The following is a 69111-nucleotide window of genomic DNA, read 5'->3' as shown; positions in this document are numbered from 1 at the left end:
GCTCATGGATGTATATTTCTTTTTCAATGTCTTTTCTCAACTTTGTTTCTTATCCCACTAGCAATCAAAGTGGAGTAGTAATTGTCTGACTCATTTATTTGTACTGATTGTAAACAATTTTATGAAGTACTTTCATGGATTTGATTGATCTGTTTTTTTGAAAAAAATATGGGTCATATTGTGAGTTAACTTATACCATTGTGACTGTCACATACTCCTTGGGCAGCTGGATGATGGTCTGGAGTTCTCTTTCACTGACAAGAGGCGATTTGCTAGAGTCCGCTTGCTCAAAGATGTATATAATATCCTCCTTAACCAGTAAAGTTTTCATGTTCTTCTTTTAAGCTGGCACTCTAATAAGCTTTCAATTTGTTGGTACAGCCAGCATCTGTGCCCCCCATATCTGAGCTCGGGCCTGATGCTCTCTTGGAGCCTATGACAGGGGATGAACTTTTTGAATCCTTGAGCAAGAAGAAAATTGCAATTAAGACTCTATTGCTTGATCAGGTTAGTACAGCTTGGTTCATTTTTTTAGCGTGTCAAATTATGGATAATATTACCATGGAATACAAATCAAAGGCTATTCTACAAGTATATAGTCGTATGTGTAGATATCGTTTTAAATTCTCCGTTATGTGTTTACCGTATAGATAATACCCTTTTTTTTTTATACATGTTTGCAGAGTTACATTTCAGGAATTGGAAATTGGGTTGCTGATGAAGTACTATATCAAGTCAGTTTGGTCTTTACATTTGAACAGTATCGTTTGTCTTATTTACATTCTAGTTGACATGAGATTGAACTATTCTAGGGACCCAAATAATAGGGTAAGATTGAGATACTGTATGGTCCCAGAAAAATGATGAGATTGAGATGGATGAGTTGCAATACTGAAAACTGAATAATTTTCAGTTAACTAGAATATGGGCTGGTCTGGATAAGAGAGATATATTGATGACCTAGATTTACAAGGGCTGTAGGATTAGGGATTCTTTGTATGCTCTTTTAACATTTGATGCATCCAATTCAAAATAAGTAGTCAGATACAAGAGTCTTGTCTTAAAACAACATATCCAAATGTAACCTAAGATGATTTGGTCATAGTTAGTAATTACTGAGAATGGAAACTTGCAAGAGAGATAGTATGCTTCAGGTTAACCATCCTTCAGAGTCTAAAATGACTTCTGGTTGTGACAGGAAGAAAGAACATGCACTTCGCTGACCTCCATTAGCCAGGGTTTATGGCTTTGTGCAATTCCATTATTTTTTCCAGGGGATTGGAAATATGCTCAATTGAATTCCTTTTATATGATACGTAAAGAAACTTCTAATTTACTCCTGGTGCTGATTCTTAAAGCTGCTTTAAATTATTACTGGTTTTCTTTTGTAGGTCTAAGATTATGCCTGATGGTGGACTTTTACAGTTTATTTGATTTCTTACAGGCAAGAATTCATCCAGAGCAAAGTGCTGCCAGCTTGTCGAAAGAAAATTATGGAAATTTGCACAAGAGCATCAAAGAGGTGTGAGATTTAACTTCTTATATTGAGTCCGCTAGTACCTGTACTTTTTTTTTTCCTCCCCGAGAGGTGAATATGCACTCTTCATTGCAAATATAGAGGATGAATACCTGTAGGTTATTGAATATGCGGTTCAAGTTGATGCAGACTCTATCCAGTTTCCCCGTGAATGGTTGTTTCATTTTCGGTGGGGCAAAAAGCCCGGAAAAGTTAATGGTAAGAAACTGGAAATATATGTGGTCATTTTGACAAGAGTTTATTTTACAGGTTATCGAAAAATCACTTGAAGTTGGGGCAGATAGTAGTCAATTTCCAAGTAATTGGATTTTTCATTCCCGTGAAAAGAAGCCTGGAAAGGCTTTTGTTGATGGTTTGGTTTCTGACCCTCGTGTGATTGTATGTTATTGCCTAACATTTGGTTAATTGATGTTTTCATGTAACGCAGGGAGGAAAATTGACTTTATCACAGTTGGTAGCAGGGTATGTCATGCTAAAAGAGGCCCTCTTATATTGCTCTTGTGGCAATTCTAAGTTTTTCTTTTCAGTGGTCCTTATTTATTTTTTACTTTGGGTTTTGTTCTTCTAGACTACAGCGTATGTACCAGAGCTTCAGAAGTTAAGTGGACAGCAAGCTGCCAGAGCAGGGAGTAAACAAGCTAACAAGAGAAAAGGGCATGGTGATGGTGTCAATGATGATGTTAATGAAGCAGCAAGTGATGAAGAAGTTAATGGAAGTGTGCAGTCGAAGAAAGGGAGGAAGCCTAGAGGTCAAGGTAAGAGGTCATCAGTGAAAAGAAAATCTAAAGAGAGTGATGATGAAGACAATGCCAATGACAGTGAGGATGATGACGATGATGACAGTGATGATCATCATGATGAAGATCAAAAGAATAAAACAAGAAAAGTGACCAATAATAAGCAATCCAAGGTAGAGAAGACATCAAAGAAACCAGTCCAGACCAGTCAGAATAGTAAGAAGATGAAGAAAGCAAAATAGGTAGCTACCGAGATATATTCAACACCTATGATGCGAAGTCCAGCTCTTTTTGGAAGTACGGGATGATGGGCGTACAAGGGGATTCAGTTTTTGTAACTAACTCTACCCAGCGGATTCAGTTTTTGTAGCTAGCTCTAGCCAGTAGTAAGCCTTTTTTTTATCATGAAATTGGCCAGTGCTAATTATGTGGTTATACTAATGACTTCCATTATGTATTATATGCGCAATTGTTGTTGGAAATATACTCTCTTTGCTTGCACCTAAAGTAGTGGTTATCCACAAATGAGGTTTAAATGCGTTACAGAAGAGTAGAGGCGAATAATCTTGACTGGACTTTCAAGTTACAAGACTACTCACAATGGTAGAACAGAAAGAAGACAATTATGAAATTCTTAGTTTGTATTTACCATTGTTTACTATAATACATATAAAAAAGAAGAGTATATTTAAAAAAATCTGAGTCCAAATGTTTACAATATGATACAACAAAAAAGGAGAAATATTTACACATGAACTGCCAAGGCAACTGGTAGGATCTTTTTTGCAGTTTAATGAATCCCCTCAAGTCATGCAGCTGTTTAACTGAAAGGAAATCACAGAGTAAAAGGAGCATTGTTAAGTGAATTCTCCTCGTACTCATTGTTATGTCATTGACGACTTCACCCTTGATTTGGCAATTTAAGAACAGAAAACAATCAAGCATTCCAGCAGAGAAATCATATCACTTCAACTCATAGGAGAACTAATGAGCACATTAATAGAATTATATATAAACCATGCAGCTCTAGTATGCTCATGCAGATAATTATATGCTGTAACGGGGAGAAAGGGTAGGCTTCTGATGTACAGCAGTCTCCTTCGAAAATGCAACATTCTGCAATTAATTGCTTCTGGAATAATATAATCACTTGATTGTAGCGTAACATATGCTACTTCATCAACTATTGTTTCATGTTTACCAGGGCACAAGGAGACCCTTCTCAAGTAGGTATCTGAATAATTTGCAGAATTAATTCAACTAAGTTGACAAAAGAGTTACAGGAAAGGTTTTCTTTCTTACCTTCAAACAATTAACTTGGAAGATGATGCCGATTTCCAGATTAAAGGTGGATTCATGCATTGAACTTAAAAGAACACTCTCAGAGCAGTAACAACTCTCTCTGGCCTGTTGCATATTTGTCAATACTTCATTAAGAAAAGTGAAAGAGGCAAAATAGTGTGAGACACATGAATTCTAACTGAAATCTGAAAGTCATTTACCAGTCCTCCTGTGGCATATGCCCAGCACCTTCTATCAACTTAAGCTTGACAGCAGTAGGGTTTCCTTTCTGAAACTCTTCCGCCACAGATTGAGGCAGATACTTGTCTGCAATCCCCCAAGCAACTAGAGTTGGTATATCCCAACTGAAGTCCAGAAGCCATTTTTTAGCAAGTCATCAGCAAAAAGTAAAATACATTATCGGAAACAGTTATACAAAATTCAAAGTTGTCATGTTGACCATGAAATGACAATCATCAAGTTGATAAGAGACCTATCACTATGGATGCAGTAAATGGCCAATCTGATGTAAAAACAGAACTCTAGATACTTTATGAATTTGAATTGTGCACATTCTCTCTCAGCTAAACGACTTTTTAGACAATTCTTTTTTTGGACAGATTTTATGCAATTCAACGATATTATAGAGGCACAAATAAAACGCTAAGCTATCTATTCTTAGCTGAAACATCTTGTGTCACAGAACTCTTTAGACTTCGTGCTAGAGGATACACAATAGGTGTGATTGTTTTAGGTATATTGTAAGCCTTGTTCACTGTTTTTGTGTTCCTTACTTTGAGGCAAATATTAATCAAAATGGTAAAGACCAATGGAAGTACAAGTTTCTCCTCTTTAACATCTGAAAATCAGAAATAAAACCCCACAAAACTGTCTATGATTTGACCATTGGAGCCTTTCTTCATATTATTATCTCTCCACGTTAACTTGAGTTAGTTACTGACTGATAACACATGAATTTTCCTTTAGGTTATAACAACGTCTGGCAGCCGTTATTCTAAATTCCAGAGAACTTTTTTATAGGCTCAAATTATCATTTTAAATCTGTCAACCTTTCGAGTTCAATGCTATAAACATATGACAAAAGCATGCAAACGAGAACCAACGTATTTAAAAGATAACACAGTAAAGGTATACCTTCCAGATGCAAAGCCAGATGCTATTTGGGTTGATATATTATTGAAATTGGCTGTTCTGGTAGCTTCAAGTATAGCTGAAACATTGATAGAAAAAAAAAGATATTTGAAAGGTTAAGAGAACCTTAATTCTGCTCATACTCATAATTAACTTCAACTCAAAATTACTTCAGAGACTAAAGGGCCCAATTATTTATTAGTAATCTAAAAATGTAAACATTGAATAATAGGGTCCTTTGAAGAAATGGATTACAAACCAAATCCAGGTCCACTGCTTGAAAGATATGGTAACCGGTACACATCAGCCTTTTCCAGCTTCAAGACGTAACTGTTGAAAGAAGACATGCTTTTTTGTAAGAGCTATGCCAAATCTCATTAGATATGTCAATGATGCTTTTTTTTTTTCCTTCTTTAAGTTTTATTTACTTCTAATATTGTTAGAAACTCAGTTGTTTGATAAATTTAGTTTGGTCTGTTACATGCCGTTTGCATTACCAATGATTTGGTTAAAGCACCATGGAAAATATGCATATGTTGAAACCTAAGGTTTGACATCTTTATCCATTTAACACAACGCCTAATACCAGCTACTAGCATCCTCAGGGCCTAAAAAAAGTACAAGCATCCTCAGTTTAGATGTAGCTGAGTGCTGCTTTCAGTTTATTTACACACTAATAGCAGCATTTGCTACTGGGAAGGAAAGGAAAAAATAGCACCAAGGAAGATTGTTAATATGCTTTCCATGGCCAACAAGACGGATATATCTTATGTGATTCCACAGAACTGGATAAATGAACTAGATACGTACGCGCTACCTGCTTCAATAAAGCGCTCTGCCATAACAGCATTCTGGCATGTAAATTCACCAAAAAGAGGAATTCTGAAAAGAATCAAAAGAAAATTGGAATGAAAATTTAGAAATAGATAGTACAAAGAAAATTAGAAACTAACTGTTAAATGTCTGATCAGCTCAAAACGAGAAAACGTGTAAAGCCTCAATCTGAGCCTTCGTCATAATGCAATAAATAATTGAACTTTTAATCATCCATGTTTTCTATTTGGAAGTGGCCCTAGCGTTTGGGTAAGCATGCCTTTCTCTTGAAATATTTCAATAAATATGTCGTCTAATTAACTTGAATTCGAGGATAACGTAAAAACTGTAACTAGTATTTTTACCTTCATGGCAGAAACAGTTCTTCATTAGAAAAACCATGTCAAGAGGTAAATCTGGCTTTTAATATCATGTTATTTTTTTCAAGTAAGAACATCAAACCTTAGTTGCTTAAACAGTCCAGGAACAGGAGATGAAACTGTGAGTGGACTATTTAGAATTGCAAGCTTTGATATTCTGCTTCGGTTTTTTAAGGCCCATGTCAATCCATATGAACCTACAAGAAATCCCTTCAAGGGGAGAATTAAAGCATGTAAGATACATTGTTTAATTACAAGAGTACCTATAACATAGATTTAACAATAGCTTGACTAGACTTTACTGAAATCTTTTGAACCAGAATATCTTTCATGACAAACACCAGTCCAATAGCTTGTCTTCTACAAGTGTTCAAACCTGAACGACCAGATAGAAAGGAGATTTGACCCCCAGCACATCTAGTAATTTGTCAAATTCTTCATGGAACTCCTCTTCTGTAGTGGAAACCAATATTTTTTTTTTAATAAGAAGAACATTATAGGAGACTCTCCCCAAAATAAAAATTCTGGCATGAGAAGTCTTCTACTAAAAGAATATACCTTTGTAATCAAATCCATATCCAGGCTGTGGCTTGTCACTGAAACCAAACCCTAGCCAATCAGGTGCAAAGCAGTGGAACCCAAGTTCTGACATCTATTCAAGATAAAGGTAATGATTCTGAAGTTTAGCAGCAATAAGTTGACAGCTAAGGCAGACTAAGTCACAATAAAGACTCAAATTACATGAACATGAGATTCAAGAGAATGTCTGAGCATGTAGGTGTGGTCAAAACACTGTAGCATGGATTATCTACTCTACAGTTTCTTAAGCTTTCTGCCGTAAGTATTTACAATAAGCCAAAATCAGCAAAATAAATAGTAGTATATAACATCGAAAACGAAATTCAGCTAGACCTGAGACATAACGTTTCTGTAGCTATAAGATTGCGTGGGAGCACCATGAAGAAAGATAACTGTCCCACGTTGGCTCTCAGCTGATCCTGCAAAGTAAAATCGTTCTTGTAAAGTTAAAAAGAACAAAAAGAGGAACTAGTATAATGTGGCAACATAATTTTTTTACCAGTTTCTCTCACAAACCATACATGCTCCCCCGATCTGATGTATTTTCCATATTCCTTCCCCTTGTCTTCTATCCTCTAGAGTCAAAAGCAAGAAATTAAATATTTACAAATATCTGGCTATATAAACTGTCAAATAATAGCATGTAACATGAAAAATTTAGAGCACATTCTGAATGACCACAAATTCAAGAATTCCACAGCCATGATGATATTGCATACTATTTTCTGGTGAAAGACTTATTTTTTTATGAGTCTGGTGAAAGACTTTTTCCTTCATAGTATGCTATAACTTCTATCTTGTGCAGCAATGGCGTACTAAAGTCCAGAGTCCAAATTCCATCTTTCAACTTTCGTTAAAGCTACGACTCTACGAGTAATTCCAAAGCAAACATTGACTCAACTGCACTCAGCATTCACAACCTTGTGTGGTTCCCTTGTTAGAGTTCACAAGATTCTAGTAACTCTTTGCAAAAGCACTTGTATCAATGGCTTATATGATATATCTATACAATTCTCAGAATTGCTTTAACAATGACACTATTTTAAATTTAATTGAAACCCAGTTGACAAATAGACAATATCATAAGATTGAATACGTCAATAAAGAGAATTCGTCAGCAATTCTTCATAAAAACAGTGAACTCAAACTAGAGCTTACATAAAGCATTTGGCCGACATTGCCAGACTCTGCAGGGCTCTCAATGATCTGAATGGCGCTGCGGCTTGACGGGTTATCAGTGACAAAGCCAAAGGGATTGAAAGCTGACGAGTCTTTGTCTTCGTCTTTGTCCTCGGTTTTTTCCTGGTCTGCAGCACTGACTATGACTCTTGCTCTTCTTCTACTGCCACTACAACTTGCAAGCCAGCCTATTTGGGATTTGGGTTTGAAAGGATTGAGTATGGAGGACAGAGGAGAAGAAGAGGGAGGGAGGGTGAGAGGCAGAGAGAGCAGAGCCCAAGCCATTTTTCTGGTTGTGGCTGCTGGAGCTTGGAAGTTGAGAACCAACGGTTTAAAAATGAATAGATACAGGCACCACTGTAGTCTGTTGCCAAAGTTTAGCTGCTCAAGTTCATTCTTTCCCAACCACGCGTTTATAATTTGCACAACTTTTTGACCCAAACTAAAACCACACAAAGGATTTTTCTTTCTGCCAATTCTTTATGTATGTCTTGTGCATGTGTTTAAGTGCCCTTCATCAAAATATGTTACCTCTAAGAAAAATTAACGATAAAAAAAAATATAGAAGTTAATTATTTTTAAATAATTTAATAAACTCACATTTTGAGTTCGCAGGACTGAAGAAAAAAACCGTTTGAGTCGGGCAATGCATGAATAGTTGTATTTTGAAGGAGGAAATTTGAATTTAACACAATTTGAGTTGGAGATGGTCCAAGTTTCACAAAGATAAAAAAATGTTACCTCCAAGTGGGTGAGAGCACTTATTTTATACTTGCATTGCGTTTGATTTTTCTTTCCTCAATATTGCTTTGTATGAAAATTGTTTCAAATCAAATTAACGGCTCTAGCCTCTAGCAAACATCATTGAACCAATACAAATAAGAGATAGTGAGGCTCACCAAATTCGTTCATTAAATCACGTATCAATACACATGTCGTTGGTTCAAATTCCTTTCTTCCAATATGACTTGTATTAATTTTTTTATTTACATTTTCATTGTATTAGAAAAATTCAAAATACTGAATAAAACACAACCTTAAATGTATAAAACATTGTTGAGTACCTACGCGGCTTTGCATTCATTAACAGGAAAAAAGAAACTATTGATTATTTTTGGCCATAATCCATTTACTAATTATGATATTTAGTTACATACCCATTCTTAGCACTAAAACTATAAATAAATCATACATCATTTAATTTCTATAAATAAACAAAAAAAAACCTAAAAAATGATAGCTGGCTCTATTAAATTTAATTTTGATTATTAAATTATTTTGATGCCATATTGAGTGTTTTGGGTTTTTTAATGAGGTTTTAGGGTTGAGTTTGTTTTAAGAAATTAATGGCAGTTTTATAATTTAAAAGAAGTTAAAAGCCATTTTGTTTTGTTGTAATGGGCTTTGGGTGTGTTTCCAAAGTCAATTTCATATATGGTTTTTTTTATAATTTGAGCTTTTATATTGGGTATAATAGTGAATCTTCCTTATTAATTTGCAATTACGAGAAAAATGAAGGACTTAAATCCAAAACAAAAAAGAAAAAAGCAAAAAAGGGGTCCCAGCAGTTGAGGGTAAAACTAAGGTCACACAACTTTGACAGAAGGCGTGCTCAAAGCTCAAACCATGACCGGCGAAAACACTTTTTCTCCGAGCGACCAGGTCTTCTCAGCAAACTCTAACCTCCATATCACTGTAAGCTCGCGTTACCTTCTTCATCCACTCTGCTTGTAATTGTTCTTACAATTTATCTTACATTGTTCACTTTCTGTTTGATTCCTGAGAAAATTAGGGTTAAGAAAAGGAATTTTCAATGGAAAGGTGGATAAAAACCATTTGGGATTCAAAATCTAACAATTATTGAGTAGGATTGGAAATTCAGATACTGGGAAGTAGTTAGCTTGCTTGAATTAAGCTGTGACAGAAAAAAGAAATTTACAGTTGGCAACCAAATGGAAGAATTCAGTTTCTTTTTGAATAACTCTAAAATTAAAAAAGATCGAAACTTTAAATGAAAGTAGCAGAGAATTATGCAACGGAGCTTTAGATACGACAGATAAGCATCCGAATTTTGCATCTGGTCTGTGCGTCGAGAGGATTGACAGGGAGAGTCCCGAGGAACTGAGCTACATTTATTGAAGATAGATAAACATCATATAGTGAATAGGATTGAGATTTTTCTGTCACTCCGCAATAACAAAGAGCCTACTTTTTTCATAGCAAAGGAACAGCCAGAAAACAATATTTAAGGGAGTTTTCGATACATCATAAAAGCATCAGAGTTTTGCATATGTTCTGTACGTACATGTAGAGAGAGGGGCAACTGAGCTACACGTATTAGAAGAAAGATAAGAATCATAAACTGAACAAGATGAGACTTTTCTGTCACTTTGCAACAACAAAATGGCCGTCATACACATGCTTGGTTTGCAAGCTATTTACTTGATAAGAGAACAGTTCTATTAGAAAGAAATTAGAAAACAAGATGGACAAGAAGTCCATCAGGAGCAATACATCTAAAAAGAAAACCAAGCAATGACTTGGTTGGCATGCTATTGCTCCATTTTTTATCTTCTTATCTTTCATAAATTCTGCCTGTCTTTGGAATATCTTAAGAATTAATGACTTGTTTACTATTGCAGATACAAGAAGGTTCTCAAAACAACGACCAACTGCTGGAGAATGAAAACAATGACCTTGAAAATGACTGCGAGCAATTATTTGAGATTGAAGGCAATGAGCCTGAAAGTGAAAGAGATGATGCAAGTGATCAATTATTTGACATTCAAAGTAATGACCATGAAAACGACGGAGGTGATATAAATGAGCATCTGTTTGAAATTGAAGGCAATGACCATGAAAGTAGCAGGGATGATAGAACAATAATTGATTATCAAAATGGTGGATCTCAAGAAAAGGCCTATCCCCCACCAGTCGTGGGTTTGGAGTTTGATTCATATGATGATGCTTACAATTATTATAATTGTTATGCTAAGGAACTTGGATTTGCTATCAGGGTGAAATCCTCATGGACAAAGCGTAACAGCAAGGAGAAGCGTGGTGCAGTGCTCTGTTGCAATTGTGAGGGTTTTAAAACAATTAAAGAAGCAAACAGCCGCAAGAAAGAAACAAGAACAGGCTGTCTAGCAATGATAAGGTTGAGATTAGTAGAATCTAACAGATGGAGAGTGGATGAAGTCAAGCTTGAACACAACCATTTATTCGATCCTGAAAGAGCTCAGAACTCCAAGTCGCACAAGAGGATGGACTCAGGAGCTAAAAGAAAGATGGAGCCAACTGTTGATGTTGAAGTACGCACAATCAAGTTATATCGGACACCTGTTGTAGATGCAGTTGGTTATGGAAGCTCAAACTCAAACGAGGGAGAAACTAACAACCATGTTGATCGTTCCAAGCGATTGAAACTCAAAAATGGAGATGCAAGAGCAATTTATAAGTATTTTTGCCGGGTTCAGCTAACCGATCCTAATTTTTTCTATGTGATCGATCTCAATGATGAAGGGTATTTGAGGAATGTGTTTTGGATTGATTCCAGGTCTAGGGCAGCGTACAATTACTTTGGTGACGTGGTTTCATTTGAGACTACATGCTTGTCAAACAATTATGCGATTCCACTTGTTGCGTTTGTTGGAGTAAATCACCATGGACAAACTATCTTGCTTGGTTGTGGTTTGCTAGCCGATGAGACACTAGAAACATATATATGGTTATTTAGGGCATGGCTTACGTGTATGTCTGGTCGCCCTCCACAAACTATCATCACAAACCAGTGCAAGGCCATGCAAAGTGCTCTAGCAGAGGTATTTCCTAGGGCTCATCATCGTCTTTCTTCTTCACATGTCATGCAAAGTATTCTTGAGAATATGGGAGCAATACAAGAATATGAGGCATTTCAAATGATTTTGAGTAGGACTGTATATGACTCAATAAAAGTAGATGAGTTTGAATTGGCTTGGGAGCATATGATTCAGAGATTTGGAATAAGGGATCATGAGTTTATTCAAACTTTGTATGATGATCGAGAGCGATGGGTTCCAGTTTACTCAAAAGACACAGTTTTTGCTGTAATGCCCAATTTTCTGAAAGGTGAGTCCACAAACCCATTTTTTGATGGTTATGTGCATCAACAAACTTCGTTGGAAGAGTTTCTTGATGTTTATGATGTAGTTTTAGAAAAGAAGCGTCAGGAAGAAGCTCGTAATGATTTTGAGTCGAGAGAATTGACTCCAATGTTAAGAACAAGATGCTATTACGAGTTGCAACTCTCTAAGTTTTACACAAAAGATGTATTCATAAAGTTTCAAGATGAGGTTGTGATGATGTCTTCTTGCTTTAGCATAACTCAAGTTCACACAAATGGACCAATTGTGACATACATGATCAAAGAACGTGAAGGGGAGGAAATTATGAGGGATAATAATAGGAACTTTGAAGTTATGTATGACAAAGCAGGAGCAGAAGTTCGTTGTATGTGTAGTTGCTTTAATTTAAATGGCTACCTATGCCGACACGCCTTATGCATCCTGAACTATAATGGTGTGGAAGAAATACCGTTTCAGTATATCTTGTCGAGATGGAGAAAAGACATTAAGCGGTTGTATGTACCAGATCTTGGGAGCAATAATGTTGATATCACAAACCCAGTTCAGTGGTTTGATCATTTGTATAGAAGAGCGATGCAAGTTGTTCAGGAAGGGATGATTTCTCAGGATCACTATATGGTATCTTGGCAAGCATTTAAAGAGTCTTTGAATAAGGTCCGTCTAGTAGCAGATAAGAATGTATAGTTTATAACAATGTGTATCTGAAGCCTTCCATCGTTCTTGCTGGAGAGATGATATGCTGGTATTAATCAATACCCAGGAAAAACAAGAGAGAAAAAGACCGGCGATCTACTGCATGAATAGAAGGGTAGAACCAAGGAAGACAACTGAATACCGGGAATTCAGAGAGAAGGATCAGCAGAGGTACTTATGTGGATTGTAAACTCAAATAAGATTCAAGCTAGTTGTTGACAATCTAGTAGTAATTGGCGGTCATCATCTCCTAGGAGCCTATACATAACTAAACTAGGGACCCACCTAAATTTAGTGTATAAATTTTTAGGATCAATAATTGGACCATTCGACCAGGCAAACTAAATACACTTTTCTTGGAAAATGAAGGAGATTACTTGTTTCTGGAAATAATGTTGAAGGCAGAGTCTCTTCTCTTTTTTTTTTCTCACGCACTCACAAACCTTTCCCTCCTCTCTCTCATTGGGAGGAAGAAGATAAGGGTCGGAAGCCCTCAGTTATAACTCTTATCAAAAACCCAATTTGACAAGGAAAAAAAAAATTACGTCAGGGCTTGTCTCTTTTTTCCTTTTGTTTTTCTTTACCTTTCTATACATTAGGCCTTATATTGCCTCTGCTTTTGTTAGGCCCTTATTGTTAGTTTCTTCTTTAACTATTTGTAAGTGTACCTTTGAACCTTGCTTGTGTTGCTCTCTGCGTTTTAGGCTTTTTGGCATTTTCTGCAAATCAAGCCTTGCGTTTATGTTTTGGCATGGCTTGGGGTATTTGTTTTGTGTTTTGTAATTAAATTCGTTGTCAGGAATCGTTTTTGTTGGTTTTTAAGTATACTTAAATTTGAATGTGTGGGACTCTGACAGAGGGTATAAATTTACATAAAGTTATAAAGTGTACAATTCTATTCGAGTATTTGTTCGTCATTTGTGATTGTATGGGGCTGTCTTGAGTCAAGAAAATAGCAATTTCTCCTTGATTAGGCTTGGATCACTATTAATCTCCATCTTGATGATGGTAATTATCATGACCGAAAATCTAAGTGATATGTCTTGTATCGGAACTCTTTAGTTTAATTTTTATCATAGACAAGAATCATGACCAAATTGTTGAACATAAGAACAAGTTATTATGTCCTTGGATTATCTCTTCATTGTGTTCAATTGACACTTGAGTATTAATTGATTTTGTCAATTACGCATTGGCATTGCTAACGCTGTGTAGAAATTGCAGGTGTTTCTGGCACGTGCAAGAAGATGAAAGTTGTCATTGAACAGTATAGAAGGTTAAGAACTACCCCCAGGTGCAGAATGTTTGTAGGTTAGACACATTTGTTTCTTTCTTTATAGTTTACATTGGAAGGGATCAAACCCCTGCCTACCATAACGGGCTTGGCAAAATCAGCGGGGAAAGAAGACCCTATTGAGTTTGACTCTAATCCGACTTTATGAAATGACTTAAGAGGTGTAGTATAAGTAGGACCTTCAGAATCCTAACCCATTTCCATACCCTCCCTCTCCACTTGGGCTAACCCCAAGGGCTTCTAGAAGTTTGTTTCTTCAAGCTAGTTGAGCTGATATTGTACTCTCTTAGCTTTTTCCATTGTAATGTAAAAGATTGTATAGTCATTTAGTGATTTAGCATCCTTGACTCTTGGACGTGCATGGTATTGTTCTCTTGAAGATAGCTTTACTCCCTTAGCTTTTGTTAACTTTGAAGGCTGTTTAACTCCACTTCTTGTCATTGAGTCTGATTGGGATTGGACAATTTCAAAAGCCTGTATTCTTTCGGGGTCACAGGTACATATACGTGGTAGATGGAAACACGGACATTATATTTTTGAAAAAGTTTACACGCTGCGCAATAATGCTAGGGCACCAACTTTGTTACCAACTTATGTGGCACTTGACATAATACATATCATTTGCAACGTCATATTTTTCAGTTTTATCATCAATTTTAATTTGCCCAATGCTGGTGCACGTTGGTTACTATAATAGATATTGCCAATATAGCAGGCATTAGCACCAATATAGTGGGCTTTCACGAAATAGGTATTGCCAATGTTGTATTAACTAGGCCGATGTAAACGAAAATAACCCTCACAGAAACATCTAACAATCCCAGTAAATGGCCGAGTTGGTTGGAATTTGATTCGTGCCCAATGAAACGTGCGTTTCATTAATTTTATTTGACACCAAAAGCATGATTTTGAGGGGGAAGCCCAGAGAAGGAGAGATGAGAGAGATGTTGTGAATTAAGACAAATTCACTCCCCTTTAGACTTTGTTGTTGATGGACTTTGGACAAGACTCAATGATGGATGAGTCTTACACACACACACAGAAAATAACCAAGCACAAATGACACAAGTGTTTATAGAGGTTCAGCAAATTTTGCCTACATCCTCTTGGTGATCCCCTTGAGAAATTTCACTAATGAAGATAAGTTACAACTTTGGTTTACAACTGAAAACCCCCTTAGAACACTACCCTCAAAATCTGTTTCTCTCTCACCCTTGCTCAACACCTTGATACACTTGAGAACTCTCTCTTCTACTTGACTCACTAGTTTCCAGCTATTTCACTCCAACACTATCTCTTTTGTTTCCTCTTCCATATAATAGACAAGTCTTTGGGCTTGAGAAAAGACTCCTTCTTTTCCTCCCACGTTCCCCCCTTGGTTTCCTGACTTGGACCACACATTGGGCAGACAAAAGGCTCTCCATTCATGGCTTCATATTCATCTACTCCTTTTAGAACCATAGGGTGGGAACACCTTGAAACAAGCCAACATCTTTCCTTAATTTGCTCTCCTTGCTTCCCAGCAACTTGCCACCTTTCATTTAAGTCTGAAGTCACTTAAAATATCCTTGCAAGTGGGTAGAAAACGATAGCACACTAAAGAAACTGTTGAGAAACAGTGCTGATTCGAAACAGCACGTGTTGGGCGACCGGTCGCATGTCATTTGCGACCGGTCGCTTTTGCACAGAGTCTCCAGACTTCGAATTGTCTTCCTGCGACCAGTCGCAAAGAGCTATCGACCGGTCGCTCGTCGACTTAGCTCCAGACTTCGAATCTGTGTAGAAACGACCGGTCGCAAATGTCCTGCGACCGGTTGTTGGTCCAATACTTTGTATCCTTTAAGCGAGCCAATTTTCCAACAAGAGATCAGGAGGAGGGAGAGACCACCATTATTATTACTTCACCAAGTTTCCTCATACTGAAACCACATCTATATCCCTCTTGTTCTTTATAAAGGTTTGGTTACTTTGAGAACCATACTTTATATAGGGGGCCTATTTGATTTTGTAAGGCCTAAGTTTAAGGATTTTTGAATAGTTTTTAGAGGATTTTTTCAAAGCTGCAATTTTTGAGTCAAGTGACTTTTGAGTCGAAGGACTTCTGGCTTGAGTTAAGGTCGATGAATCTTATTCAATCACTCTCAAAGTCAAACACTTGGAGAATATTATAAATATTACAGGTGAGTAAAGCATTTTTGGGCATTCTTGCTGGGGTCAATTACATTTTGCACCCCTAGTTGTTTAGGTCATCTAATAGAGTTTGGTTTCTGTCTTTTAAAAATCGACGACGTTAACCTTTAAAAGTTACAAATTATTACACCATTGGTCTTTCTGTTCACCCAACTATCGAGTAAACTACTATTTGTTTACATGGCACTCGGTTGGCTTTTTTGTTTTGCTTACATAAGCACAAGGTTGATGGCACGTGGATTAACATGTGTCAGAGGAGCAACAAATAAGAACTTCTTTTTCAAAGACAATCTTAACAAAAATATAGACCAATTGAGTGCTACATCAAAAAACATTAATACCTGGGTTTGATCCCAGGCGCTTGCGAATAGAGCAGACTTTGTTGGGAGAGGTCCCCGCTTTGCGCCCGACAGTACCTCGAGGGTTAGTCTCCGCAATCGCGTGGGGATACCTTGGTTTTCACCCCAAAAAAAAACATTAATATTAACTTGACAGAAGGGCCAATGGTGTAATAATTCGTAATTTATAAAATTGTAAAGTACAGACTTTTAAAATACATGGACCAAACTATTTGTGTATATTTTCAAGGAATTAGCTTTCCATTCTTTACGGCTTATTTTGGAAAAGTTGCTTATTTTTATTTCGGAATTCAACTTTTTAATTATACTTTGACGGTCAAATCCACCCCACACGCGGGTTCCTTCACTGGAATGAATCTTTCTCCTCTTCATTTTATCAGCTTAAAGGAGAACTGAATTTTTATTTGGTGATGAAAAGGTTATGAATAATGGGTCAGTTCATAATTATATCAACTCTAACACAGAGCACAGCATTACTAGATAGATTTGGCTAGTCTAAGTAACTGTCGAGTTCAGATTGACTAGAAGTCTAGACAAGGTTGGCTCGTCAGCACTGCAGATTATAAATTTTTATTGAAGTAATAATGGAGAGCAATAGATATAGGATCCTTCGCCCCAACCACAGATAAAATTCTTAGATGCAACAGGAAATCATAAATAAGAAATTTGTAAGATTAGTTTGAGGAGGAACATAAGAGAGTTGTGGTGCTCATGGAGAAATAAGAGAGTTTTGTTTGAGGCCTGAAGAGAAGATGATGAAATTCAAGTCCATTTCAAGAACTGCAAACCACTTCAAGAATAGCTGTGACTGCACCAGCACCAACACCGCCATCAACCCACCATTAGCAACTATCACACAACCCAACGATAGCACCCATTTATAAAGACCAGAAGCAACTACATGAAATATTAGTAAAATTTACATTTTAACAAATAAAATGCATTCATGGTTGTCATAGATGCATCACCATCACAGTTCATGAGAATGAACTCTTCCAGCTTTCAAAGATGAAAATGAACTTCATAATGAGTTTTGTATCAATGGCAACAAAGCAGGATCTACTTTAGCTTTGGACAATAAATCAACTAACAATGTCACAGTTGATGCATCGGCAGAGAAACCCCTCTCTACCATTTCATGAATAAGTCCCCTTGCCCTGCATATCTCATTACTATTGATAAACCCTCTGATAAGTGTATTATAGGTGCAATCATCTGGAGGACGTCCTTTCTCTTCCATTTCTTTAAGCAACTTTGCCGCTCCACTTATCAGGCCCCCATTACAAAACCCATTAATCATTATAGTATATGTCCTGACATTAGGTTGAAGTCCTTTTGATGATAAATCATAGAAAAGGTTCCTTGCAGATTCAATTTTTCCAGCTATGCACAAACCTTCAATAAGAATATTGTAAATCACAATACCAATATCCAACTTCTTGCCTTCGATCTCTCCAAAAAGTTCCATTGCCAACGAAAGTTGTTGATTTTTACAAAGGCCATCCAGTAAAACAGCATAAGTTTGAACATCTGGAAGTTGGCCAGAAGCTTTCATATTACAGAACAACTTCTGTGCATCATGTATTCTCCCCAGTTTGCAGAAACCATCTATAAGAGTGGTATAAGTAATGGTATCAGGAACCAATCCCTTACGAGACATTTCCATAAAAAGCATCATGGCATCATCGACTTTTTTATGCTTACAATATCCATTTATCAATATGCTATAACTAAAAACATCAGTCATGGAGTTCTTGCAAAGCATTAGTTCAAAAACTTATCTTGCCTTGTCCATTTCTCCTCGTAAACAGTAACCGTCCACAAATGAACTTACGTAACAGTATCAGGTTCAATATCTCTTTCACTCATCATTTCGACCACGGTTTGTGCTTCCCCAACCATCCCTTCTTTACAAAGTGTGTCTACCAAGACATTGAAGGTGTGCACATTTGGAAAGATATTTCTACTCACCATTTCATTCAACAACCTCGTAGCTTCTTCCCACTCTCCTAATTTGCTATCATTTCTGAGAAGAGGTTCAGTGCATCAACAACTAGTGTATCCTTACAAAGACTGTCGATGATCGTGCTATAGACAACTAGGTCAGGCTTGCAAGCTCCTTCCTCCATCCTTCTCAGCAATTGAATAGCTGCACTGTTATTACCAGTCATGCAAAAGCCCTTAATTAGTGTGCTGAAAGTAACCACATCAGGCTTCATCATTTTGTTGAAAATTTCTGCAGCCTCAGCCACTCTATTCTCGAGAAGAAATCCCTTGATTAGAGTGGTGAAGGTACTGACATTTGGTTCAAAACCAAATTTAAAGAATTGTCCCAAGACAGATAAACTAAACCCCATTTGGTTCAGATGGCAATAGCAATTAATGCTAATGTTTAGAGTATAAACATCAGCACCAATTCCCAACAGACACATTTGGTTATACAAAGAGAGGACGGCCGAATAATGTTTCAATTTCGCAACACGACCCAAGATTTGAGTGAAACGGACAACCGAAGGCAGAGGACTCATGTGAAGCATTTCATCGAACACATTGAAAGCATCCTCAAGATTTGAGACTGTTGTTGGGTCTCTAACAAGATGGGTGTTTCTAGATTTGATTGGCTTCGAATTTGAGGGTTGAGAATGAAACAAGGCTGAGTAAGTGTTCAAGAGAACAAAAACAGTAGAGTGAAGAGAAGGCATACCTCTGCTGCCATAAGAAGATGCAGTTGCCGTCATCATCTTCAGCATCTCAGAGTCTCAGCCGATATTCAAACTTGAATGAAAGTGAGTTGGGAAGGAAGCTCTCAGACCTCGAACGAGTTTCCTTTTAAAACGCTCAAGTCCCTCAACCATTACTCACTTCCACATGACCTTTCCTCTTTATTTCAGTTCCGAGTCAAAAGACTTCATTTTTCATTTTGTTTTCTGGCATTAGTCTACTTTTCTTCATTCTGCTGTTGCTGGTCGCGCGAAAAAATAAAATGCTAACTTCTATTAATGATAGGCTTAATTATTTTTTAGGGAAATTGGCGGCTTTACTCCTGGCTCACCTAATTTATTCACTAATATCCTTATTTTGAAACCCAATCACTAATGCCCCTTATAAAAACTCGCTATTGACAGCCTATTGCCCATCCTTCACTTAGTTTTTTTTTTCTCAGTCTTGCTCTTGCTCTTCCTCTTCTTCCTTCTCCCAAACCTCACAAAATCCACATCCTCCATAGAATCTCCCTAACTCTATCTCCTCTTAGTTATATCTTAGTTATATTCAGCTCCACCATAGAATCTCCCTTCCCCTCCTCTCTTCTCTCTCTCTCTCTCTCTCTCTCTCTCTCTCTCTCTCTCTCTCTCTCTCTCTCTCTCTCTCTCTCTCTCGTTCGCACCCACATCAGCGACAGTCACTGTTACCTCCTCAGAAACCCTAACCCAAATCAGCGACGACCACCTTTCCACCTTCATCTCTCACTCTCTGTCACCTCTCTCAACCTCCATGCCTAGAGATGGCGTCTCAGGTAACCAGCTTGGCTTTTCTCCTGCACATTTGGGTTTTCTTCTCCTTGTTTCAATTTCATATATGGGTTTGGGTTTTTGGTGCTTGATGTGAGTTCAAGTCCCTCCAAGGCAAATTTGGGTGAGATTGTACAGAAATTTGTTGAAACATAATTATGGGTTTAATTTAAAATTTTACTCTCTCTATATTTTCAGCTTATGTAGAGAATGTTATTTCAGTGGGATTATACAAGAACTTTTTGAACCAAAATTTTGGGATTGTGCAACAAATATTTTTCAGTTTGTCTTCAGGAATATTATGCTTGAAGCTTGTCCAATCTACAATGATTTTGAAGATTTTCTTTTGCTTATTGAATTGGATTACTGAGTTAGGTTTTTATTCTGACAAAAAACAATTGAAAAAACACAGTTATTTGGTTCAATGATCTGAATTTGTTTGTTCTGTTTTGGGATGTGATTTTTGAATGAACTATATAAATTGATTATGTCTGGAGGTGGAGGATATCTCCAAAAGTGACTGGAGTTTGTAAGTTTTATGAGAATGCCAATATTTTAACATAAGTTTAATATTGTAAAGTTGGCATATGTTGGATCTTGGTTTTCTCTATTTTTCGTAATTCAATCTTGGACTTGATTTTCTGTATCAAACTGTGACTTACTGGCATGGGTGTTTTGAGGATTGTGGTGCATTTTGAAGTCCATTGGCCGGCTGATAGGGCTAGGAGGTTATGCATATATGATGTATAAAATTTAGTTCATGATTTGGTGGTCTAACAACTACATCTTTGTGCTGAAAGCCTTTATTCACCATGGGACCCAGTCATTCAGTTATTTTCTTTATTATATTTCATTTGTGTAAATAGTTAAGCCACATATCCACTACGAAAGGTTTCTTATCTTTCTTTTTCATTAGATGGTTGGTTTCTAGAGGATAACAGAGTGACAATGCCAACCTTTGTATTTTTTATTTGTTTTACAAATAGTATTGATGGTTTGCATTTAGGATTTTTACGAATTATAGCATTCGGGAATAAGTGAGGATTTCTTTGGATAACTGATAAATAGTAACTTGGAGACATCTCGACTTCAAACATTTTGGGTATTTTATGAACTTTAGATAGTTCTGTTTCATTAATTTATTGAAATCAATATCTTTAAGTTGGCCAGGAAGTTGTTTCGTATGAGATATAAGTATCAATCTTCTTTCTTGGGCTGTTTGTTACAGGTTCTTTGCTCTCAAGTATGCTGTAGATGCTGCCTGCACTGTTCTACGGGTAGATCAGGTAACTAGTTACTACGTATTTGTCAATGGTTTTCCTAATTTTGAAGTACCCTAATTTGGTATGAACTACATCTATGAATCCCTGATTGCATCTTTGAGGCCAAAGCAAAAAAAATGCTAAACTACATACAGTTTAAAAATAATAAAAAAGTCGAGGCTTTATGAATTAGTTGACTATTCTTTTTATTTATTTATTTAATTTTATACTTTCATACTTTTTGTGAAGTCTTTTTTTTTTTTTTTTTCAAAGTTCCCCTAACTTGGCACAGATGCATGTATGCACGTGTCTACTCAGAATACAAACTCCTTTATAACTCAAAAGAACGGTCGCAAATGTTAGTTTTTAACTTGGAAAAATAAAATAAAATTGAAAGTTACTTTTGGGAAATGTTGAACTTTATAATGAATATGGCTTCAGTGCAGAAGGCTTGATAGTAAATAGAAAATCTATATGCTGGGGGTTTTCTGGCTAGCTAAAAATGTGTGAGAAATGATAAATCTATCTGATTGCAGCCTATTTAATGTTTAATACCTTCGTTAAAAAAAAGGTTGTTGATAGTGCTTTGACTATCTTGCAGATTATAATGGCAAAACCAGCAGGTGGCCCCAGTAAGAGAGATCAGCCTACAGGGATGGATGAGGACTAATTTTGTGTGTATGAAAATTGACTATCTTTGCTTGTATTGCTCTATGTTAGGGATCTTTTGTTCCATTTTAGTAACAATTTTGTTTAGGAGAAAAAGAAACATATTGCAGTTCATGCTTTGTAAATGCCACTCTTCTGTTACGATGGACACGTGGTATGCCCTTGTTGGGTAGGTTTGGATTGAAACCATGGTCGAGTGCTTGAGCCATGTTTGGTGAGAAGCTTGAATGAATTTTCTTTTCTGTTGTATTTGGCCCTTCTCTTTTTAAGCATGCCAAAAATCATCATGGTTTTGTAATATGTGGTTTGTGCCCAATTAATTTACCGTGGATCTTGCATTTTTGTACCCAATATTTGATAGCTGCCTTCTTTTGAACGAAGATTCATTGAGGGAGAGAATTACTTTCCTTTTGAATATGAATCGATGTGCAACTCCAACTGTCATTTGAAAGGTCAACATCAATTCATGCTAATATAAGGATGGATAACAATTGTCGTGTTCGTGAGATTTGAATTCAGGATTACTTTCAACGAAGTGGAGACTGTTATTAGACCAAATGGTGTTCGGTTCATTTTTACACATGATTTTTCATGTTATTCACCTATTATTTTGAGTTAGTTCTTGACATTTTATAGCTTTGTACTTCCTTTTTGTGTTTTCTTAGATTTTACCTTGGTTAGAATGAAAATGAGCTAAAAGTGCATTATTGGTTATAAATTCTGATTTTGTTCATTTTCGTAGGTCAACTTCTTGGCCTGGGATCAACATGCTCTGGTGCTCGGATGAGGTGAAGATCTTCATGAGACTTGTTCCAATGGATGTTAACTACAACATATCCAAATTTGAGCTCCATTGGACAAGTATTGCCTATCCAACCAATCCAGCATGTTACCACAGCTCTGGAAATCCGAAATTGGCCAGCTTTTACCTCCATTGTGTCATCTTGATTCTTCTTGTTACCATAACACTTGGTAACAAGAAATTACCTTAGTAAATGAGAGATATTATCTGAAACAAAGAGCATCTTGGTGAAGACAATAACAAAAGAGCCCATCATGGCAAGGAGACAAGGCTTAAGGCTTTAACAAAAGTAATTGTTTTATATTAAAAGATATTTTGGAAAAGCTGGAAAGGAGGAGAGAGGAGTACAAAGAGCATCAGCCATTTGAAAGGCATGGTATCAATTCCACAATTTGCAGAGATTTTGGAGCTGGAGATGAAGCTTGGAGCTAGGGAGCTCAAGGAGGAAGACAAGGGCAACAAAGCAAGAAGTGGAAGAGATTTCCACCATTGAAGACTTTGAGCTCCCATGTTCACAAAATCTGTAACTTCTTTCTAGTTTTGTTTTGAGTTTGTATTTGAAATAAGTATGAGGAACTAAACTCCATAGCTAGGGCTTAGGTTGAGGCCCTAAACATGATTACCTTATTGTTTTGATGCTTGAGTGTATGAATTTCTAGATATTGTTGATGAATTCCAATTCACCAAATTAATCTATCCTTGATGTATGTTCTTCTTTGATTGATCACCTTTGAAAGCATGCTTCTTGAGATTGTTGGGATTATGTGTATCTTCATGTTATCCTAAGCAATAAATGGATGAAGTAAGAATCATCCATGTGAATTGGTTTCTTGAATACCTAATGTAAACACCATGCTATTAGGGTTCTTGTGATGTTCATATTCTCTTTGAACTTAATGGGTTTTTCTTGTAATTGAATCAAAGTACTAAGCACACCTAGATTCGATTATAGGGAAGGCACAAGTATTGTAGCACTCGTACTGCACTTTACGTACATTAGAGAGAATCAATGCGTCTTGAGCCACTCGTACTGGTCTTGATTGCGAACATCTTCAACAACACGTTTAGAGTTCATCACTTGAGTATCCATGAACATTGGTAGAATTGTTTAGGGTGGATTCCGAAACCCTAGTGTTTGTTACATCTTGATTCCACTCTTTGATAATTCATCTCTGCCTTTCTTATTCAATTTCAAAGTCCATTTACTTTCATGCATTAGAATTAGGTCACTTGAACCAAAACCAAACCCCCCCCCCCCCCCCCCAAATGTGTGTGTGTGTGTGTGTGTGTGCATGTTTGACACGTTATGTGTCTTTGTCACTGATTTTATTTGTTTCTATAATTGTTTTGGACTTTTGGTCCGCGTTGTGTTCTTCGTTTTTGTGTGCCGAATCCAACCGTATAAAGAACGTGAAATTTGGATAAAAGGTTGGAAAGTTATAGGCAAAACACTGGACAAAGGTCGAAACTGGAAAAACAGAGAAACGAATCTGCCCAAAACGACCGGTCGTTACTGTTTAGGCGACCGGTCGCACATGAATCTGTCCAAAACGACCGGTCGTCACTGTTCACGACCGGTCGCACTGTTCACTGTTCACGGCACTGTTCACATGTGATAAAGTGGTGATAAAATGGCGATAGAAAATGCTGTTTTTGTTTTTGTTTAGTTTTCTTGTGTTGTTTCATTTCTTTTACACTTCTTTACTCATTTTTAGTTTCCATTTTGCATTTGTGCATTTGTGGTGTGTCAATTAAGTGTTCTTTACGTACTCAAATTAGAACTTATAGGAAGCCGACAAGTTCTTCGTGGGATCGACCCCGTACTTACATAATCTATACTTCGTTAGATTCGTGCACTTGCGGGTATTTTTAATTGGTTGTTTGCACATTAATTTGTGTCCTCTTAGGAATGCAACAAATGGCCATTGACATACGATATAATAGCAATATTAGGCCAATATACATACACTATAGAGGCAATATTGGAGCAATATAACCATAATACGATAGCAATAGTATTACAATATACATCCAATAGGGTGGCAATATGCATACACTATCTGTACAATACAAAGGCAATATTAAGACAATAGCCTCATATTGCCTTAGTATTGCTACTATATAGCCTCCTATTGCGATCTTATTTTCACTATATTAATTGGTTTTTGCTATTTTTTGCATTAATTGGTTTGAGAGTCCTCCTATTTGCACAATACAAGCCTTGTGCCGACAAAATTTCGTCGGGAGAGGTCTTTTAAAAAAAATTAAATATAAAATTAGGATGTCTAGGTTAATTAATTTTTCAAAATTTTATTTTTAGAAATTAAATAACAGATTTGACTGATTTAATTAGTTAAATTAGTAATTATATTTTCATTATTATTTATTTAATTAGTATTAAATATTTTAATTAATTTCATGAATTATATTACTTAATAAATAGTAATTCAATTTTTCTTTTTCTTTTTTTCCTTTAATATTCACTAAGTAAATAATAACTAAAACATAATTACTAATCAAAGTAATTAAAAAGGAGAAATACATATTATGCTACTTAAAGGGTTCGTAAAATAGTATAGCCGTGCGTCTATACTTTTTTCAAAAACATTTATAAAACTGCGTATAGCCGTGCGGCTGGACTATTTTATATATAAAAAAAGAGGACCCCAATCATTAGGCGCCACGTGTCAATACAATTCTACTTTTTTCTAAAAATTAAAAACACAGAGTATAGCCGGCCGGCTGTACTAATTTATTTATTTATTTTTTTTAAAGGACCCTCCAACGATTGGACGCCACGTGTCACTATATTATTTTTGGAAAAAACAAAATCGTAATATTGCCGCACGGCTATACTATTCTGAAAGGTCTATCTATACTATTTAATATATAAATTAAAAAAAGAAAAGAGGACCCTCCAAGTTTCATTAGCTTGTACTTTATAGATATTAATTTGCTAGTTTCAACATATCCAAAGTAGATATTAATAAGTCACTATATAATATTTTAGTATCATTTTTATAACATATATTATTCGTATTTAATAATATGTGAGAATTATTTGTATAATACGTGAACTTTGTGCGAATTACTAAAACATTTGTAAAAAAAAAATGTGTATTAAGCATTAGAAATACGTATGTGCATGTACAATACGACTATTGTACGTTTGCTTTTTAAAAAATAGTAGACGTGTATAGAATACGAATGTATTATTGAAAAATACGGACATACATATGTATATATATATATATAAGACAATATTTTAAAGACACTAATTTTACATATTTTTTAAAAGAAATTTAAAAAATAACACAAACACTTCTCCCGACGAAATTTCGTCGGCATAGGTCTATGCCGGCAAATAGTTGTCGGTTAAGGTTTCTCCCGACAAAATAACCTATGCCGACGAAGTTTTGTCGGGACAGGTCCAATAGACTTGTGCCGACAAAATTTCGTCGGGAGAGATCTTTAAAAAAAAATTAAATATAAAATTAGGATGTCTAGGTTAATTAATTTTTCAAAATTTTATTTTTAGAAATTAAATAACAGATTTGACTGATTTAATTAGTTAAATTAGTAATTATATTTTCATTATTATTTATTTAATTAGTATTAAATATTGTAATTAATTTCATGAATTATATTACTTAATAAATAGTAATTCAATTTTTCTTTTTCTTTTTTTCCTTTAATATTCACTAAGTAAATAATTACTAATCAAAGTAATTAAAAAGGAGAAATACATATTACGCTACTTAAAGGGTTCGTAAAATAGTATAGCCGTGCGGCTATACCTTTTCCAAAAACATTTATAAAACTGCGTATAGCCGTGCGGCTGTACTATTTTATATATATAAAAAAAGAGGACCCCAATCATTAGGCGCCACGTGTCAATACAATTCTACTTTTTTCTAAAAATTAAAAACACAGAGTATAGCCGGCCGGCTGTACTAATTTATTTATTTATTTTCATTTCAAGGACCCTCCAACGATTGGACGCCACGTGTCACTATATTATTTTTGGAAAAAACAAAATCGTAATATTGCCGCACGGCTATACTATTCTAAAAGGTCTATCTATACTATTTAATATATAAATTAAAAAAAGAAAAGAGGACCCTCTAAGTTTCATTAGCTTGTACTTTATAGATATTAATTTGCTAGTTTCAACATATCCAAAGTAGATATTAATAAGTCACTATATAATATTTTAGTATAATTTTTATAACATATATTATTCGTATTTAATAATATGTGAGAATTATTTGTATAATACGTGAACTTTGTGAGAATTACTAAAACATTTGTAAAAAAATATGTGTATTAAGCATTAGAAATACGTATGTGCATGTACAATACGACTATTGTACGTTTGCTTTTTAAAAAATAGTAGACGTGTATAGAATACGAATGTATTATTGAAAAATACGGACATACATATGTATATATATATATATAAGACAATATTTTAAAGACACTAATTTTACATATTTTTTAAAAGAAATTTAAAAAATAACACAAATACTTCTCCCGACGAAATTTCGTCGGCATAGGTCTATGCCGGCAAATAGTTGTCGGATTAGGTTTCTCCCGACAAAATAACCTATGCCGACGAAATTTTGTCGGGAGAGGTCCAATAGACTTGTGCCGACAAAATTTCGTCGGGAGAGGTCTTTTTAAAAAAATTAAATATAAAATTAGGATGTCTAGGTTAATTAATTTTTCAAAATTTTATTTTTAGAAATTAAATAACAGATTTGACTGATTTAATTAGTTAAATTAGTAATTATATTTTCATTATTATTTATTTAATTAGTATTAAATATTTTAATTAATTTCATGAATTATATTACTTAATAAATAGTAATTCAATTTTTCTTTTTCTTTTTTTCCTTTAATATTCACTAAGTAAATAATAACTAAAACATAATTACTAATCAAAGTAATTAAAAAGGAGAAATACATATTATGCTATATATAGGGGCAATACCTACGCAATATAAGCCATATACATGGGCAATACAAGCCATAAGAGTTTATATTAATTTTTCCTTAAAAAATGACACAAGCTATAAATTGGCAATAAACATACAATACAATGACAATAAAAGGCAATAAATGGTTATACACAAACAATAAACAAGCAATATATAGACAATATACACGTAATATACACTGAATGTATATAACGTGTTTTCTCAAAAAAGGATGTGACGTCCTTGATGAAATCACATTCTTATACCCATAATTTCCCAATTTCCCTACTATGGAAGCAATGTTATCTCATTACATCTTAAGATATACATAAGAAAGTGGCAAAAAGCAAAAAATTTACATCTCCTCTTGGTCGGGAATTTTAACACAATTTATATCTATAATTAAAATTCCAGGACATGTCCTCTTAGACCCGAATTTAAGCTGAAAGTTAGCAATTTCCTCCCCAAAAAAATGCCGCCACTTGAAACAAGACAATCTTCCATCTGTATAAAATGGATTAAAAATGCAAATTAGAAGTAAATCATTCAATCATAATGGAAACAAAAACATAATATTCAATCACAATTGAAACCATTATCAAAATTCATATAGATTGTTGGCTTTTCTAAATGACCCAATTCTTCATATGGCAAGCTTTCACAAGACAATACCATTGCAAAATTAAAGTTCACATTCATGCACACAATTTCATACTACTCAATTGCAATATAAAAGTAATTATAAACATGGGTGAAGTGAATGTGTGTCCTCGCAGGCGAATAAAAATACAAATCAGGAAATCAGGAAATCAGAAAATCATCAATAGTGCATTTGGCATTGTTCAAACAATTAAAGAAGCACAGTCTCAGAGAAGAAGAAGAGCAAGACAATGGAACTAGATAAATGCAAAGAGCTGTCAACAAACCTTCAAGTTTTCCAAGAACCCTTTTCACCGCACCAACACAACCTTGGCATGATACCAACCTTGAGGATTGTATAGACTGCACCAAAAACAGATCTAGGATTGAATTACGAAAAAATAGAGAAAACAAAGATCCAACATATGCCAACTTTACACTATCAAACGTATGTTAAAATATTGGCATTCTCATAAAACTTACAAACTCTCCAATCACTTTCAAAAGAAGTAAAGGATGAGAATCTTACATTTGTTGGTGGTGCTACTGGTTTCAAATTATGATGTTGGTTTCTTACAGTTAAAACCCACATTACTGTTATTTCAGAGAGCATCTATGAGTTTTATATGTATTCTTACAGGTTGCTCAGAAAAGCCAGAAGTCCTAATTTGATATATCACCTAAGCGATTTCACAAACAAATCACAGTCACAAAAGAGTGAATACACCACTTTCAAGGAGGTTTGCATGTCCAAGTTTCAATCACAAAACAGTGTATGCATGATTTCAGAGACAAATCTTAAGTACAAAACAATGTATCCAAGTCCAAGAGCTTGACAACCACAAGAAATAGTTGGTAAATTTCATTCAATCACAGAAACAGCAAACAAACCACAACAAAAACCCATTATTGTCTCATTCAAAATAGTAAAAGTAATCACCCAATAATCTCAATCAATAACAGAAACCCAAAAAAAAAAAAAGCAAAACCAATATTAGAACTCACCACAGTGAAGATCGAAGATGAAGGTGTCGTGGCTTTGTGGTGGAAGTCGACGACGGAGGTGGAGAGTCACGATTGTGGCTCTGTTATGGAGGCCGACGACGGAGGTGGTGAGTCACGCCTTGGCTAGGGTTCGATTCCAAATTTGGGGTTCAACCTTGAGGTTCAAATTAGCTCCTAGTTTGAAGATATAACTAAGAGGAGATTGAGTTCAGCGAGATTCTATGGTGGAGGTGGATTCCTGTGAGGTTTGGCAGAAGGAAGAAGAGGATGAGGAAGAGACTAGATAGAAGAGGAAGAAGAAGAGCAACGACTGAGAACAAAAAAAACCTAAGTGAAGGATGGGCAATAAGTTGTCAATAGGAAGTTTTTATAGGGGATATTTGTGATTAGATTTCAAAATGGGGATAATATTGAATAAATTAGCTGCGCCGGGGGCAAAGCCGCCAATTTCCTTATTTTTTACCCTTGAAACGGCAGAAAAAACTTGAAACTTGTATGAATGGGTATACCACTGTTTTGTTATTTTTGGCCAATCACATCCTGTCACGTGGAAAAATTATTACGAGTGGCATACAGTGATTGGACATGGATAGCAAAATAGTGTTATCCTCGTTTCATATAAGTGTTTCTCCTGAAACGGATGCTCAGTCTTACTTTACCCCCTTTGAAATTGAACTTTTCTCACTTAACTCCCATAATCTCTAAAAACTATTGAAATTTTCTTACTTTACCACTTCCGTAAATTTTCATCCATAAAATCGTTAATTGTGCTGACGTGACATGTGCATTTTAGTAATTTTAGCTATTAAAATACTTCAAAATATGAATTATCAACCCATGAGTTAAGGCCCACCTGACTGCACGGATCAAGTAGAGAGGTGTGCATTGGTGTAATAACCCAAACCTTAATTAATTTTTAATGAATAATTTATTAGAGGAAAAGACAATTTTGCCTCTAGAATATTTTATTAGGTTTTAAAGTTGACTTTTTGACCGGGAAAGAATTTGGGAAATACACTTGTACCATTGCGTAGAGCCCAACGAAACGAGTCCGTAGACACGTAGTGAACTCGAATCGGAGGTATAATGAAGAAAATACGAGCAAAATACGTTGAGGGGCAAAACGGTAATTTGCAAGATAAGATTTTTTTTTAAAACCCATCTCCCTTTCTCTCTCCTCACTCTCCCTCTCTCTCGCACTCGACAACCCCCCCCCCCCCCCCCCCCCCCCCCGGGGTTGTTCCGTTCAGCCCGTCGCCCCCCCTCCTTTCAAACCACCACCACAGGAAGGATCGCCGCCGCGCCGCCACCTCACCCCAGCCCTTCCCGATGCCAACCGCCGTCGGATCCCACCGGAATCAGTCGCAGAAATCGCCGATTTTTGACAGAATTTTCACCGGTGATTTCTCTCTCCTCCGGCCACCAATCCAGTCGAGTGAGGTATGGATTTTTGACTATTTTTCATCCTCTAATTGATGATTGGGTAGGATTTGAGAGATTAAGAGGTTTGGTGGGTTGATTTTGGATTCAAAGTTCTGCGAGTTTTGAGATCGTGATTCCGGCCACTTCCAGCCACTTTTTGGCCCTAGTCCAAGAACAAAAGTGGTTCCAAATTAGGTGTTACACCTATGATATGAGTTTGGGCCGGCGGTTTGAAGAATTTCTGGCTCGGGTAACTTTGTGTTTCCCGAGGTCTGCAAGGACATATCACTCCAGTGGCACGAGGAAGGAATTGACGGATTATAAGGAATTGACGGATTATAAGGAATTGACGGAATAATAAATGGGTACACCTAGGTGGTAGAAAAAAGTTTATTTCAATGCTTTTAATGAATTAATGTTTGATCAAATGTGTGATTGACTATATATATATATATATATATGAATGCATTGATTTCAGTACGAGTATATCTATAAGAAGTGATTTAGTTTCATAATTGTTTTTAAAGTGGGGTTAGTACGTTCTTATGTATTTTTAGAAAACTTCGTTTTTGGTCCACTCACCTTTTTAATGTTTTGCCCCCCCAGGCAGTAGTCGTGCGTCAGTGCGCCACCACCGGGCTGAGACCACCTTCCGCCACGTCATTTTGCAATGTAGGGTTATGTATAATTGTATTATACTTGTAACCTATTATGTGTAGAGCTCTGATATTGCCCTTGAATGTATGTTTAACTGTTAGAATGTAATTATTTGCATGCTGGCAGTTGGTGTACATATTTATTTGTATGTTTGACAGGTATTATTTTGGGATTGGTCAATTTACAGGGGAGACTCTGCTAAATTTTTTGGCAGAAGTCAAACCCTAGTTTTATTTGAATTTTGACTAGAATGGCAATTAGGTCATTTGTGCCCGGCACCTGCCAGGTGTCGGACACGCACAGGGTTCGGCTCGGATTCCAAAGTGAAATTTGGGTCGGGTCCTGTCAATTGGGCCCAATGGCATATGGGCTAGGGCTCCGTTAGATGTGTAAACAGGTGCATACGTCAAGTGTGGTTGCAGAGGAGGGAGAGAATGGATCTGCTCCAAGTCTCTGACGGCGTCGAAGTAGCTGTGAGGCTGTGTAGCAAATCCGGTAGCTGAGTGGTGCGGCTGCTGCTGTGTTTTGGCGGCAAGATGGAGCGGCAGAGCAGCTCTGGCAGCTAGCGCTTGTGGGTGCAAGGTTGGAGGTCACGAGGCCATGTGGTGGCTGTTCTGCAATTCCAGGAGCTGTCTGCAGCGGCTGTTTTACAATTCCAGCGGCTGTTTGCAGTGGCTATTCTGGTACTCCAACAACTAAAGGTGGTTGTACAACTTGAGAAGGCGGCTGCAGGGTGTTGGTAGCCACGGTTCCGTGCGGTTGCAGCGAGGTTTCCACCACCAAACCATGAGACGGGTCCGTCGTGATGGTGTTACTCTTCGTACGTCTTGTATCAACCATGGTTGTTTGAAATAAAGTGTGGAAAATGGATTTGGAGCACGCTTTGAGTATTATTTCGCGCTCTCAATGAAAGCACCAATTTGTGGGAGCGAATTTCGTCCCACGGGAATATTCGTCTAAGATTCCTTCTTCCCATTCGTCCTCTCTTTCTCCCTGCAAAATAAATCGGAATAAGAGGACCACACTCAAGGGGTGTTGGTCAAACGCCCTCCGATGCCTAAGTTAGTTCAAATATTTGTAGGAAAACAATAGCTAACAGAAAGGGTACAGAGTTGTATGTATGGTGTAAATCGGGAGGCCGGAGCTGTGTGTGGTGGCCGGAGCCTTGTGTGAGAGAGAGAAAAAGTATGGCGGCCAGTGGCGGATCCACGTAGGGGCAAGGGGGGTCAATTGACCCCCGCAAGCTCGGAATCCTCCATTGGAACCCAGGAACTTGACCCCTGCAAATGCCTAGAAGGTGTTTGATGAAATGCCCCAAAGAGGGGCAGCCATGGCCAAGAGCAAGCAAGCTCACTTGCTGCCCAACGCGCACGCGAGGAGCCCAGCACTTCAGAATTTTTTTTTTGTTTCCTGACGTCAAAACGACGTCGTTCCACTTAAGTGGATTTTTTTATAAAACGACCTGGCCAAAACGACGTCGTTTTGGCTCAGGTAAAAAAAACAAAAAAAAAGGCACAGACAGAAATGCAGCTCGATAAAAAAGATTGCGGAATGAGTTTTTCACTCATTCCTCTCATTCAAACCCTAAATCTCCAACCCCAACCCCTAATTCTACTCATCCTTCACTCAATCCGATAGCCTCCCCACGTGAATAACCCTTCGGCGTCAGCGACCTCCTCATCTAGTGGCGGCAGCAAACCCCAAATTCAATTTGGTTTGAAATTTCCTCTCAAAATTGAAAATATGTTATCCTCCTATTTCCTAATCTTTTTGTGCTTTGATGAGATTGATTAATATGTTGATTAGTTTGAATGAAATAGAGTTTTTAATTAATTATATGTTAGTTTGTATGATTTAATTAGTTTGTATGTTTTAATATGATGGATTTTGTCCCTCAAATTGAAATTATGTTACCTATTTCCTAATCTTTTTATGCTTTAATGAGATTGATTAATATGTTGATTAGTTTGAATGAATTAGAGTTTTTAATTAATTATATGTTATTTTGTATGATTTAATTAGTTTGTATGTTTTAATATGATGGATTTTATCCCTCAAATTGAAATTATGTTACCTATTTCCTAATCTTTTTATGCTTTAATAGGATTGATTAATATGTTGATTATTTTGGTTAGTTAGAATAAATCTTTGCAATTTGGATGATTAATTAGTTTGTATGTTTTTTGAATAGGAAGTTATGGAAAGATTCTATAAGAGAAAGTTCTCATCAACTACTTCTAGTTCGGATAATGTGGATAGTTCAGACTCAAGAGATGTGGGTAGTTCGAAAGAAAGTGAGTTACAAGATCTTATGAATAATCTTCCTACAGACCCTGGACTTCGACCTCAAATGTTGGATTATGATCCTAACATTCGAAACGAAGTTCGAACAGCATATCTACAAAAGGGTCCTTGTCAACCTAAGAATATGAAAACTCGTCGTGGACAATTGTACTGTGGTTTTTTTCTATTAATTAAGAATTATAATATTATCGTTTCAAATTTTTTTTTGGTTCTATTTTGTATAATTTTTTTTTACCTTTTAGACGTTGACCCCTGCAAACAAAATTCCTGGATCCGCCACTGATGGCGGCTAGGGTTTGTAAGAGAGAATTTCTGCAGAGTTTCAGATAGAATTTTAGACATACCTCAACCTTTGTGCGTAACTATCTATTTATAGAAGCCTCGGAGGCTAGGGTTTCAGAAAAATAATTCCATAGATGGAAAGAAATTATTCTTTCTTGATTTGGCGAGATTGGTGTAATTAGGGATTTGATTTAAATCAAATCCCTGATTAAGGCAAGAATCAACTAAATCCCCAATTAAATCAGGTAACTCCCAATCAAATTAGGTAACTCCTAATTAAATCGAGTAACTCCAAATTAGGTCAAATAATTCCCAAATTGATTGGCTTAATTATTTTACCTAGGTGTTTGTGCCTAATAAATCACGGTCATAAACTGGCCGAAGGGACTTCCTCTCGACCCTAGCACCTACTCTTGAACTGAAACGTGGCGGTTCATTAGGCATTTTGCCTTCCTAAAAAACAAAAGAAAAGTTGCGAAAGCGGAATCCTCTCGGCCTCGCAACGGCCGAGGCCAAAGGGCATAAGAGACACGGCCGAAGATATCAAGGTTAAATCGCCACGTGGCAACAAGGTCCCACACTTCATTTAATGAAGTAACGCCTCTGACTGTTGCAGCAAACCCACTAGCTGCGAAAAGGCATTTAATGCACGAGGGAAGAAGGGAAGTGACTAAAGTCAGGGTTTGGTGAAGGAAATCAGGGTGGTTAGGCGCAAACATTCTTACAGCTTGAGAGATTAGGTCACTAGCTATCATAGCATTAAATGCGTCTCCACGGCCAGGGGTGCAGAACCCATGATCAGGGCGGCGGCTGAGATTTACCGGGATTTATGGGGTCACACCACCATGCTTCACGATCCCAAATGTCGATTGGACTACCCACTTGCTCTGATCAGGCTCCACCATGCGGATTTTCAGCCTCGATTACTCCTCCAGAGCTTTTCCTATAAATACTAAGCTCGAGCTACATTCAAAGGGTTCAAACACCAAACCAAAAGCCTCCCACGGAGCAAATTATATTTTCCTGTAATGCACTTTCAATACCTTTACTTGCTTTCCTAGGAGTAGTGATAGATTGTAAGGAAAATTCATTCATCAATATATCATACGACCCTCGATTTTTCGAGGCGCCGGAGCACCATCTCTGTTACTCTTCCATCCACCCCATATATCATACGACCGTCGCTCTCTGAGCAACGCGCCGGAACACTGCCCAAAACCCACCACCAACGCCACCGCCAAACGGCCTTGTAGCTCAGGCCGTGAACCTGACGGCGGAGATCAGTTCCTCTCTCGGCCACAATCGTTTGATTAGAAGTCGAACTCAAACAGGCACACCACTTAAACCATTTTATCCAAACACATCACCCCCTAGACGCACGGTAGATCATGCTGGCACGCCCGCGCACAACCGCACCGCATCCAAAAGAAGAGCGTCACGTGTTGACGCATATCCCCTCGGCCCGGAGCACCAAGCCGTGAGATTTGCGCAGCCAACACTAGGATAATTTGCTTCCACATAATGCTGTTAGTTGATGCAATTGTTTCAGCTCTGACATGCTCACATTACTTCTTCCTCCGTGTGGACCATGCGCTTCATACCGAATCTTTGTGTTCTCGTCCAAATATAACCTTTCCAAGTTGGGGAATGGATTACCCTTAAATAATATCAACGTCTAGATGTCATTGTCAACCCACTTGGCCAGTTACATAACTAAATACTATATTCGGTGGTGTTCGCTTGGCCTCTGTTCTCCCTCAGTCTCTTGTCAATTTCCAGTTTCGATTTTTGTGAGGTTCTTTGGGTTTTTCGTTTCTTGGCTAAATTCAGTGTTTATTCAGTTTTTCTTTATATGGTCTTATTTGTTGATTTCATGTACTCTACTGGGGAATCCAATACAGAAAAGAAAGGAGGCATTTCTGGAGGGTGAAAGGGAAACGCAAGACAGTGAGTGGGTTTAAGCATTTAGTTTTTTTGTTTTTTTTTGTTGGTGTAATTGAAATTTCAGAAAGTGTTTTTTAAATTATTTAAGACTTGAATCATTATTTACAGTTGGATGAGATCTAACGGCAAGTGACCAAGGTGTTCCTGGATCCTTGGTGACACTATATTCATCTTATGTCACCGACTGAATTATTTTAACTTTCAAAAGTTTTTTTTTTCTCTATTTAAATTTCCAAGCCTATATTTTGTTTTATATACATATATATAGTAAATTACTACTCCTTTTAATCTCGACTATTGTTTTTATTCAATGGACGTGCTTTAAATTTTTTGACAAGGTGGAGGCCAACAAATCATTTTAATAAAAGAAAAATCTGTAATACTTAATAATAATAAAAATTGCAAAGAAAATATATAGAGAGGAGTTTCGCTACAGGAGCAAATAGTGTAAGAGAATTTTGTACCTTGTCAACTAACAAAAAAGGTTGTTTGATTGGTGTACAGATAAGGCCCGAATCAAATCTTTCCTGGAAAGAATCTCAATGTTTTGAGTAATAGCCACTTGGAAACATGCAACCCCGGATAGAAACTTCTCAGTTGGGGCAGATTTTTAAATTGCACAAGTGTTACTTTAGCGAACACAAACTCAGGTGTAGTTTCTACTTCTTCCTTGGCAACAATTTCTTCCAATATTCCACAAATCTCCACATACATCTCGTTCAGCTGCTGAAGACCCTTGGCCACTGAGGCTGAAAAGATATTTTTCAAACTCTCACACCAATAAATTTTTATAGAATCAAGATTTGGACACTCAAAAGTTTTCAACTGAGTAGTTGATGTGTCATATGTTTGTTCAAATACCACTTGTAGTGACTTGCATTCTTGTATTCTTAAGGTTTCTAAAGCATTCAATCTTCCCATCATACTTGGCGCAAAGATATTAATTAAAGTGTCGCATCTCCAAATTTCAACTTTCTTGAGCTTGCAAAAGGAGTTTGGGGCAAGTCTGTTGTGCCATATAGTCCTCAATACAGGTAGGTCACGGATGATCAACCTCTCCTAGCTAGGAAATCCTACATGTATATATATTCATCTCATAAACCTTTTTTCACTAATGGCGGACACATTAATCGGAAATAAATGCATAAAGAAAGGGAAAGATATTTTAGATTGCAAAACATGTTATTTGTATGCTCTTGATTGTATCCACTTGTTGATACCATCTCTTCCATCATTTGGAAGGGAAAGATATTTTAGTTTACAATTCATCTTTAATTACGGAAATGACAATTTACATGCTAATTAGTTGTATAAATTCTAAAATGAGTAGACAAAAAGTAAAGGTCTAATATGACAATTAACTGAAAAAGAAAAGTTGGCCTCAAAGTTTATTAGTCTATTAATTTAATATATAAGATATTCTAGTTGAAGTGCTACCGGTAACACATTTCTATTGAACACCATATTTCATTATAAATTGACTTTCCAGAATGGATCATACTTTCGTCATAATATGAATCATTGAATATTGTATACTAAATAAAAGCTAACACCTTTTCTTTCTCAATAAAAAACTAATAAATTAATATACCGTTTAAATGAATTGTAACTTGGATATAATTTCAATCCTAGTAAGAAACAATATGCATGAAAGAATAATGAGAAATAAACGCTGAAAGAAAAACGAGAAATAAAGGCATAACTTACCTTTTCGTCAAAAAGAAAGTATTGTGCATCAGTCCCAATATTCTCCATGGAGTCCCTGATCTCTTCAGTTGCTTTGTTGATTGTGCTATTTGTACTCATGGGATCAAAGATGAATGTCTCCAATTTAGAACAATCCTTTAGATGCAATATCTCCAAGGAATGAAAATTAATAGAACGACGTGCTGAGCAGAATCTGCTGAGGTTCGGAAGAAATTGTAGCTTTAGATCTTATAGCTGACTAAACATGTTATGATCTGTATCTTCCTCATTGGATTCGTTTGTTGGTACTATCTCTTCCATGATTTGACACCTGGATATCGTAAGATTTTTGAGTTGTACAAGACTTCTAGCCAATGGAGGATGTGTTGGAGAAATTTGGTTGAATGATGCTACTTTTCCTGCAAAATTTCACAGAAAATATATATTAGAAAATTGTAATTTACATTGATATAGTAGATTAAATAAAATTAATGGAAGTACTGTAAAATACTTATTTTTTGGGATGTAGAATTTGGTCTCCATTGATACTTGAGTAGAAAAATAGTTTTAGGTTGAGGCGTGTCATTCACTGTCCTTAAGAGTATATTTCACCCCTCAGAGACCATGTCTCGGTGTAGCAAGATTGTATGGCGCCCTACCCTCTAGGATACAACAACTTATGACCCTCATAAGCTTACACTCGCAATACTTGGGTCAGATGAACAACTCAAATATTTCCCTTGATAAAATAAAAACAAATTGAAACACAAACTCAAGAATGTGGAGGAGAAAATAATAAAGAAAGGTGCCAATCTCATTTCTCCTTTTTTTAACGTATAGCTCGAATGTTTTATTATATAGGAGATTACCGACTCCAAGTGAACGTTGGGTTTTTAACCAAGCAATTAAACCACATAAAACACTTGCACGTTAAGAACAAAATTTGATCCCAACTAAGCAATTAACTCACGCAATAAAGATTGGAATCAAAACCTTCAGCAACTATTGTAAACCAAAGACATTTAACTTATTTAAATGATAAAATAAATTGATATAAAAAGTAACGGTAATAACTCAATTAAAACCAAAGAGGAGATATCAAAACCGACAAAGCTAATGTCCAAATCATTCAAAACCAATATGAAATTAGCTTACAATTTTCATAAAATAGAGTTAAACCAAACATTTAGAATTTCATTGCCAACGTAAATTAGATAGATTAATTTTTGTATCTTGAAATATTCATAAAAAGTTCAACAAGATGAAAACAAGAATCTCAAACCACTACATCCACGCACGACCAAGCTTGTTAAGTTGGGCATCAGAACCTGCACACCATAATTCATGTTTAGTAAATAACAACTTAATTACATTTTTAGTAGTTGAATCTCATACAAAATAAAAATATATAAAATTGTGCAAGAGAATTCTTACATTCTCAACTAAAAAGAAATGATGTTTAATTGGTGTACACTGAAGGCCCAATTCAAGCTTTTCCTGAAACCTTGAAATTTCGGAAGCAAAAATCTCCACATTATCACATCCAGTCATCACCAGTTCTTTGGGTAACGGCCACTCAGAAACATGCATACCCGGATAGAACATCCTAAGTTGGGGGAGATTTTCAAACTTCACAACTGTTACTTTTGGAAACACAAAGGCATTGCTCCTGATCCTTTCTCCTTCCCATTAATCTCCATCAACCCACAATTCTCAACACTCAACTTCGTTAGTTGTTCAAGACCTTTGGCCACAGAGGCTGAGAATATATTTATCAACCTCTCGCACGCATCTATCTCTACAAAATCAAGATTTGGGCACTCAAAAGTTTTCAATTGAGTGGTTGACGTATCATATGCTTCAAATACTCCTCCGAGTTCAAATACCACTTGTAGTGACTGGCACTGCCATATCTGTAATGTGTATAGAGCATTCAATCTTCCTATCATACTTCGTGCAAAGATATTTATTAGATTGTGGCATCTATAAACATTAACTTCTTTCAGTCTACAAAAAGAGTCTTGAGCAAGTTGGTTGTGCCATATTGTCATCAGTGCAGGTAGGTCATGGATGATCAACCTCTCCAAGCTAGGAAATCCTACCTGTATATATATTCGTCTCATAAACTAGTCAGTAAACCTTTTTTTAACTAATAGGGGACATATTAATTGGAATAAATGCATAAAGAAAGGGGAAAAAATTTATAATTCACCTTTTCATCAAAAAGAAAGTGTGGTATAACAGTCTCAAGATTCTCCTTGGAGTTCCTGTCCTCATTTTCTTTGCCCATTGTAGTAATTTCACTCTTACCATCAACGATGAATGTCCCTAATCTAGGACAATCCTCAATATGCAATTTCTCCAATAACGAAAATTCAATATAACTTCCGGAGTAGAATCTAGTGAGGCTTGGAAGACGTTGCAGCTTTAGAGATTTTAGATTGCAAAACATGCTATCTGTATGTTCTTCATTGTATCCACTTGTTGATACTATCTCTTCCATCATTTGGCATTTCGATATTTCAATATGTTCGAGTTGCTCAAGACTTTTAGCCATGGAAGACGAAAACAAGAATCTTAAACCATCACATTGATGCAAGATCAAGTGTGTTAAATTGACCATTAGAACCTGTGTATAGTACACAATTCATGTTTAATTACAGAAATGCCAATTTACATGTTCATCAGTTGTATAGAATCCAAAATGAAAAAAAAAAAAACTTTTCTTTCTCTATAAAGACTAATAAATCAATATACCGTTTAAGTGCACATTTTTATTCAAGATCATATTTCATTATAAATAGACTCGAGAATGGGTCATGCTTTCGTCATAATATGAATCATTGAATATTGTACACTATTTAAAAGCTAACACCTTTTCTTTCTCAATCAAAAACTAATAAATTAATATACCATTTAAATGAATTGTAACTTAGAAATAATTTCAATCCTAGTACAACATAATCCCTGCAGAAAGAATATGCATTATTTAAATGGATTATTTTCTACCTGCAGAAAGAATGACCAAAATGAAATATATACAAAAGCAACTAATTTGTTAAGAAATAAATATAGAACAAATCCGAATGATATGTAGAAGGGCTGGGCACATGAAACCGCAAAACGTACCTCCCCATTCATGAAAGGTTTCGTGGGTCCACCAATTTCATTCTCCAAAATGATTTCTTCGGCCTCTCTACTTTCAACTGACGTGCTGCCTTTGGAGGAGAAACCAATAAGCTTTGGCACATTCCACAAAGTCAAAGATCGTAACTTTTGAAAAGGCTGAGCTATGAGTTGGCCACAACATACAGTTTCCAAATTAACAAGGTTGTAAAGAGATAGTGACTCCAAGATTGGGAAGGCATGATCATGACTCGAGTTAATGAGAGATGTAACTTCATCATTGTTTTGGACATGGAGGTTCTTCAGTTGTTTACCACTGTCACTTGCTAATATATGGGAAATAATATTTGCAGCCTCCATCCCATCCAAGTCCAAATCTTCACATCTCTTTAGCAGCAATTTTATACCTTGATCGAATTGACTGTTAGTAGTGAGCTTGAGTTTTAACATGTTAGAGAACGTTTCGTCAATATCAGGAAATAGCCAACAATCACCAATAACTGTGGTGTATCTTTCTAGTCTTGTATCCGAGAACATGTTTGCTGGAAGAAGTTTAGCATCTGGAAAATGTATCACTAATGCTGTTAGTTGATGCAATTGTTTCAGCTCTGACAAGCTCGCATTACTTCTTCGTCCGAGTGGATCATGCGCTTCATACCAAATCTCCGTGTTCTTGCACAAATACAAACTTTCCAAGTTGGGGAATGGATTACCCTGAAACAATATCAACGTCTGGATGTCATTGTCAACCCACTTGGCCAGTTGCATAACTAAATACTATATTCAGTAGCATTCACCTGGTCACCAGGGACCAAGTAACACTGAGGTCACCTGCATTTAGATCTCATCCAAGTGCAAATAATGATTCAAGCCTTAATTAAATTTATAAAAAAAAAACATATTAATTATTTTTAAAAACCTCAAATATGCTACTGACTTCAACTATAATTTATACGGAAGGGAAATTATGCCTCACCCTTGCTCAGCTGCTTTCACTCCCCACTCCAAAAAGAACTTGGCCTCTGTTCTCCCTCAGTCCCTTGTCAATTTCCAGTTTTGATTTTTGTGATTTTCTTTGGGTTTTTCGTTTCTTGGCTAAATTCAATGTTTATTCAGTTTTTCTTTATATAATCGTATTCGGTGATTTAATGTACTCTACTGGGGAATCCTACACAAAAAAGAAAGGAGGCATTTTTGAAGAGTGAAAGGGAAAGGTGAGATAGTGAAAGGAGTAAGTGGGTTTAAGCATTATTATTATTATTATTATTTTTGTTGGTATAATTGAAATTTCGGGAAGTGTTTTTTAAATTATTTAAGGCTTGAATCATTATTTACTGTTGGATGAGATCTAATGGCAGGTGACCAAGGTGTTCCTAAATCCTTGGTGACACTATATTCATCTGATGTCACCGACTGAATTATTTTAAATTTCACAAGTCTTTTTTCTCTATTTAAATTTTCGAATCTTTATTTTGTTGTATACATGTCTTTAGTATATCTATTAGTAAATTCCTACCCCCTTTAACCTCGACTATTGTTTTTATTCGACTGATGTGCTTTACATTTTTGACAAGGTGGAGGCCAACAAATCATTTTAATAAAAGAAAAATCTAATACTGAATGATAAAAAAATTGTAAAGAAAATATATGAAGATGAATTTTCCTTCAAGAGCAAATAGTGCAAGAGAATTATGTACCTTGTCAACTAAGAAAAAAGGTTGTTCGATTGGTGTACCCAAATCAAGTCTTTCTTGGAATATTGAATATTCGGAAGCAAGAATCTCTACTTGGAAACATTCAAAGAATCTTAATGATTTGAGTGATGGCCACTTGGAAACATGCAGCCCGGGATAGAAACTCCTCAATTGGGGCAGACGTTGCAATTGCACAAGTGTTACTTTAGATAACACAAACTCAGGTGTCGTTTCTAGTCCGTCATTGGCAACAATTTCTTCCAATATTCCACAATTCTCCACGTACAGCTCGCTTAGCTGCTGAAGACCTTTGGCCACTGAGGGTGGAAAGATATTTTTCAAACTGTCACACGAATCCATCACAACTAAATCCAGATTTGGGCACTCAAAAGTTTTCAACTGAGTCATCGATGTGTTGTATGCGTCATTAACATCAAATACTACTCCCACTTCAAATACTACTTGTAGTGATTTGCATTGCTTTATCCACAATGTGTGTAGAACATTCAATCTTCCCATCATACTTGGCGCAAAGATATTTATTAGATTGTGGCATCTCAAAACTCCAACATTTTTGAGCTTTCGAAAAGAGTCTGGGGCAAGTTGGCAATGCCATATAGTCCTCAACTTAGGCATGTCATAGATGATCAAGCTCTCCAAGCTAGGAAATCCTACCTGTATATATATTCATCTCATAAACCTTTTTTCACTAATGGCGGACACATTAATTGGAAATAAATGCATAAAGAAAGGGAAAGAAATTTATCATTCACCTTTTGATCAAAAAGAAAGTGTGGTATCACAGTCTCAAGATTCTCCTTGGAGCTCCTATCATCATTTTCTTTGCCCATTGAAGTAATTTCACTCTTTCTATCAAAGATGAATGTCCCCAGTCTAGGACAATCCTCAATATGCAATGTCTCCAATAATGAAAATTCAATATAACTTCTGGAGTAGAATCTAGTGAGGCTTAGAAGATGTTGCAGCTTTAGATATTTTAGATTGCAAAACATGTTATTTGTATGTTCTTGATTGTATCCACTTGTTGATACTATCTCTTCCATCATGTGGCATTTCGATATCTCAATATGTTCGAGTTGCAGAAGCCTTCTAGCCATGGAACATGAAAACAAGAATTTTAAACCATCACATTGATGCAAGATCAAGCGTGTTAAGTTGGGCATCAGAACCTGTGTATAGGAATATGTTTAATTAGGGAAATGACAATTTACATGCTCATCAGTTGTAAAGATTCCCAAATGAGCAGACAAAAAGTCTCTGAAAAAGAAAAGTTGGCCTCAAAGTTTATTAGTCTATTAATTTAAAATATAAGATATTCTAATTGAAGTGCTACCGATAACACATTTTTATTGAGGATCATATTTGATTATTTGGAGAATGAATTATGCTTTCGTCATAATATGAATATTGTACACTAATTAAAAAAGCTAATACCTTTTCTTTCTCAATCAAAAACTAAGAAATTAATATACTTTTAAATGAACTGTAACTTGGATATAATTTATCCTAGTACAACATAATCCCTGCAGAAAGAATATGCATTATTTAAATGGATTATTTTCTACCTGCAGAAAGAATGAACAAATCCGCAATTGAAACCGCAAAACGTACCTCCTCATTCATGAAAAGTTTCGCGGGTCCACCAATTTCATTCTCCAAAATGATTTCTTCGGCCTCTGTACTTACAACTGACCTGCTGCCTTTGGAGGAGAAACCACTAAGCTTTGGCAGATTCCACAAAGTCAAAGATTGTAACTGTTGAAAGGGCTGAGCTATGAGTTGGCCGCAACATACAGTTTCCAAATTAACAAGGTTGTAAAGAGAGAGTGACTCCAAAATGGGGAAGGCATGACTCGAGTTAATGAGAGATGTAACTTCATCATTGTTTTGGACATGGAGATTCTTCAGTTGTTTACCACTGTCACTTGCTAATATATAGGAAATAATATTTGCAGCCTTCATCCCATCCAAGTCCAAATCTTCACATCTCTTTAGCAGCAATTTTATACCTTGGTCGAATTGACTGTTAGAAGTGAGCTTGAGTTTTAACATGGAGGTTCCGTAAATTCTAGGATATCTAGGCCAACAATCACCAATAAGTATGGTGTATCTTTCTAACCTTGTATCCGAGAACATGTTTGCTGGAAGAAGCTTAGCATCTGGAATATGTATGTCCAATGCTGTTAGTTGACGCAATTGTTTCAGCTCTGACACGCTCGCATTACTTCTTCCATCAATTAAACCTCCTTCCCATTCCTTAAAGCTTCCCATTCTCAAGTCTTCTAGACTTGTCAAGCTTGATATAACGCCAGGTGGGATCAGTACAAGTTCAGAGCAACCAGTCAAATCCAACAATTGTAGATGAGTCAATTGCCCTATTTCTTTGGGCAACTCTTTAACCTGGGAGTGTACAAAGCTAAGAATTTTCAAGTTTGTTAGCTGTCCAACTAGAGCTATGTCCCCCAACACGCAATGATCTAAACACAAAGTTTGAAGATTTGTTAGGGATTGAAGAGATGGAGGCAGTGACGGAATTCGAAGTCTGGTTGCATCCAACACTTTGAGTTCCTTCATCCCTTCAAAATAGTTGCCTGGGATTTCCAAGGAGTCATCAATATTATGATTTTCCAAAACAATAAATCTCAATTCTGGGCATACCCAAGGTACTTCAGGAAGTCTGGGGATCTTGCAAGATTTTAAGGAGATCGCAGTGCATTTTTTAAGGGAATCCCTATCTGGCCATTCTTTCAGCTCATCTCCATATGCTTTTGCAATGACATACTTATCTTTAAATGCAATCCCGATAGCAACATCTCGTACAAGCTCATGCATTCTAAAATCTCCATCATCATTAATGTCTAGCAACAGACAATAATCTTTAATAAGTTTTTTAAGTAGTGAAATCAATTTATCTCGTGCCTCTTCCACTGTATCAACATTTTTCACTAAACTCAAACCCATAGCATATTTCAACAAGTCACTCAGAAAAATTATACAGCTACCCCCTGCAATAATTCCACATAGCAAGAACACTCGCTTAAGCTCGTTCCCATCCAATTGATTGTAACTCCATTCTAAAGCCAAGTAGGCTGATTTTGCCAATCCTTGTTCGTCAAAACTTTTGAAGCCCCTCAAGGCAACTCTCCATTCCTCTAAAGTAGAGGCTGATCTTAGAGACCTTGCAACTGCAACAACTAAAACCGGCAAACCTCCACATTTTTTGGCTATTTCAATTGCTACTTCATGTATACGGTCATTCTGAACAACGTCACCTGCCATCTTCTCAAATAAACTCCAACTTTCTTCCATGCCTAAAACTTCAAGCTGAAACTCTTTTTGCATACTCATATCAGAGACTCGATCTCTGGACGTCAACAATATTTTACAAGTCACCATTGGACGAAGTCCCAAAGCCTCCAAATCAATTGCTTCCCAGACATCATCTAAAATTACAAAAATGTTCTTGTCTTTTATTCTATTCCATAGATGCTTTGCTCTCGCTTCGATATCATGAGTTACATCAACATCCATACCTAACTTTTCAACGATTTTTTTTTGAATTCTTTCCTTCTTTTCCAAGTCTGGATACTTTTTCACATCCAAGACTATAACCACCTCATCAAATAAGTTCTCTTTCATAGCTTGTCTATAAACTTCTTGGGCGAGTGTGGTCTTCCCAACACCACCCAATCCGTACACCCCAATCATGTTGGTATCAGGATTTTTCAGTTCCTTCATGATTTCATTCACCATTAAAATCCTTGATTCAAAGGCCATGTAGTTTTGAGACGGCGTGGCACATATCTCTTCCAGGGGAGGATCGTAAGAAACACTGGGAAACTCTTTTTTTGCATGTAGTTCAATCTCTTTTGCCAATTTTGCTGATTTCCTGCTAAACTGATGATACGAAACGATATTAGGACATACTCCACGGAAACACTTTGTCTTTGCTTGGCCTTCATTTCCCAAAATCTTTTCTGCCTCTTGAGTGATCCCATCTGCTTCTTTTCTCCAGTTCTGGGCATCAATTTCTACTCCTTTACCATTTCTTTCAACTTCATCAACCCTATGCTTCATCCGGTCTTTGGCAGCATCTAAGTTCTTCAATTGACTCCTCAGACTTTCAAGGTTGCTTTTGTAGTTAATTAGATAACCCACTTGTCGCCCAATTGGTTCAACTGTATACTCGAATATTTTAGGAATAGTTCCAGTGAGGATCTCCATGGTTCTTTTTGTTTTGCTTTTGCAATGAGACTCTTGTATCTGTTGAATAAACGAACCCAAAAACAAGAAAATGAAAAAGAGTAAAAGAAAAAATATTAAACCAATTGAAATGAAAGAAGGAAACTACAGGACATACCTTAGCTTATGAGACTAAGCTTAAATAGAAGAACACAGAGTATTAGTCTGCAACACTTCTTTTTCGTTTTTTCATTAAGCTTCTTCTGGAAACAACTGTAAAGTGAAAGTGTAATGAAGATAAGTGAAACAAAATGCACGACTCTCAAATCTCGAAACAAAAAGAATAGTTGGGCCACAGTTTTCCTTTAATTTTTCGTTTTAGTAGTGTTTTAATTTCTGCAACTTTTTTAAATTTCTTTCATCGAAGGAACAAGACAGATACGAGTATCCCAATTTTAAGATACGTTTTAGGTATAATTTTCGGGAAAAATTAGAATTCGACACAAATTTGAAGTCTTGAACAACACAGAATGTTTGCCTTACCTCTTTTGAAACTTTGAAGATCTTTTCCTGCAGATATTCTTCTTTATATAAATAAAGAAGCAAAGTGCCGACTACCACCCATCAATTCTTCTTCTACTTCTTCATCAATTCTTCTTCTTCTTCTTCACCCATATATAAATAAAGAAGCCCAGATTCTTTAATTCATCTGGTGTGGTCGTGGTGGTGGTATTGTTCTCGAATTTTGGTTCTGTTTCTCACACTTCTCTCTCTGATTTGTGTTCTAGTGTGGCCATCGGTATGTTCACGCTTCTTTCTCTGATCTTGTTCTGGTCCAACCCTTTTTTTGTCCTTATGTGACCAACAAGTTACACATATATTATTATTATATTTCATGTATGAAACCCTGTCCTTAGCTATCACATGTTAGCTATTACAAAATCAAAGAATTCACCCCTTTTATATTCAGGAACATGAGTCATCCGGATAATAATACAAAAACTGGTTGCTGCAATGAAGAAACTGAAGGTTGCTGCAATGAAGAAACTGAAAGTGCATGCGAAGGAGACAATCAGTGAGAGTGGTAATAATGAAGACACAGGAGCTATTATATCAAATCCGGATAATAATACAAAAACTGGTTGCTGCAATGAAGAAAATTCCTCCATCACTACACTACAGTGCATGTTGGATTAAAAATTATTTCTTTTCTGAATTAAAAATTTTAGAATTCCATTAGTAAGAAGGTAAACACAAGAAAATTGAATATACATAATTGTATTTACATATTCTTAATTGGAGTAAAAAATCACATTTACACTATATGAATGTGTAACAAGAATGTAAAAGTGGCCTTACGCTTTAGATTTTACACCTCCCAATATGAATGAATGCTCTAACAAGTTGTAAGTGAGCTTTGAATGTATAAATAAAATCGTATCAAGTGAGCTTTGAACTCCATCTTTAAAAAAATTTGTAATTATGTTTCATTCCTTAATTATATCTCTTCTGAGGGTAGTTGCTCTTCAAGTCCCTTGGTTATAAAACACTGGAGTTTTCACGTCCAGGCGTGTCCTTCAAACGCAATATACCTCTTTCCTTCTTTCTTTTTTTATATTATTATTATTTTTTTCTGGTTTAGATTTTGAAATTTGAGAAGTAATAAAGCAAAAGCAAAACTAAAAGAAGGTTTGGTTCAATGAATGCTATAATGGAAGCACTCTTTCTGCACATGACAGAGTAAGAATGATAGAGTCAATGTATGAACACAAGCATAATTAGTTTGATATATGAAATAAGAAAGCCCCGCTCTCTACAGGGAGTGGGGGGCAGTGCTTTTGCAATGACAAGACCAAAAGACCAAATGGAAGAATTTTACCAATTGAGACCGACCGTGAAGCAACATCCTCTTATTATTTTATTTTAAGCATCGTTCCAAGCGTATTGTCAGATATTTTTTTTTAGGAAAATAGCTTAAAATGCCACCATTTTCATAATTTTAATTAAAAATACCACCCCTTCCCAATTTTTTTACAACTATCACCTATAAATATATAATTATTGTCCACTTATTGCTGATTTTTCACATGTTCAGAAATTTTGTTCTCTCTTAGCTCACTCAGCTCTCTCTCTCTCTGGCATAGCTCTCTTTCTCTTTGGTATCTGTCTATCGCAGCTCTCTCTCTATTGGCTCTCTCTCTCTCTCTAGCGCAACTCTCTGTCTCTCTCTTTGCTCTCTTTCTCTAGCGTAGCTCTTTCTCTCTCTGTCTCTCTCTCTAGCTTCGTTCTATCTCTTTCTCCCCTATTCGCTCTCTTGCTCTCTGTTTGGAATCGCGAACCCCTCCCTTGACCCCATAGTTTAGGTATGTCTTATGAATAGCTGCTTGCAACCTTGAAGCTCTAGTGGATTGCCGACCTCGAAAAGGTAGTGTTGATGGTTATTTTCTTAATATCAGTGGGATTATGTGAAATGGGTTATATTTTGATTGCTTGGGTTTGTGTTAAATTCGTTTTGGCTTTAATTGCTTTGGGTTAGGTTTTGTTGAATATTCATGCTCATTCATCTGGGTTTGTACCAATTGCATTTAGATTGGTCTGGATATGTGAATCTTGAAACTTGGGATTTTCCATTTGATGTAGTAGATCTGTATAGTGTGATTCTGATGAATTCTTATTCACTGCTGTGTTAGTGGTGTACTGCTGTTGTATTCCTGTTATTTTGTTGTCGTATTGCTGTTACGTTGCTGTTATATTGCCATTATATTGTTGTTATATTGCTATGATATTGCCATTGTATTGCCTGGTTATTGTGGTTATATTGTATTAATAAAATGTTGTTTTGTCATGGTCAGAAATGGAGACAATTGTTATTCTCGTGTGCTACAATGGAAAATGGGTCATCTCGAAGAAGATGTGCAAATACGAAGGGGGTGACTCAAAAGGCTTAATAGTTCCATGGACCATCAAATTTGCTGAACTGTTGGACCATGTGCATCAAATTGGTAATACAAACAGTAGGGAAGACAAGGTTTGCTTAAAGTTTTCAGTTTTGGTGGCCTCGAATGAGTGGAAGCACATAAAGATTGAGGACGATGATGATGTCAATTTTTTTATGAAGTACAATTATGAGGTAACACCTTCAAAACTAGCTCCCTTACTCGTGAGTATAGAAGATAAAGGACTGACAAATGATGTAGTTGATAGTATGCATATCACGACAGATAGTAGTCAGATGGGTCGTTCTTCAGTTGCCATTGTTGAAAGCAATGAAGTAACTTAGAATAATACAAATGTCACTGATGTGGGAGGTGAAGTAGGGACAGATTTTATGGATATGATTGAATGTACCTTTATTTGTTTTACTCAAAGGCAAACATTCTCCACTAAAGCTAACCATATTGTTGTTTACAACTGGAGACTGAATGTACCTTTATTTGTTTTGTTGCAGTCAGCAGCTGTGAATTGTCCCCAGCAATACTTAAAGATGTCGGATGTACGCCCTCCAAACGAGCATGTCAGTTACCCGGGGGACCAGCCGTGGCATGTGCCATTCCCATCTCCACCTATGACTCCCAATCACGATCCCACTTCATCTGGAAGTGAGGCTGAGAGCAATGATCCGCTTGACAAAATCTCTACCGTCAAGCACGACCTCTAATATTTGTCTAAGGCAACAGATTGGTGGGAGAGTAAATGCGATATTCATGGCCAAGTTATGGGAAACTTGGCCAACAAGTTGAACAAAGCATATGCTGGAGAAGTGAAGCAAACTCTAAAAGCAAAAAGTTGGAGCAAAGAGTTAGAGTCCCTGAAGTTAAAATTGGAAGAGAAAAAGAAATATGCGGTCGAAAAATTCACAAAATCTTAAGAATATAACCATGAAATGGTTGAATGTTTCAACAACGGCTTCGAAATGTTCCGAGATTATGCTTCGGTCATCTCACTGGACTACAATTGGAGTGAAATTGATGTAGCTGGTGTCTGGGAGGTGCTGAATATGGGTGCAGAGGGAATGGCTCATCATAGCCTCGTGCATGCAGCGAGGAGGAAGGACAAAGACATGGATCTTTTGATGGACCTCTAGTAAGGGTGAGTGCTACTTCAGTTCATCTCACCCGAGTACATGGATCTTTTGTTGCCTTCCTTTTCCCTTCGCGGGATAGTATTGTTACGGTTCGGTGGCGATTTATTTTGCTTGTGTAAAATGTAGTCTGTAATGGATGTGTGTTTATTGTATGTAGATTCACTTATTATTGGTGTTCTATTGTATGTCTATTGTCTTAATATTGCCTTTGTATTGTATAAATAGTGTATGCATATTGCCACCCTATTGGATGTATATTGTAATACTATTGCTATCGTATTGTGGTTATATTGCTCTAATATTGCCTCTATAGTGTACGTATATTGGCCTAATATTTCTATTATATCGTATGTCAATGGCCATTTGGTCTAATAACAGAGTCTCCACTTCGTTGAAAGTAATCCTGAATTCAAATCTCACGGACACGACAATTGTTATCCATCCTTATATTAGCATGAATTGATGTTGACCTTTCAAATGATAGTTGGAGTTGCACATCGATTCATATTCAAAAGGAAAGTAATTCTCTCCCTCAATGAATCTTCGTTCAAAAGAAGGCAGCTATCAAATATTGGGTACAAAAATGCAAGATCCACGGTAAATTAATTAGGCACAAACCACATATTACAAAACCAGGATGATTTTTGGCATGCTTGAAAATAGAAGGGCCAAATACAACAGAAAAGAAAATCCATTCAAGCTTTCTCACTAAACATGGCTCAAGCACTCGACCATGGTTTCAATCCAAACCTACCCAATAAGGGCATACCACGTGTCCATCGTAACAGAAGAGTGGCATTTACAAAGCATGAACTGCAATATGTTTCTTTTTCTCCTAAAATGGAACAAAAGATCTCCAATATAGAGCAATACAAGCAAAGATAGTCAATTGTCATACACACAAAATTAGTTCTCATCCATCCCTGCAAGCTGATCTCTCTTACTAGGGCCACCTGCTAGTTTTCCCATTATAATCTGCAAGATAGTCAAAGCACTGTCAACAACCTTTTTTTTAATGAAGGTATTAAACATTAAATCGGCTGCAATCAGATAGATTCATCATTTCTCACACATTTTTTCTGCTTTGGCCTCAAAGATGCAATCAGGGATTCAAAGATGTAGTTTATACCAAATTTGGGTACTTCAAAATTAGGAAAACTATTGACAAATACGTAGTTACTGGTTACCTGATCTACCCGTAGAACAGTGCATGCAGCATCTGCAGCATACTTGAGAGCAAAGAACCTGCAACAAACAGCCCAAGAAAGAAGATTGATACGAAACAACTTCCTGGCCAACTTAAACATATTGATTTCAATAAATTAATGAAACAGAACTATCGAAAGTTCATAAAATACCCAAAATGTTTGAAGTCGAGATGTTTCCAAGTTACTATTTATCAGTTATCCAAAGAAATCCTCACTTATTCCCGAATGCTATAATTCATAAAAATCCTAAATGCAAACCATCAATACTATTTGTAAAACAAATAAAAAATAAAAGGGTTGGCATTGTCACTCTGTTATCCTCTAGAAACCAACCATTTACTGAAAAAGAAAGATAAGAAACCTTTCGTAGTGGATATGTGGCTTAACTATTTACACAAATGAAATATAATAAAGAAAATAACTGAATGACTGAGTCCCCTGGTGAATAAAGGCTTTCAGCACAAAGATGTAGTTGTTAGACCACCAAATCATGAACTAAATTTTATACATCATATTTGCATAACCTCCTAGCCCTATTAGCCGGCCAATGGACTTCAAAATGCACCACAATCCTCAAAACACCCATGCCAGTTAGTCACACTTTGATACAGAAAATCAACAGAAAGGATACCAATAAGATGAACCATTAATGCACGCAACAGGAACTAATTGGCTATCAAAACCACCAAAAATGGGATTACTAATAAAAGCTTCCTCTACAAACAAATTCTAGATCCAAAATTAATGAAAAGTTCAGAACCAAAATTGCATCAAACATCACAGCTGTAACAACATTCAATGTATTGAGAACTTTCACATAAAAGCATGAATTGTTACAAGACAAAGAGCAGCTTACTTAGTTATGTGGAGGTCCCAAATATTAAGAGTTGACACATCTTTGCAACGGCCTTCCTCCAAGTCGAGGCCAACTTTGGTATTTCCTGATGCATGTTCAGCATATAGAGAAGATATGTTCAGCATATAGAGAAGATATGATCTCCATTGCATTAAGCCCAGCATTTTCAGCTAGCGTTTTAGGCACCATCTCAGAGCTTTCGGCAAATTTTGCTATAGCATGCTGATCCAATCTGCAAAACCATTGTTTCTTTAGTAGGTTATTGCACTACTGCCCAATCAGAAATCTATGACTGGGAAATGGTTACAAAATCAAGTTCCAATAGTTGGTCTAGACATCAATATTCTATTTTATGTTTCAGGGACAACATCTTGAGAAAATAATAATTCACGCCATTTACCATGTTTCTGTAAAAGAGAATTCCTTTACTCTCTTAGCTAACTCAATTTCAGTAGCTGCCGCTCCAGGAACAATGCGGCTATCCTTGCACATTGCCTGAAAATGAAATGCATTACGACATTAAGATATTAATTCCAACGGTTTGGACATCTGATTAAACAATTTATTCAAAAGTTCCAGAGAACCATATGCTAACAATGATTGAAGAGGTAAAACAAAACCAGCCTAACAAGAACATACAAAATTCTCAGTCTCAAATGTGGACTGTGGACCATTGACAATCTGCAGAATTTGATTATAAGCATGTAGATTCCAGAAGTCGTTTTTGACAATTACCCATCCATAAACAATGTCCCTTCCTTTGCTTTGATTTGAACAAGTAAAATCAGAATATTGTGGAATTAATTCTTGTAGAAATCACAGAGCCCAGAGCTTAAAATCTCATCAAAAAATATAGATAGTTGGGACTTACCCAGACAAAGGTGAACGAAGCCCAAACGTTCTGTGACAAAATGAAGAGTTTGATTTTTGTAAAGAGTGCCTGTGAGCGAGTGAGAGTGGGTGTGAGTTATTACCCAGTTCATAGAAACCCATAAACCCTCAACCCTAGAGAAACCCCTAAACCAATTTCATAGAAACCCATAAACCCTAAACCAATTTCTGAGCAACCCCTAAATTCTAAAACCCTAAACCAATTTCGAAGAACCCCCTAAACCAATTTCTTACAAATCCATACACCATAAACCAAATTCACAAAAACCCCAAATTTCAAAGAAAAGGTAGATGAACAGTACCTCGTGGATGTCAACCGTGGAGTTAAGCTTGGATGAACAGTCACCGCTGAGGGAGAAAGACGATTGAGTCGAGGAGAGAGAGAGAGAGAGAGAGAGAGAGAGAGAGAGAGAGAGAGTTATACGAGGGAGACAGCTGAGCGACAGAGAGAGACGGGCTGAAGAGAGAGAGCCACGAGAGTTGAGAGAGAACCCAATTTCTGAAAAAGTTATATGGTACAATCAGTCCACAAGAAAGATATATTTATATGTGGTAGTTTTAAAAAAATTGGGAAGGGGTGGTATTTTGAGTTAAAATTATGAAAAGGGTGGCATTTTGAGTTATTTCCCTTTTTTTTAACCAAACACCTTTTATTCAATTTTAGGCATCATAGTACACAATTCTCGTTTAATTAAGAAATAACAATTTACATGAAAGAAAAATCTCTAATACTTAATAATAATAAAAATTGTAAAGAAAATATATGAAGAGGAAATTAGCTACAAGAGCAAATAGTGCAAGAGAATTATGTACCTTGTCAACTAACAAAAAATGTTTTTTAATTGGTGTACAGACAAGGCCCGAATCAAGTCTTTCTTGGAATATTGAATATTCGGAAGCAAGAATCTCCACTTGGAAACATTCTAAGAATACCAATGTTTTGAGTGATGGCCACTTGGAAACATGCAGCCCAGGATAGAAACTCCTCAGTTGGGGGAGATATTGAAATTGCACAAGTGTTATTTTAGAGAACACAAACTCAGGTGTCGTTTCTAGTCTGTCCTTGGCAATAATTTCCTCCAATATTCCACAATTGTCCACATACAGCCCTCTTAGCTGCTGAAGACCTTCGGCCATGTAAAAAAGTAACTACTTTTTACATTTATTGTTACTTTGTCAAAATTACTGTGTACCCCACACTTGCTGACTTAAGCATCAGAGAGCCTTCGGTAGGTATCACATCTGTACCCAAAGCTTGATGATTTCTTCTTCCATCCTTCTTTTGTAGGATCACTTTGTGGCCGAAGATCCCTTTTGCCGAAGGTCTACAACCTCCAAATCTTGTTGAAGACTCTACACTTCTTTTATCTAAGTTGAATCCAATTTTGAGCATCAACAGTTTGGCGCCGTATGTGGGAATAGACTTTTAAATCTCACATCTCTACTAGCCCCACTAGCTCATTCGCCTATCAGACCTCGTCGCCTCTTCAGTCCATCATACTCTGTCATGCCAAGCGACGCTAGCCTTGGCACTCAACATCATACCCCTTATGTGGAATCCTCTTGAAGGAAACCTTCAATCGATGCGCATCTTCAGGCTGAAGTGGAGCAACTTCGTGCCAATGTTGCCAAAATGACGGAGAACTATGACCACCTCCTCACCAAAAATGTCGAGTTGGAGCATGACTGCCAAACTTTGAAGCGTAATTGGGAGAACACTCGCCACCAGTTAGCCTAGCACTTCAACAACTATTGTTCTGGTGGCACTAAAGTAGGCACACTAACTACTAGCCCACATCACTACAACTGAGTATAATCTAAAATAAAGACGACAAAACCCAAAATAACAAAACCATAAAACAACACATGGCCTAAATGAACAGTACCGCCACCAAAAGTGTCGCCCTTAAACCCACCATCACATCTAACCTTTAAGCAAATGCAGAACCTTTGATGAATGTAGGGAAAACAAGGTTTCTAGTTATCCAACAGCTATGTCATTTAAACAATCATGGCAACAACCAATCGAATAGATGAGTTTTTTGCTCATGTTTTTCATCTCTTATATTAAACTCTTCTTTTTTTAAAAAAAAGTTTTAATAACTAAAATAGTATTTTACTTCAGTAAAACTAAAATAAAAGATGACATATTGATATTTAAACTTTTTTTGTTTCAATTCTTAGATTAAATCCAAGGGTAGGTAACCACAACTTCCTTGGACCATAGGGTGTAGGAGAAGGGGACTGAATTCTTGAAACTAGAAGCATTAATTTTATTATATTAACACACCAACCCACCCAATCTCTAGTACGTTCCCCCTTAGAGCACTTCCACCCATTTGCCAATTTGCCATGGTCCAAAATATCGATGGTATCAGAAATATTGATAGTCTAAAAACACGAAAATTTCGATGGAAATATTGAGATATTATCGATATCGATAAAAACCAAGGAAATTGTAAGAAAAACTTGGAAATTTTTATTGAAACTTTGGAGGATGTTTATTTAGTCAATTATCAATTAGTTTATCACAAAAAATTGGAAGGAAATGCATTGCATGATGGGTTTAACTGATTTAAGTTTTTTTTTGTTTTTTGTTTTTTATTTTTTATTTTTTGAGAGAGAGATTTAAGTTGATTATATAACGAGCTCACAAACACTGCGAGTGTAGAAAATATGTAGTAATTAATGAAAGAAGATTTTTTTTTTTTTTTTGATCAAATAGAAAGATTCATTCAACCGTAGCACCAACCAATGATAACGTTTACAAATGAACGGAGAGCGTTAGTGTGGCCTCATTAAAACCTTGCCATCCAAAACCCCCAATGGGGGAAAATCCGGTCAAGGAAAAAGAGTACCACCGCATCTCAAAAACAAACAATGAATTACACCATAGCTATATCCTTATCTAAAAGAATGCTTAACCATGGAGGAGCACGGTCTTTCCAAAAAAGGCGAGATCTCACTCTCAACCCATGCTGAGCTAGACTATGTGCCACCCCATTACCCTGCCGGTGTTGGTAGAACACTCCAGCCACCTCTCGATCAACCATTAACCGACGAACATCCTCCACCACATTACCAATATTACTCCACCAATCCAAACCATCTTTAAGCATAGAAACAGCTTCTTGAGAATCAAGACCAATGGTAAACCGAGTAAAACCCATGTATCCCATCATCAATAACCCTTCCCGGACAGCCACTAACTCCGTGCCCAAAACATCCAAACCAGGTGGACCAAACGATGCGAAACCACAGATAAAGTTTCCGGCGTGGTCACGACAAACTCCCCCCAGACCCCGATCACCTTGCTCACGTCCCACAGCCCCATCACAGTTAAGGAGAAGAGTATTGACCCGTGGTTTCAACCAATGGGCCTGCGGAGAGACGAGGGGGAGCTTGGACCGCTCCTCACAAGATTTAAACACTTCCAGCATTTCCATCGTGTTTTCCACCATATTATCCACCCGTGTAATCTGTTTCCCATGCAAAGAATCATTACGTAGTTTCCACGCACTCCACGCACAACAAGCAAAGCGCTCTAAGTCAGCTTTCGACAGCATTGAAGCCACAGCCTCAAAAGCATCAGCGAAGGTGCCCCCCGCCATATTAATTCGCAGGATGAAATGGGTACACTTCCATAGCTTTTGACTCATTTTACACGACCACAAAGCGTGGAAAGCATCTTCAGGATAGTTCCCACACCTTGAGCACACATGAGCCGGAAGCACCATTTTCTTAAATAAATTGACTGCAGTTGGCAGAATTTCAGTACATGCCCGCCACAGCAGCATCTTAATTTTGTTGGGGACAGCTAGCTTCCAAATTCGCTTCCAAAAGCCCTCTAGTCATCAATGGTTTAAACGTAAAAGGTTTTGGAATCCACTTATCTTGGAGAACACGGATAGAAGCTCCATTGCCCACCCTCCAAAGCAAGCCATCCTCAATAACCTCACGTCCCCACAGAATAGATCTCCATATCAGTGACGGCGAACTCCCCAAACTAGCCTGCATAAAATCATCCTCTGGAAAATATCGGGCTTTAAGCATCTTAGCCACCAGAGAGGTGGGGTTCTCTAAAATTCGCCAAGCCTGTTTTGCGACCATGGCTTTATTAAAAGCTTCAAAGTGTCTGAAACCAAGGCCTCCCAGCCATTTTGGTTTACACAATTTTCTCCAACCCAACCAATGAATTCCTTTCCTACCACTCTTCCCCCACCAGTACCTTGCAATCATAGCAGATAATTCCTGACACAAAGATTTTGGCAGCTGAAATACTCCCATTGTATAAGTAGGTAGTGCCTGACCAACCGCCTTAATTAAGACCTCCTTGCCCGCCGCTGACAGCAACTTCGTATCCCAAGTATTAAGCTTGCGCCACACTTGTTCTCGCACATGATTAAACATCCGGGATTTGCTGCGTTGAGCTAAGGTGGGTAGCCCAAGGTAGCGTTCATGACATGTAACAATCGGCACTCCAAGCATTTCAGCAATCAGTTGCTTCATCATCGGATCAGTGTTGGGGCTAAAACAAACTGCAGACTTATCAAAATTTATTTTCTGACCAGATGCTCTCTCATACATGCTGAGAATTTGAAGCAAATAAGCACAATCAGCAAGATGGGCATTACAAAAAAATAGGCTATCATCTGCAAAAAATAAATGAGAAATAGTAGGTGCTCCCTGAGCCACGGAAATGCCGCTAATACGCTTGATTCTGAGTGCGTTAGAAAGCAAAGCATACAGTCCCTCCGCACAAATTAAAAACAGATAAGGAGAGAGAGGATCTCCCTGACGCAGCCCCCTTGATGGCACAATCAGTCCCGACGCCACCCCCCGAACTTGAACAGAGTATGTAACAGTGGATATACAATCCATGATTAGCTCCACCCACCTATCGGTAAAGCCCAAACGCTTAAGCATAGCCTCAATAAATGTCCATTCCACCCTGTCATAAGCTTTAGACATATCCAGCTTTAGTACCATTTTCTTCAGCTTACTCCCACCACGCCGTTTAATAGCATGGATGCTTTCAAAAGCAGCAAGAATGTTGTCCGTAATCAGCCGTGTAGGGACAAACGCGCTTTGAAACTCGGAGATGATAAGCGGCATAATAGGCTTCAACCTGTTAACTATAGTCTTGGAAATCATCTTATAGATTACTGTACACAAACTAATCGGCCGAAACTCCGTAACTTTTACCGGATTGTCAACCTTAGGAATGAGCGTCAAAAGTGTGTGATTAATTGCTTTCACACTAGCACCCCCATTCAATACATTAAGGCAGTACCCTACCACATCATTGTCTACAACCCCCCAATACTTCTGATAAAACAGTGCCGACATACCATCCACTCCTGGAGACTTAGTAGGAAACATTTGACCCAAAGAAGTTTCGATCTCCTCCCTTAAGAAAACTTGGTTGAGGCGCAAATTTTGAGATTGAGTGAGTATCAGTTTGACCACCTCAGTGACTGCCCCTGCCTCATAAAGTCCATTTGAAGCAAACAAGCCTTGAAAATAATCACAAAAAACAATGCCAATACTTTCCGTAGATGTACGCCATATCCCCTGATCATCTACAATAGTCTTAATTAGGTTCCGTCGTCCCCGCATTTTTGCATGTTCATGGAAAAATCTAGTATTTTTGTCCCCATATTTCATCCATGAGACCCGCGATCTCTGCCTCCACAACATCTCTTCTCGTTCCAGTAACACATCCATTTCCCTACAAATATCTCTCTGTTGAGCCTCAACTATTGGAGAAGACCTTCTGCTTTGGGTGTCATCTAACTTCCGCTGCAGACTTCGGAGCTTTGTGGGTATTCGGCCTACATGGTCATTATTCCACGTCCGCAGAGGCCCTTGACATGCCTTCAATTTCTCTACAACAGTTCCAGTCTCAGACTCCCAAGCATGCGTAATGACATCTTGGCAACCCTCAACAGTAGTCCACATTTCCTCGAACAAAAACCGCTTATGCGTCCGTACTTGGTCTCAAATATGACAACAAAGGGAGATGGTCAGACACCATAGAATTCAGATGATGCGTTGTGACCTCAGGAAAGGTCCTAACAAAGTCACCATTAGCCACCATTCTATCCAGCCGAAGCTTTACATTCCCATCACCTTGCCACCGGTTAGACCATGTAAACTTATACCCCTGAAACCGAATAGTTGTCAAACCACACTCCTCCAAAGCTTCCCGAAAGGCCCTCATTTGTGACATTGGTCGGAAACGGTGACCCAAGTACTCATGAGCCTCAAGTATTTCATTGAAATCCCCACCTACAAGCCATGGCCCTTGAACAGTCCCTGCAATTCGTCGTAGCAAATCCCAAGAGTGCCGTCGTAACCTCGTTTCAGGATTACCATAAAACCCAGTAAAGCGGAAAGTCTCCATATCCACACCCTTTAAAATAGCGTCAATATTCCCTGAAGAAGAAGAAAGCATAGATACTTCCACTCCGTGTTGCCATAACAAAGCTAAACCCCTGCCCTTCCTTCTCTTCCCACACTGAAGCACCCCATCATACCCAACTGCCGTTGCACACACTCCATCTGGCGCACCGTCTTTTTGGTCTCCGACAAAAAGATGATACGAGGCTTTTTATCTCTGAGAAGGAATCTCAGAGCTCGGAATGTTCGTGGGTTGCCCAGACCCCGAACATTCCAGCATAAGATTGTCATTGCTCGTGATGGGCCCGACCCCCGGGACCCATCACGGGTGTGCGCTTAGCACCAGATGTATTATCAGTCATCACCGGACTCCCCCGAGGCCTGGCACGGCCTCGCTGAAAGCCACGTCGTATACTACCTTTGCAGAATGAGGTTGGCGGCCCCAAGATAGCAGAAGCCGCAGTGATATCTTACCCCAAAACTGTTTTGCCCTTGTCCAAACGCCTTGGAGCAGTATGAAGAATCTGTGAGATATCCTCATCCAGCTGCAGGGGACCCATATCCGACCTCGCAGCCTCAGTGACCCCTTGGTTCAGATGCACCCTACCTTCCCTGTGGCCAACCACATCACCATCGGCCCCTTGTGAGGAGACCGTGACCTCCTTTTCCTTGTGCACTCGACGCCTTTTAAAGACTTGCGCCAAGGGGCAATCCATCCCATTATCCATCTCCATCATTCCTTGCCCGTCAAAGGCCTCGTCGAAGGATCGAACCACCCCCGTACACTTGGACGGCATCGAAGCCGTGTCATCCTTTTGAGGTTCGTCATCAAACAAACCTAGCCGCTGGCCTGTTAACTGATTCTCTGCCCGGATACTATACACATCCTTCATTATCGTTTTCCACCGTCTGTATTGTTCAACTTCAATAGCCCCTGAGGCCTTGACACTGCATGCAGCACCCACGTGGTCCAGTCCCCACAATATAAACAGAAATACGGGAGCCGCTCATATTCGATTTCATACTGTTTTGCCGGTTCATCTGCCGACAAACGCAGTGTGACACATCGTTTCAGCGGCTCATTGATTTTCAAACCCACCCTGATACGTAGAAAGCTCCCCAAGCAGTCTCCATTTAAGCCACGATCCACCATGTAGAACGTACCCAAAAAATTACCTAGTTTTTCTCCCATGGCCGGGGTCAGAAAAATCGGCGGAATACGGCGCACACGCACCCAAAAACTTTGCGAATCCACCGAAACGGACATAGGATCCACTTCACCATCAGTGCTCGCCAGTAGCAACAGCGCCCTATCAAAAGTCCAAGGGGAGCCCCTCATCACCTTCTTCCTATCGAAATCTGTTTTGAAAGAGAACAAGAACCTCTTGGGGTCGTCCAGAGACACCGCAGTGAACTCCTCCCTGGTATGCCAAATCCTCTTCAACGTGCCAAATAAAGCCTCCTTATGAAACGCCTTTGAAGTGAGCAATTTCCCAACAAGCAAGAACCGTTCAGCCTTCAAGTTTCCCAGATCCTCTAATCCGACAACCTCCACTGATTCAGATTCTGAAATTGCCAAGGAAGAGGTGAGACCTGATACCAGTTCATCAACAGTCGCCATCATCCACTCAATGCTTCCCTGTGTAAGCCGAAGGCAACACCCAAACCCCACTTGAACAAAAGTGCTTCCCTCTGTACGCCGAAGGCAACACCCAAAACCCGCTTGAACAATAGTTCCGCCGTATTCCACACTGTACGTGTGATGAAATAGACACCGTTGAAAGCAGCCGTGAACCACAAGCAATCACTTAGAAACCCTAACCAACCTGTACTGGAGACTGGCGGCACTAAAACCCTAACCTAGGAGGAAGGGACTTTCTGACATAATGAAAGAAGATTAGACGCACCATAATCATTTATATATAATTATTTACTACAATATTTTACACTTTATACATTGCATGGTAAGATACATGAGTGACTTAGTACCACATAGAATTCCCCTTTGCGTATTATCACAAAAACATAAGCAACATGGTAGTTAAGGCGTTGGAGGAGTGAAATGGCAGGGGTTCGAATCCCTCTTGAGTGTGTGCTTTGTGTGTTTTTTTTTTCTTCCCCTTTTTTCCATTATATCGATATTTTCGATATTACAGCAATATTTTGACAAAATATTGCTGAAGTGTGAGCGAAATTATCAACATCGATATGTCCCAATATTATCGATATTTATACGATATGTGTATGGATACTTTCCGAAATATCCGTGACCAGAAAAAATGATAATATCCTCGATATTTTGTTGATATTATCGATATTTTAGACTATGGCCATGAGAAAGGGTTAGGGCAAATAAGGGCGGTTACTGTTCACTTGAATGGTATATGCCCCAACATTTTTTTTTGGGGGGTGTTTTTTCACCCATTGCCATGACAACTCAGGGCAACTACTATTCACATGAGATTAATTTTATTTATTTGTATGAGATTAATAAATAAAAATTTACTAGGTATGCATAAATTTTTTTTTGAATTTTTTGATAATTTTTCAAAAAATAATTCAATTTTTTTAAAAATAATTTCTTTGCAAACTTCAAAGCCTATCTTGCCTTGGGCCCTTGCCCGAGCTGGATGTCACTGCCACCCATCCCACCTCTTGGAATCTATTCGTCCAAAAAAATGCTCTCCAAACCCAATATCTTCCAAGCAGTGGCGGATCTAGCCATGTTTTGGGTAGGCAGCTGCCTACCCGAAAATGGTCAGGAAATAAAAATAGTTAGATAAGAAGCAACAAGACCAAGGAAAAGAGAAAGGAAAGAAGAAAAAAAAATATAGAAAAGAGAGAGAAGGAATCGACAAGCCTAGGGAAAAGTGAAGAAAAAAAAAAGGAGGGGAGGGGAGAGAAAGAAGGATAAAAGTGGCAGAGAGTCACATGATTAGATATGAGTGGTATTGAATTCTATAATTATTTTGGATTGAATAAAATTGTTTGGACACCCAATTTCTTGAACACTAGAATAGATTCAATAGATTGTAATTGTTTTTACATGTATTAATCTTTTTTTTTAGGCTTATTATCACAAAAGGCCCCTAAGGTTTACGAAACTATCAGATTTCATCCTTAATGTTTTTTTGTGTCATTAGTGATCCTCAAGGTTAGTATGTATGATCACAAATGGTCCCTGCCGTTAGATTCCGTCAAAAACTCCGTTAGTTTGCTGATGTGGCATATATATATATCACAAAACATCCCTGAGGTTTACACACCTATCACAAATGGTCCCTGCAAATTTTTTAAATTTAAAATTCATAAAATTTTGATTTTATTTTTTAAATTTTATGAATTTTAAATTATTTTAAAATATTTATTGTATTTTAAATACACATGACACTATATTATTTTAGATGTGGGCTCCACATAGATGCCACATCAACAAACTAATGGAGTTTTTAAAAAATAATTTAAAATTCATAAAATTTAAAAATGAAAAAAACCAAGGGTTTAGGGATTATAAATGGTCCTTAAGGTTAAAATCCTTATATAAATGATTTTTTCATTTTTAAATTTTATGAATTTTAAATTATTTTTAAAAAACTTCATTAGTTTGTTGGTGTGGCATATATGTGGAGCCCACATCTTCAAAAATATAGTGTCATATGTATTTAAAATACAATATATATTTTTAAATAATATAAAAAAGAAAACCAAAATTTTATGAATTTTAAATTAAAAAATTAAAAAAATTTGCAAGGACCATTTGTGATAGATGTGTAAACCTTAGGGATGTTTTGTGATATGTATATATGCCACGTCAGCAAACTAACGGAGTTTTTGACGGAACCTAACGGCAAGGACCATTTGTGATTATACATACTAACCTTGAGGACCACGAGTGACACAAAAAAACATTAAGGATGCAATCTGATAGTTTCGTAAACCTTAGGGACCTTTTGTGATAATAAGCCTTTTTTTAAATCAAAATGCATTTGATTTATATATTTTTTTTAGGATGATTATAACATGGATGCAATATTGATTTAGCTATTTATATTATTTTAAATCATTGTATCGGTGCCATACATTTTTGGAAATTTTCTGTATCAGCATATTTGTACCCGTATTTATACAACGTGTAAGTTCTGCCTGCTCTACTTCCAAATCCTGGATCCGCCACTGCTTCCAAGAGACCTAGAATCAAACGTGGGCTCATCAGCTATAGCACTCTCCCTCATGTGCCCTCGATTGCTCGTCTGCCGTCGGCGGTCAGGTACTGTTGTGTAGCAGCGACGTCGTCTATCAGGTACTGTTCTCTCCTCTGGAACTGAGTCATTAAATCTTGCGTTCCAGATCGATACCGTACAGCGATTGGGTACGCTCGATCCAGATCGAAATTCATAGGGGCGTGAGCGAATTAGGCAACTATGTTTCTGATGGTTAAAGTGAGTACTTATTAGTTTGATCTAGCGTTGTTTTTATTAGAAGTTGTGTTTGGAGTCTTGGACAATTGATTGGATGGTATTTAGTGTTAGCCGAATAATATATATAAGATTCTTTGTTTTTGCCTTTTTGTGTAGATTGGTTTCTGAATTTGTCACTTGTCTTTCGGATGGAAGTAGCCTCTGCTAACATTGAGCAAGTACCAGATGGTGAGTGCAATGAGATTGTAACTGATAGAGATGGTGTCCTGACAGAATTAGATGTTCAAAATGGTGTCCTTGAAGGAAGAAAGGAATTTGTTGCCCCCGCTGTTGGAATGGAATTTGAGTCTTATGATGATGCTTATAATTATTACAACTGCTATGCTAAGGAAGTGGGATTTCGTGTTAGAGTGAAGAATTCATGGTTTAAGAGGAACAGTAGAGAGAAGTATGGTGCAGTACTTTGTTGCAGCAGCCAGGGTTTCAAAAGAATTAAAGATGTAAACCGTTTAAGAAAAGAAACAAGAACTGGCTGTCCTGCAATGTTAAGGATGAGGTTAGTGGACTCCAAGAGGTGGAGGGTACTTGAAGTTACACTTGAACATAACCATTTGTTAGGTGCTAAGATCTACAAATCAATTAAGAAGGTGGGAAGTGGAATGAAAAGGAAGTCACAGTCAAGTTCAGATGCAGAAAAACGAACAATTAAGTTGTACCGAGCACTGGTGATAGATTCAGGGGGCGATGGGGCCTCAAATTCGAATCCAACAGATATCAGGAATTTTCCTGATCATCCCAATCAGTTGAACCTTAAAAAGGGTGACACACAAGCAATCTATAACTATCTTTGCCGAATGCAGTTGACTAATCCGAACTTCTTTTACTTGATGGACATCAATGATGATGGGCGGTTAAGGAATGTGTTCTGGATGGATGCTCGGTGTAGGGCAGCCTGTGGTTATTTTGCTGATGTGATATACTTTGACCACACATATTTGTCAAATAAATATGAGATCCCACTTGTGGCATTTGTAGGGATAAATCACCATGGGCAGACAGTATTGCTTGGTTGTGCCCTGCTTGCTGGGGAGACGATGGAATCTTATACTTGGTTGTTCAGAGCTTGGCTTACATGTGTATCAGGACATTTTCCACAAACAATTATTACTGACAGGTGCAAGGCTTTACAGAGTGCAATTGCAGAGGTATTTCCAAGATGCCATCATCGTTTTGGTTTGTCACACATCATTAAAAAAGTTCCAGAAAAATTAGGAGGATTGCGCAACTATGATGCCATTAGGAAGGCATTGATTAAAGCAGTTTATGAAACTCTGAAGGTGATTGAATTTGAAGCAGCATGGGCATTCATGATTCAGCGTTTTGGGGTTGGTGATCATGAGTGGCTTCGTTCTTTATATGAAGACCGATTTCGGTGGGCTCCAGTTTATTTGAAAGAGACATTTTTTGCTGGAATGTCAGCTGCACGTCCAGGTGAAACCGTAAGTCCATTTTTTGACAGATATGTGCACAAACAGACTCCACTGAAAGAATTTCTTGATAAGTATGAATTGGCTCTGCAAAAGAAGCATAAGGAAGAAGCTCTTGCAGATATTGAGTCACGAAGCTCAAGTCCCACTTTAAAAACAAGATGTTCCTTTGAGTTCCAGCTTTCAAAAGTTTACACAAGAGAAATTTTCAAGAAGTTTCAATTTGAAGTGGAGGAGATGTATTCTTGTTTTAGCACTACACAGTTACACGTTGACGGACCAATCATAATATTCTTGGTCAAGGAGCGTGTTGTGGTTGAGGGAAATAGGCGAGAGATTAGAGATTATGAAGTTCTGTACAACAGAACAGCAGGCGAGGTTCGTTGCATTTGCAGTTGCTTTAACTTCTACGGGTATTTATGTCGACATGCATTGTGTGTGCTTAATTTTAATGGAGTGGAGGAGATCCCTTCCAAGTACATTTTGTCGCGATGGAAAAAGGATTTCAAGCGTATATATATTCCAGATCACGGCTCCAGTAATGCTGATGACACCGACCGCATGCAATGGTTCAATCAGTTATATAGAAGTGCCTTGCAAATTGTAGAGGAAGGTGTGATTTCTCTTGACCATTACAAGGTAGCATTGCAAGCATTTGAAGAGTCATTGAATAGGGTTCATGATGTAGAGGACAAACACGAATGAGTTGTAATGTTTTGGTGCGACATCTTTTGTAATTATGAATTTAGTTTTATATACCTTTTCCTCCTCGCACTCTCTCATCCGACGGCGGAAAGGATAGCTTCAACCTGTTATCTGTGAAGAATGCCAATACCATATATAAGTAGGGAGCATGAGAGGGTCAGCTTTGTATGTATTTTTCCTCATCTCTATCTATGCAGTCAGAGATTCACATTAGTAAGAACTGTACTGTGATTGTCCATGCAATTTTGCACAATAGATATGAACCAGTCTTTGTTTTCACTTTTGGCTAGCCAAGATCTCACAGCTGCCTTCTGTGCCTGTTTACCATCAAACCAGTCTTTTTATATTTGGGGAGAGAAATTGGATTTTATTAGAGGCCTCTCTCAATAAAGTTAGTGTGAAAAATATAAGTAGACAAAGTATCTCACAAAAAGAAAAAGCTTCAGGGCCCAAAAAGAGCTCTGTCGCTGCCTGAGTTCTTATATAGAACTTCTACAACCCAAATGAAACCAAAAAAGAAAAAAACTGGGTAGCTCTTTGATGACTTCTTGCCTCAGTAGGGTTATGTAGCATAGAACATGACTCTCTTTTGTGATTGTTTGTGTTATGTTGTCAAATTGTTAACTATAACTTCATATTTAAATAAAGCTTAGCTTTATACATACGAGAACATATCAAGAAAATCGAAATATATAAAATGTTGATTTTGTCCTTTCGTTATATATGTTTTATATATACTAGCCTCTCTGCACGCGCTTTCGCGCCTGCGAGAGGCTTTTTTTTTTTTTTTTTTTTAATTTAAATTTTATTTTAGAATTAAAAAAGATAATGGATAGTTGTTTTCCATAAAAATAGGATCCATTGTCCGATTTTTCTTTTAATTTTAATTTTTTTTAATATGAAAAAGTGTGAATTTACCATATTATTCTCATTTAATTAATAATTCAAATTCTTAATGTTTGCATTAACCAAGGGTATTTTCTGGTATTTTGAATGTTTCACTATTCTCTGCCTTTTGCTTTATATATATAGATAGATATAAGCGATATTAGATATTAGAGGAGGAGAGAGTTGAATCTAAAAGAAGACAGAATTCAAGTCATAGGTTTTTTTTTTTTTTTTTTTTTTAATGATAAAAAATTCAAGTTATAGTTTAGTTTGTCTTTAGTAAAATTAGGCACAAGAACAAAACGCCCAAACCCGGCAGGAAGGAGGCCAATGATATTATCGAAAGGGCAAAAGAAACCATAGAGGGGCATTTTTTATATTTTACCCCCATATCAAACTTCAGTTCAGTTCAGTTCAGAAAAAAAAAAACCTTCAGTTCAGTTCGATCGGGCTAAGCCACTTTGTACGTCACGCGCCACTTTCTTTGCTGAGCGAGTGTACTTGCCGATTTTCCGGAAACTCTCCCGCGACTCTCCGATCAGGTAAACCCTGAAGACTCATGGAATTCTAATTCAATTTGCCAAAGCATTCACCTGCTCTGTTCTCTGTTGTTTGTTTCCGAGAAAAATGAAGAATTCGAGAAAAGAAGCCAAAATTCTGAATGTTATTTGTATGTATATCAAGTAGTACTCAAATTTGTCTGGTTGTGTAATGGGCTCAGCTGGGAAGAGTGTTATTTTGTTAGTTCCTTTTTGTTTGATCGATTTTCACTGTCAAATTCAGTGAAGTTTAACTTATGTTTGTCAAAACAACTAAAAAGTTGTACCTTGGTTGATTGCTGAGAAAATGGAGGAAAATCTAGAAAGGGCTGTTGGCCTTTTTGCCTTTTTTGGTGCTTCAACTTTCAAACAATGTGAGAAAAAGTTTACTGAACAGTACCCAGAAATTTAAGCTGAAGTGATGTTTGTTTTTCCAATTAATAACAGTGCAGATTTTAGAATTCAAGATTAGTTCTTGGGTGTCTTGTTTTTAAGGACCAAACCCCAGATTTGTAGGGTCTAGTGCTCTGGATAGTAAAGAAATCAGTATATTTTTACTAACTTTGAATATTTTTATTCAAATGTTCAATGAAGGTAGCTGATTCTATTAGTAAATCGTTTGAGAGATTAGTTTTGAGAGTTGGAAAGTGGAGGATTTATGCTAAGTGTACCTGGTTTTTCGACTTTATTGTTACGTATTCTTGTATGGCGTTTCCTTTCCTTGTTAACCGGTTTCCTGGCTTTATGTCTGTTTAGATATGGATGAAGTTTCTCTGAACACGGAGCCAGCGGGCGATGATGATGCTGATGAATTTGAGATTGAAGGAGACTGTGCAATGACAGAATTTATCAGTCAAACTGGCATTATTCAAGGAGAGAACCCTCTCCCTCCTGTTGTTGGAATGGAATTTGATTCTTACGAGGATGTGTATTACTTCTACAATTGCTATGCCAAGCAACAGGGATTTGGGGTTAGGGTGAGCAATACGTGGTATAGAAAGAGCAAGGAAAGATACAGAGGAAAACTTAGCTGCAGTAGCGCAGGTTTCAAAAAGAAGAGTGAAGCAAATCGCCCAAGGCCAGAAACTAGAACCGGTTGTCCAGCAATGATAAAGTTTAGGTTAATGGACTC

General features: G+C 37.2%; 9 protein-coding genes, 1 non-coding gene and 3 pseudogenes across 21 annotated transcripts in view; 5 read left to right on the top strand and 8 right to left on the bottom strand.

The window, feature by feature from the left end:
- Positions 1–2781, top strand: part of MMH-1 (MUTM homolog-1) — a 4110-nt gene extending 1329 nt beyond the window's left edge. The window contains exons 4-11 of one of the 8 annotated variants that reach the window (XM_088250743.1): positions 227–295; positions 382–507; positions 684–734; positions 1199–1342; positions 1445–1522; positions 1636–1735; positions 1965–1999; positions 2106–2781. In XM_088250743.1, coding sequence (XP_088106869.1) covers positions 227–295; positions 382–507; positions 684–734; positions 1199–1342; positions 1445–1522; positions 1636–1735; positions 1965–1999; positions 2106–2516 — 1014 coding nt within the window. In that variant the 3' untranslated portion in view covers positions 2517–2781. Of the gene's footprint in view, positions 1–226; positions 296–381; positions 508–683; positions 735–1198; positions 1343–1444; positions 1523–1618; positions 1736–1786; positions 1890–1964; positions 2000–2105 lie in introns of all 8 variants that reach the window. The other 7 variants (XM_021970981.2, XM_021970983.2, XM_021970986.2 and 4 more) reach the window with 7 other exon arrangements.
- A 116-nt stretch (positions 2782–2897) lies between these two features.
- On the bottom strand, positions 2898–8045 carry LOC110767444 (alpha/beta-Hydrolases superfamily protein). The gene is made up of 12 exons (XM_021970987.2): positions 7638–8045; positions 6979–7054; positions 6813–6898; positions 6459–6552; positions 6277–6353; positions 5983–6110; positions 5518–5589; positions 4967–5037; positions 4711–4786; positions 3777–3920; positions 3577–3681; positions 2898–3098 (listed from the first exon to the last, which is right to left on the bottom strand). Exons 1-11 carry the CDS (start codon positions 7941–7943, stop codon positions 3642–3644), a joined length of 1170 nt encoding a protein of 389 aa, XP_021826679.2. The 5' UTR covers positions 7944–8045; the 3' UTR covers positions 2898–3098; positions 3577–3641.
- Positions 8046–9206: 1161 nt separating this feature from the next.
- LOC110767464 (protein FAR1-RELATED SEQUENCE 8-like) lies at positions 9207–14120 on the top strand. 3 transcript variants are annotated; one of them, XR_002528327.2, is made up of 3 exons: positions 9207–9353; positions 10301–12646; positions 13700–14120. XR_002528327.2 is itself a non-coding variant. In XM_021971008.2 (2 exons), exons 1-2 carry the CDS (start codon positions 9285–9287, stop codon positions 12464–12466), a joined length of 2235 nt encoding a protein of 744 aa, XP_021826700.2. In that variant the 5' UTR covers positions 9207–9284; the 3' UTR covers positions 12467–13163. The 3 variants fall into 3 exon arrangements, 1 of the variants encoding a protein (XP_021826700.2); XR_002528328.2 differs by having other exon boundaries at positions 13691–14120; XM_021971008.2 differs by lacking the exon at positions 13700–14120 and having other exon boundaries at positions 10301–13163.
- Positions 14121–16872: 2752 nt separating this feature from the next.
- LOC110767428 (uncharacterized) lies at positions 16873–19615 on the bottom strand (annotated as a pseudogene).
- An 8019-nt stretch (positions 19616–27634) lies between these two features.
- Positions 27635–38513, bottom strand: LOC110767433 (uncharacterized). Its single transcript, XM_088249926.1, has 3 exons — positions 37500–38513; positions 28466–28541; positions 27635–28043 (listed from the first exon to the last, which is right to left on the bottom strand). The coding sequence occupies exons 1-3, from the start codon at positions 37596–37598 to the stop codon at positions 27895–27897; spliced, it is 324 nt and encodes a 107-aa protein (XP_088106052.1). The 5' UTR covers positions 37599–38513; the 3' UTR covers positions 27635–27894.
- Positions 38514–38651: 138 nt separating this feature from the next.
- Positions 38652–47367, bottom strand: LOC110767432 (disease resistance protein At4g27190-like). The gene is made up of 9 exons (XM_088249925.1): positions 47045–47367; positions 46680–46774; positions 43931–46582; positions 43072–43488; positions 42302–42973; positions 40608–41318; positions 39691–40107; positions 38913–39580; positions 38652–38806 (listed from the first exon to the last, which is right to left on the bottom strand). Exons 3-8 carry the CDS (start codon positions 46541–46543, stop codon positions 39119–39121), a joined length of 5292 nt encoding a protein of 1763 aa, XP_088106051.1. The 5' UTR covers positions 46544–46582; positions 46680–46774; positions 47045–47367; the 3' UTR covers positions 38652–38806; positions 38913–39118.
- A 2553-nt stretch (positions 47368–49920) lies between these two features.
- LOC148295544 (uncharacterized) lies at positions 49921–50585 on the top strand (annotated as a pseudogene).
- Positions 50586–51237: 652 nt separating this feature from the next.
- Positions 51238–54677, bottom strand: LOC148295543 (T-complex protein 1 subunit theta-like; annotated as a pseudogene). The gene is made up of 6 exons (XR_015834540.1): positions 54474–54677; positions 53289–53330; positions 53050–53144; positions 52650–52881; positions 51773–51830; positions 51238–51560 (listed from the first exon to the last, which is right to left on the bottom strand). The product of XR_015834540.1 is annotated as a T-complex protein 1 subunit theta-like (transcript).
- A 1748-nt stretch (positions 54678–56425) lies between these two features.
- LOC148295542 (uncharacterized) lies at positions 56426–57151 on the bottom strand. Its single transcript, XM_088250514.1, has one exon. It carries the CDS (start codon positions 57149–57151, stop codon positions 56426–56428), a length of 726 nt encoding a protein of 241 aa, XP_088106640.1.
- A 2369-nt stretch (positions 57152–59520) lies between these two features.
- Positions 59521–60233, bottom strand: LOC148295541 (uncharacterized). Its single transcript, XM_088250513.1, has 2 exons — positions 60080–60233; positions 59521–59978 (listed from the first exon to the last, which is right to left on the bottom strand). The coding sequence occupies exons 1-2, from the start codon at positions 60231–60233 to the stop codon at positions 59521–59523; spliced, it is 612 nt and encodes a 203-aa protein (XP_088106639.1).
- Positions 60234–60834: 601 nt separating this feature from the next.
- On the bottom strand, positions 60835–61563 carry LOC148295540 (uncharacterized). Its single transcript, XM_088250512.1, has one exon. It carries the CDS (start codon positions 61561–61563, stop codon positions 60835–60837), a length of 729 nt encoding a protein of 242 aa, XP_088106638.1.
- A 2522-nt stretch (positions 61564–64085) lies between these two features.
- On the top strand, positions 64086–66831 carry LOC148295539 (protein FAR1-RELATED SEQUENCE 6-like). Of its 2 annotated transcripts, none has more exons than XM_088251170.1 (2): positions 64086–64242; positions 64517–66831. In XM_088251170.1, the coding sequence occupies exon 2, from the start codon at positions 64549–64551 to the stop codon at positions 66550–66552; it is 2004 nt and encodes a 667-aa protein (XP_088107296.1). In that variant the 5' UTR covers positions 64086–64242; positions 64517–64548; the 3' UTR covers positions 66553–66831. The 2 variants fall into 2 exon arrangements, with proteins under 2 accessions (XP_088107296.1, XP_088107295.1); XM_088251169.1 differs by having other exon boundaries at positions 64087–64381.
- Positions 66832–67728: 897 nt separating this feature from the next.
- Positions 67729–69111, top strand: part of LOC110767454 (protein FAR1-RELATED SEQUENCE 6) — a 3117-nt gene continuing 1734 nt past the window's right edge. Inside the window, exons 1-2 of the transcript XR_015834609.1 lie at positions 67729–67982; positions 68736–69111. The exon at positions 68736–69111 is cut by the window's right edge and continues 1734 nt beyond it. This is a non-coding gene — a transcript (protein FAR1-RELATED SEQUENCE 6). The remainder of the gene's footprint in view (positions 67983–68735) is intronic.

This window comes from Prunus avium, chromosome 3 (assembly GCF_965620075.1).
Source record: "Prunus avium chromosome 3, drPruAviu1.hap1.1, whole genome shotgun sequence".
NCBI lineage: Eukaryota > Viridiplantae > Streptophyta > Magnoliopsida > Rosales > Rosaceae > Prunus > Prunus avium.
The sequence above is the reverse complement of the archived record's forward strand: the minus strand, read 5'-3'. Positions and strand labels throughout refer to the sequence as shown.

What these genes read in the sequence shown, in the direction of transcription:
- LOC148295541 (XM_088250513.1), bottom strand. Translation starts at nt 60,233, where the DNA reads ATGACAATCTTATGCTGGAATGTTCGGGGTCTGGGCAACCCACGAACA. An exon ending in GTGTGTGCAACGGCAGTTGG is followed by an intron (nt 59,979 to 60,079) that starts GTATGATGGGGT and finishes CTTCTTCTTCAG; the next exon opens with GGAATATTGACGCTATTTTA.
- LOC148295539 (XM_088251170.1), top strand. Translation starts at nt 64,549, where the DNA reads ATGGAAGTAGCCTCTGCTAACATTGAGCAAGTACCAGATGGTGAGTGC.
- LOC110767432 (XM_088249925.1), bottom strand. Translation starts at nt 46,543, where the DNA reads ATGGAGATCCTCACTGGAACTATTCCTAAAATATTCGAGTATACAGTT. An exon ending in AACCTTTCATGAATGGGGAG is followed by an intron (nt 40,108 to 40,607) that starts GTACGTTTTGCG and finishes TACTATACACAG; the next exon opens with GTTCTAATGGTCAATTTAAC. An exon ending in ACTTTCTTTTTGATGAAAAG is followed by an intron (nt 39,581 to 39,690) that starts GTGAATTATAAA and finishes ATATATATACAG; the next exon opens with GTAGGATTTCCTAGCTTGGA.
- LOC110767464 (XM_021971008.2), top strand. Translation starts at nt 9,285, where the DNA reads ATGACCGGCGAAAACACTTTTTCTCCGAGCGACCAGGTCTTCTCAGCA. An exon ending in ACTCTAACCTCCATATCACT is followed by an intron (nt 9,354 to 10,300) that starts GTAAGCTCGCGT and finishes TTACTATTGCAG; the next exon opens with ATACAAGAAGGTTCTCAAAA.
- LOC148295542 (XM_088250514.1), bottom strand. Translation starts at nt 57,151, where the DNA reads ATGGCGGGGGGCACCTTCGCTGATGCTTTTGAGGCTGTGGCTTCAATG.
- LOC148295540 (XM_088250512.1), bottom strand. Translation starts at nt 61,563, where the DNA reads ATGGCGACTGTTGATGAACTGGTATCAGGTCTCACCTCTTCCTTGGCA.
- LOC110767433 (XM_088249926.1), bottom strand. Translation starts at nt 37,598, where the DNA reads ATGAGTACAAATAGCACAATCAACAAAGCAACTGAAGAGATCAGGGAC. An exon ending in ACTTTCTTTTTGACGAAAAG is followed by an intron (nt 28,542 to 37,499) that starts GTAAGTTATGCC and finishes TTTTTGGTGCAG; the next exon opens with TCTATACAATCCTCAAGGTT. An exon ending in GGTTCTTGGAAAACTTGAAG is followed by an intron (nt 28,044 to 28,465) that starts GTTTGTTGACAG and finishes CATTTTATACAG; the next exon opens with ATGGAAGATTGTCTTGTTTC.
- LOC110767444 (XM_021970987.2), bottom strand. Translation starts at nt 7,943, where the DNA reads ATGGCTTGGGCTCTGCTCTCTCTGCCTCTCACCCTCCCTCCCTCTTCT. An exon ending in ATGTCGGCCAAATGCTTTAT is followed by an intron (nt 7,055 to 7,637) that starts GTAAGCTCTAGT and finishes TTTTGACTCTAG; the next exon opens with AGGATAGAAGACAAGGGGAA. An exon ending in TTTATTGAAGCAGGTAGCGC is followed by an intron (nt 5,038 to 5,517) that starts GTACGTATCTAG and finishes TTCTTTCAACAG; the next exon opens with TTACGTCTTGAAGCTGGAAA.